Genomic DNA, 72,089 nt, shown 5'->3' with positions numbered 1-72,089 from the left:
TCCCACAGGTCTCTGAGTGTCTTTTATTTTTTTTTAATTTGTTTTCTCTGTGCATTGGTTTCAGTGATTTCTATTTTCCTATCCTCAAATTGACTGATAATATATTTTAAAATATCTTCTGTTAAGCCCAGCCAGGGCTTTTTTTTTTCATTTTGGATATATTGTAGTTTTCAGGTCCAGAGTTTTCACTTAGTTCATTTTTTTACAGTTACCATTCCTCTACTGAGATTTCCCTTCTATTCATTCATTACATTTAGATTTTTCTCTACATCCTCATTTATATTAGCAAACTAAGATATTAAAGCAGCTAATTCTGACATTTCATCTCTGTGTGTGTTTCAAATAAATTTTTTTCTTGTTTGTTTGGTTTTGAATCACATTTTCCTGTTTCTTCAGATATCTAGTAAATATTTATTGTACATTGTACATTGTAGATATTGTATTGTTGAGAATCTGATTCTTTTGTGTTCTTTTAAAGGATTGAGTTTTTTTCTAGCAAGCAGTTAACCTGCTGATACATCACCTTGTTTATTCTAGTCTTGTTTTTCAGCTTTTTTTACTGTGGTTCTAGAGTAACCTTTATTTTAAGACTATGGAAGCCTTCTATAAAGGCTTTTCTGGATTGTGTCTCGTTTCTGGAGTCTCAGTGAAATGACAAAGGTGTTCAGATGAAATCTGGTTTGTTATATCTGGTGTGTTCTGCTCAGTATTTTTTCTAGGCAAAATCTTGCAGAATTTTACCCAGAGCGTGTGCAGCTCAGTCTTTGGCAAAAGACATAAAAGCACCCCTATGCAAAGCCCTCGAGCTTTCCTTCTGTCCCCTACATGACCAATCCCAAACACCTCATCAAGGTAAAACTCTCATCTCTGAGTCTTCAGCCTCATGAGGCCAGCATGCTTTACTTGGATTCCATCTCTATGTCCTGTCCCATGATCAAGAAAGTTCCTCCAGGCAGAAAACAGAGACAATTGTGAGGTTCATCTCTTATGTTTCTCACAATCCTGTGCTGTCTGTTTTTCATATTCTAAGCTCTGTTCCTCTACCTGCTTTGTCTGGTTGACAAGTTGACAGTGGGAGAGCTATCCAATATCAGTTCTATTACGGACAGAAGTGGAAATTATATATATAATCAATTTCCATTATCTTCCTTATAAATTACTGTTTCTTCTGAGAAATACTATACAAATTTGGCAGTTTTTTAAATACTGATTATATTTTCTATATGAATAAGACAGAAAATGAGAGAATGAAAAAAAGATTTAAAAAAACCCTTCACAATGGAATAAGCTTGGTTCTTCTTAACTGCTCTAGCTTTTATTAATAATGATTAAATGTGAAATCAAATAATAATAACAACTATCAGTATTTCATATGCTTATGCTAATCCTGATACACTCACCATTGGCAATGCACTGTTTATTGGTTGTTTTTACATTTTTGAAACTCTGAGCTACAAATGCATTCTGTTTTCAGCTATCAGCCAAGGGCATAAATAGTTGAGCTTTAAAATGACACCAGGTACATCTCTATTTGTCTGAATAAATGTCTGTGTGTGATATGTTTATAACTGTTGCAACACGCCTTTTCTTCACCCTGACAGTTCTGTAGAGATACAGTATATCACTATATAGAATTCAAAGCATGTTCAACACTTTGTGCTAAGGCATTGCTGCCTCAAAATGTTTACAATCTGATCCTCTTTGTACCTATTGAATCTACGATAACCAACATTAAATATTGCACTGAACTATGTGGCTGAACTAAAAGTAAACACGTTTTCAAAACACTTAAGAGGGCTCAAACATAAATAAATGTACTTGTATCATCTAATCAAAATGCAGTGACTATAAGTACAAAAAATGTTTGTGTGACTAAAGTAAAATACAACATAGATACACATAAATACATTATCCAGGGTTGTGAAACATAAACCAACACTGTACAATACAATAGATTGTTTTTTATAAAAAAAAATTTTTAAATATAGAATATAGAAAGGTACTTAAATAATAATAGTTAAAGATAAAAATGCCCATTAGTTTCCTGATTTGGAAGTGTGTTTATGTATATATATAAATTTTCTCTTTGAGAAGATAGATTAAAAAAAATAATTAATGTGGTCCTTGCAAACCTTCTCTAGAGGTTCTTCTTTTAGTAGTGGTGATTTCACCTGTTTCTAAGATATAGCTAGAGGCTGAAGTTTAAACCAGCCTGAGAAAACCTGCCAAAATCATACAAGAAAAGAAATCGCATTTCCTAGGGGGAAGTATTTCATAATTCTCTCTTATCCCTCATGCTTATCATCATTTAATTACAATAGAAACCCTCTTATTACCAAACACTAATTAATTCAAAATAAATAGTGGAGTAAAACAGGAAAGGATGAACAATCATATATGCACGAATTAGACATTTGTTTAGACCATGTAAGTGCACTTTGCAGGTTTTTTTTCTTCAGTTTATAGCTAAGTATTTTTCTTTTGGCAACAGTGTGCTGATTAGAGTTCCATGTAATCTCTACCAACTAAAAACATCCAATGTGAATATACTATAACTTCCAGTTTCTTTTAATTTTAGGTAGAAGAAAAATTTAAATCAGAAAATCCTGAGGCCATATGCCTTCCAAACATTCACTATTTTTCCAAACACTTTCATATAATGTAATAGTAATAATTTTAGCAACTAAACTTTAAGATTTTCTAAATACTAGATCAGAATTTCATAGAAACAAAACCATATTTATTTTGTATTCATATTTTCTTAGTCTATATAATATTCATGAAAGTAAGAAATTACTATAACAAGAACATCTTAGACAAACAAACTTGTGATCACACTCATTTGAATCTTGGTAGGCATATAACCCAAGTAAAGAGAGCAGAATTATACATTCTTGCCAGATACAAGCCTCCTAGCCACAAGTGTTCAGACTCTTATAGATATAAGTTGCTACGTGTTGCTGTAGGAATGAAGGGTGTTGATTAATTTGGAGAGTCACTTATGTGGACATATGTTGAGAGCTTTTGTGATACATATTTAATGTCATTTATCCTGTTAATTATAAGCTTTATAAGGGCAGGGATCTTGTCTGTCTTGTTCACCACAGTATCTCCAGTGTCTAGCATTGTGCCTTTATTAACTAGTAAAAAATCAACATACATTTAATGAAGAAAAGCCATGATCAAGCCATTTATACAACACACACACATACACACAGAATGCAGAGAGCACACAAGAATATACAACTTTGAAAGAAATCAAAAAACTATTTTAAGTACTATCCAACTATCAAATTGATAAAATTTAGGAAATGATAATTATTGAAATAGGAATGATGGAATAAACACACTTGTACATTGTTGGAAGAACTGTAAATTGATACATTGATTCAGAAGGACAGAATTTTATAATATGTGCTCAAAAACCTCAAAAACATTAATATAGCCTAAATTCTTCAGAGATGTATATAAAGATTTATGTATCGAGATATTTTTTACAAATATATTCATAACAGTAAAGAATTGAGAATTGGCTAAATATTTAATAGAAGATTGATTAAATAAACATCTATATGATGAAATATTATGCAAGCATTTAAATCATGTATTCATACACTAAGGACATTGAAATACTCAATAGAAACGGAAAACTGAACTATATATATTTAGAAAATCACATTTGTTTATAAAACATATATACACATACACGAAAACACAACAAAATAGAATTTGTCACTCTATTTTGGGTTGATAAGTTCTTTGGAGATTTTTTGTTTCTTCTTTATTCTTCCTTTTATTTCTCATTTTTTTCCTGTAATAAGCATACTGTTTACAAATCAGGAAAAAAATTGCCTTAAAAGCCTTTTCATTTTAATTCCTGTGTCAATTTTTTGTTCTTTCAAAATATCATCAGAAAGGTAATCTTGAATAGTATATTTAAAGGATTGAAGAGATGCTGTAAGGTTTTGTACACATTAAAAGGCTAGCCTGAGATGACTCTTGCTTAAATTCAAGGGTATCACATTTGATAAAATGTTAGTAATAAAAAGAACCTTAGAGATGCCCTAGTTAAACCTACATCTTGAGCAGTAAGTGGCCATGCACTATTTCCACATTAAGCTTTCCATGAAAATGTGTTTCAAAATTGGCATGTATTTGTACTTGTTTGAGAAACAAGAACTGAAATGTAGAAAATAATACAACTAATGGGCCAATATTCTTTGCTTGAACAAGCATTTACATTTTAAAAAATGTCAGTAAACTGAATATTTATTAGGCATGAAAACCTTACAAATTGACTATTCATGACAGTTTCACAATAGTTTCCAAGCAGAAAGTGAATTTTTTCAAAGAAAGTTAAATTATAGAAAGATAAAATAAAATAAATAAGAACACTTTTCACTGGATTACTAAAGTTTTATTCTGTTTTTTATCTGAGGTAGTTACTGTTAACGCACTTGTTTTCCTGGGTTCACAGCTAACCTATATTTCACAGCCTCCTTTGCATTTACATTGAGAACCTATGACCGGAAAATAAAATGTGGGCTTCCAGACCCACCCATAAATACTCTGTAGCAATTCCCCCATTCTTTCTGTTCTCCTTAAAAACAGTCATTGTAGGTCATATTTAAGGATCATGGGGTTACTAGATACAAAGATATTTAATCTCTAAATCATTTTTTGTGTAAGAACTTCTCAGGAAAGCAGTGCAGTTAAGAACATCTACACTGGACTTTGCATAGTGAGAATAGCACAAAGGTAATGAGATTACTTTTTGCAGAATCTAGCAATAATTACACTGACTAATACAAAAAACAGTACCTTAAAGTGAGATGCTGACATAACAAAAATTGGAATATGTGGCATTAGCTGAGTAGTGCGGCAGCAGGTGGTAAAAAAAATGGATAAAGCAGTTTGGTCAATTGGTGATTGCAATGAAAAGACTTTTAAAAACTGTCACCTGTGGTAGCTTGCAAGGCCGTTCAAAGCCTAATGAGCTTATAGCCCTGGAGGTGCTTGGAAAATAGATGTAAGTATGTCCAAAATCTAAGGGATGCAGCAAAAGGAGTTCTAAGAGGGATGTTTATAGCCATACAGGCCTACCTCAGGAAACGAGAAAAATCTCAAATAAATAATCTGACTTTACACTTAAAGGAAGTAGAAAAAGAAGAACAAAAAAAACCCAAAGTTAGTAGAAGGAAGGAAATAATAAAGATCAGAGTGGAAATAAATGAAATAGAGACTTAAAAACAATAGAAAAGATCAATGAAACTAAGAACTGGTTCTTCGAAAAGAGAAAAAAAATTGATTTTATCCAGAATCATCAAGAAGGGCCCAAATAAATAAAATTGGAAATGAAAGAGGAGAAGTTACAACTGACACCATAGAAATACAAAGGATAATAAGAGATTATTACAAACAATTATATGCCAACAAATTAGACAACCTAGAAGAAATGGATGAATTCCTAGAAATGTGCAGTCTTCCAAGATTAAATTAGGAAGAAACAGAAAATCTGAAGAGACCGATTACTAGTAATGAAATTGAATCTGTAATCAAAAATCTCCCAACAAACAAAAGTCCAGGACCATACAACTTCACAAGTGAATTCTACCAAACATTTAAAGAAGAGTTAAGGGCTAGCCCCGTGGCTTAGCAGTTAAGTGTGCGCGCTCCGCTACTGGCGACCCAGGTTTGGATCCCAGGCGCGCACCGATGCACCGCTTCTCCGGCCATGCTGAGGCCGTGTCCCACATACAGCAACTAGAAGGATATGCAACTATGACATACAACTATCCACTGGGGCTTTGGGGAAAAAAAAGGAGGAGGAGGATTGGCAATAGATATTAGCTCAGAGCCGGTCTTCCTCAGCAAAAAGAGGAGGATTAGCATGGACGTTAGCCCAGGGCTGATCTTGCTCAAAAAAAATAAATAAATAAAAATAAATAAATAAAACTGTTAAAGAAAGTTAATACCTATCCTTCTCAAGTTATTCCAAAACATTGAAGAGTAAGAAACACTTCCAAACTTATTCTTTTACACTGCATTACTCTGATACCAAAACCAGGCAAAGACATTACAAAAAAAGAAAATTACAGGTCAATATCCCTGATGAAAAGAATGCAAAAGTCTTCAACAAAATATTAGCAAACTGAATTCAACAATACATTAAAAGGATCATACACTATGATCAATTGGGATTTATCTCAAGAATGCAAGGATGGTTCAACATCCACAAATTAGTCAATGTGATACACCTCATTAACAAAACAAAGAATAAAAATCATACATGATCATCTCAATAGATGTGGAAAAGCTTTTGACAAAATTCAACATCAATTTATGATAAAAACTCTCAACAAAGTGGGTATAGAAGGAACATGCCTCAACATAATAAAGCCATATATGACAAACTCACAACTAACAACATATTCAACAGTGAAAAGCTGAAAGCATTTCCTCTAAGATCAGAATCAAGACAAGGATGCTCACTCTCACCACTCTTATTTAACACAGTATTTGAAGTCCTAGCCACAGTAATCACACAAGAAAAGGAAATAAAAGTCATCTAAATTGGAAAGGAAGAAGTAAAACTGTCATTGTTTGCACATGATATGATATTATATATAGAAAAACCTAAAGACTCTACCAAATAACTATTAGAACTATTGGAACTAATAAATGAACTCAGTAAAGTTGCAAGATACAAAATTAATATACAGAAATCTGTTGCATTTCTATACACTAATAAGAGTCTATCAGAAAGAGAAATTAAGAAAACAATCTCATTTACAATTGCATCAAAAAGAATAAAATACCTAGGAATAAATTTATCCAAGAGGTGGAAAGACCTGTATTGTGAAAACTATAAGACATTGATGAAAGAAATTGAAGATGACACAAATAAATGGAAAGATATACTGTGCTCATGGATTGGAAAAATTAATATTGTTAAAACGTCCATACTACCTAAAGCAATCTACAGATTCAATGCAATCTCTATCAAAATACCAATGGAATTTTTCATAGAACTACAACAAAGAATCCTAAAATTTGTATGGAACCACAAAAGATCCTGAATAACCAAAGCAATCTTGAGAAAGAAGAACAAAGCTGGAGGTATCATACTTCTTGATTTCAAACTATACTACAAAGCTATAGTAATCAAAACAGTATGGCATTGGCATAAAAATAGACACATAGATCAATGGAACAGAATAGAAAGCCCAGCAATAAACCTGTGCTTATATGGTCAAATAATCTAACAGAAAGGAGGCAAGAATATACAATGGGGAAAAGATAATCTCTTCAATAAATGGTGTTGGTATAACTGGACAGCTACATGCAAAAGAATGAAACTGGACCACTTATACCATATACAAAAATAAACTCAAAAATGGATTAAAGCCCTAAAACTAAGACCTGAAACCATAAATCTCCTAGAAGAAAACAGGCAGTAAACTCTCTGACACAGGTCTTAGCAATGTTTTTTTTTTCAGCTCTGTCTCCTCAGACCAGGGAAACAAAAGTGAAAACAAACAAATGGGACTACATCAAACTAAAAAGCTTTTGCACAATGAAGGAAACCATCAACAAAACAAAAAGGCAACCTACTGAATTGAAGATGTTGCAAATGATATATCCAATAAGGGGTTAATGTCCAAAATATGTAAAGAACCCATACAACTCAATATCAAAAAAACAATCAGATTAAAAAATGGGTAAAGGACCTGAAGAGACATTTTTCCAAAGAAGACATAGAGATGACCAACAGACACATGAAAAGATACTCAACATCACTAATCACAAGGGAAATGCAAATCAAAACCACAATGTGATATCATCTCACACCTGTCAGAATGACCATCATCAAAACTCAACAAATAACAAGTATTGGAGAAGATGTGGAGAAAAGGGAACCCTCATGCCCTCTTGGTGGGAATATAAATTAGGGCAACCACTATGGAAAACAATATGTGGGTTCCTCAAAAAATTAAAAATGGAACTACCATACAATCCAGCAATTTCACTTCTGGGTATTTACCTAAAGAGAACAAAAACAGTAATTTGAAAAGATATATGCACCCCTATGTTCATTGTAGTATTATTTACAATAGCCAAGATATGGAAGCAATCTATGTGTCCATCGATAGATGAATGGATAAAGAAGATGTGCTTTATATATACAATGGAACATTACCCAACCATAAAAAAGAACCAAATCTTGCCATTTTTGACAACATGGATGAATCTAAAGGGTATTATGCTAAGTGAAATAAGTGAGACAGAGAAAGACAAATACTGTATGATTTCACTTACATGTGGAATCTAAAAAACAAAACAAATAAACAAACAAAACAAAACAGAAATGGACTCATAGATACAAAGAACAAACTGGTGGTTGCCAGGGGGGAGGTCGGGGGAGGGGGGCAGTTGAGTGAAATAGGTGAAGGAAATTAAGAGGTACAAACTTTCACTTATAAAATAAATAAGTATGGGGATGTAACATACAGCATAGGGAATATAGTCAATAATATAGTAATAACTTGTATGGTGACAGATGGTTAGTATACTTATGGTGCTCATTTCCTAATGTACATAAATGTCAAATCACTATGTAGTACACCTGAAACTAACATAATATTGTACACCAACTATATCTCAATAAAAAAAAGAAATAGATGTTAGCGGTATGTATTATTGATATTGATGGTTTTAGAAAAGTTTTACAAGAAAGAGATGAGCTCAGACATAATTGGCAGGTTTAAAGTAGAAATGAAAAGTAATAGAGAAGTTCAGTAAAATAAGTAAGAGATGGCATTAAGACTTTGAACAAAAAGCCAGTGAGATTTCTCAACTGCACAGAGTGACTCAGATTTGTGTCAAAGATCAAATGAAGGGCATGCTCTGCCCACGCAAGCTTGACAGTCTCAAGGTTATCTGACTTGAAGTTGAGATAGAGAGAGACATAACAGAAAGGTAGCAAAGAAATAAAACATATTTGAGAACAAAGTCTGGTTGCTTTGGCTATTTGTACCTGAACCTGACTGGAAGCAAATAGTTTGCCAAGTTTTTAAAAGAATTATGTTGCCAAATAAGCACAAGTCCATATTAAAAATTCTTTGACTCTGCAATCTGTAAAACAACATTTGCACACCACATTGGGTTCTCTAAGTTGGATAGACAAGAAAGACATATTCTCCAATACTCACTTTATATATAGTCATGGAAGATAAGAAGGAACAACCTTCACTGAATTTGGTTTTTTTAACAAAGGAGTTCTTCCCAGGGAAGATAATCAGGCCTAATTGAGGCTCTTCCTTTTACCTCCAAGAAGTGGGACTTTACGATATCTGCCTAGCTGGATTCCATAAATGCCATGGACTTCTGTGTGCCTCCTATTCTCCCGTTTTCCAAATACGAGTTGTTGAGATTATCTTCTCTGTCTGTTAGTGTGTGTATATGGAGCATCAGGGGGCAAAAAAACATGATTTGTAAAATTTTCAGATTTCAGAACCATGAAGATGACTCTATATGTGGCCCTGATAAAGACAACTGTGATGATGATCCAAAGATCCCGGAACATTAACCAGATGCTGTGACTAGATGGAACTATGGGTTGTTCATTTGGGGAAGTTGAGAATATGGGAGATAGTGTGAAAAGAATATTTGATGACCAGAAGGGTAGACTTTAAAAAAGATACCGCTATATACTAATCAAACCATTTCCATTTCCTCCTGGATGCAGCGCTAAAGCTATATTTTCTAGTCCCCATTTCAAACAGTGGGGGATCACATGACTAACTTTTGTCCATAAAATCTCCTGCCTGATCTCTACACTTAGTCATTTCTTTAAGGTAAAGATAGAGTCATCAGAAGATGGTAGGATCCTGGCATCACTGCTTGTAGGCAAACCACTCAGGAAGGGATGAGCAACAAACAAACTTTAATTGTATTAAGCCATCAAGACTTCTGGATTTTTGTTGTTGTTGTTATAACAGTTATCATGAATTACTCTGACTATAGAGTAATTTTTGAGCGAAAATAATTCCACCGTATAACCAAAAATTAAAATATCCCTTTTAAAGAAAAAATATATAGTATATTTTAGATATACAAATATATATTTAAATATATAAATATAGCTATTATTTTAACTTATTATGAAGAGGTTGAAATTTGGTAATTTTTTTTTTTTTTTTTGCAAAGACATCAACATTCCTAATTTTTCAAAGTCTAGTATTTAAAAAGAAAGAAAACAAACTCTACTGTTCCTTTTTCAGTAAAGACATCAGGACAGCTATTCCGTTTGACAAACACCGATTTTGACTGGAGCCTATTTTTCCCCACAATTCAAGGAACACAAAATAACATGTGGGCTTTGGAGATGTGATTATAGGTGAGTTTCTAGACATAATTAATTATAACTTCTGAGGAAACTTTCATAGGTATGTATGATGTCTTTAAATTAATAACAGTTTGTTTTGCCCATATTATTTTCCACAAAGACTGCTGTTGCATTCTATTTGACCTTAATTGGTGTAATTGATAACAGTTAGAGCTTGGAGTGCCATTTTAATCATGTAGGTACAGCTTTCCTGACAGAAGAAAATAAAATAGCCTCTGTGTGTGATCTATTATTAGTGGAGAGACACAAAGGTAAAAGAAATGACTGTTTGTTATTTTAACCTGAGACTTCGGGACTTCCAGATCATAACTGGCAATTTACTCATGGTTTTAAAGAGTTTGTGCTTATCTCTAAACAATTAATGAAAGCTAGTTGGTATATAATTTAACACAAATGAAAGAGAAAATTATTTGAATACATTTTAGAGATATACACAAATGATCCAGGAAGAAGCATGTTTGAAAATATTCTAAGCATTAGTGTAATCCCTAGTAAACAAGATTTTTATAACAGACAAGCTGTCAAGCTCTTATTATTTGAATATTTAATTTTAGTTTGAAATAAAGACTAAAAATCATCTTAGTTATAAATGTGATCACTTAAACACTGATTTGAATGGGTATTCAGTGTATATGTGGCAGGAGGGGTTGGAAGCTGAAAAGAAAATAGATGGATGTTGCTAATTTAGACTTGTTTAATTATTATTAGATAATGAGCTCCTTATTCCAAAAAGAGCATTGTGCATTTCACCTTTATTACCATTCTTCGGTATGTTTCTTTTTCCTCTTTTCTTACATAATAGGAAGACAAAATTCATTTCAACTATAGAAACTCGAGGAACTCAGAGTTTTCACTTTCTTTGGTGATTGAAGAATGTTTATTCTATCTTTCCATTGAGGAATTCTGAATTCTGGATTTGGTGGCATTTCTCATTCACTGTTTTTTGTTTCTAAATTGAGGAAAGAGTCTTATTCTCTAAACCAAATTTTTAACAACTGGGGCACTTTCCATTATGATATATTTATAGTTTAGTGCATAAGAGGGTCAGCAATCTATACCCCAAGATTGTCCCACGTTTCTTCTTTAACTCTTCTGCTCTCATTCCTGGCAATGTCTCCCATCATGTAGTGTTAACTCCACCAGGGTAGACAGAGACCATGATAAACACTGCAGGACCTAGGAGAGTGCCTGGCATGTGGCACTTCAGAAATTTAAAAGAAAAACAAACGCTGTGTAGCCTAACTATATCTGAGACTTTTCTGGAGACTCTTTTACTTGGCTAACCATTAACTAGTCAAATTCCTTGGGCCTCTTGTCCCACCCTTCCCCTGGCTTAACTCTAATTCATTTTTTTGTTTTTTTGTGAGGAAGATTGGCCCTGAGCTAACATTTGTGCCAATCTTCCTCTATTTTGTATGTGGGATGCCGCCACAGCATGGCTTGATGAGTGGTGTGTAGGTCCTCACCCGGGATCTGAACCTGTGAACCCAGCCCTCTGAAGTGGAGTGTGCAAACTTAACTGCTATGCCACCAGGCCGGCCCCCCAACAGAAACATTTTAAGCAAAAATTAGAGAATTTGTCATCTTGCCCAATACGGTAAAGAAAAATGATGAGTTAAAACATTTCTGAGCCTGGGTAATCATTAGCATGGTGGTGTAAATAGGCTTGAGGGGAAAGTTATGTCTATATTTTGGAAATGTGTCATCGATGGAAAGGACAATTCAATTAGAAATTAGAAATATGTCTCTAGAGTTCTGTACTGTATTTAACACAAACAAACAAAAATCAGTAAAACAAAACAAAAACAAACCTCTCCCCAGATACCACATTTTCATCTCTCATTTCCTGTCATATGATATTTTTACAAGGTTAATATTATTCAGTGTTATCACTTCCACTCTCCTCTCATCCATTTCAACTTGGACTTTTATTTTCTTATTCATGGGTTTTCTCCTACACTTAGGGTTCTTCTTTTCAGTCTTTTATAGATTTTTCTTCTACCTGTCCACCAAGAGACAGTGTCATTCATGGTACTATCACAGGCCCTCTGCTTTTGTTTCTCAACAGTCTCTGGTTAATCTTGTCCCTTCCTACATCCAGATGTAGATTCTTTCATTCAACAAGTGTGTATTGAGTCTAGGTCCTACCCTAATTACTGGTGATACAAAGTAAACAACCTATTGTAAATATAGGTGGTGAAATGCATAGGAAAGGAGGCAGAAATTATCTTCTATAAGAAAAATCTACACTGAAGGAGCAGCTAAAATAAAAACCCTAAGACAGATAAAAAGCTCGGTATATTCTAAGGTGGAAAGAAACCTGGAGTAGTTTGGTTCTAGTGACAGAAAATGAGAACAGTATGAGATGACATCAGAGATCTAGACAGCTGTTAGACCATGGAGAAGGTTTTCATAGAACTCTAGGTAAGAAGCAATGGTAGTTTGTTTTTTTTTTTGTTTTTTTTTGTGAGGAAGCTCAGCCCTGAGCTAACATCGGTGCTAATCCTCCTCTTTTTGCTGAGGAAGACCGGCTCTGAGCTAACATCCATTGCCAAGCCTCCCCCTTTTTTTTCCCCCCCAAAGCCCCAGTAGATAGTTGTATGTCATAGCTGCACATCCTTCTAGTTGCTGTATGTGGGACGCGGCCTCAGCATGGCCGGAGAAGCGGTGTGTCGGTGCGTGCCCGGGATCCCAACCCGGGCCAGCAGCAGCGGAGCGTGCGCACTTAACCGCGAAGCCATGGGGCCGGCCTGAAACAATGGTAGTTTGACTTTCAAATATGTCCAGCTTTATTCCAGACTTACTTCCTGGCTCATGTTTCCAACTGCTGAGTGATCATCTCATTTGGATAGTATTCAGATGAACTCAAACAGTTGGAAACTGACCTCATCATCTTAACCCCTAAACATGCTGCTTTCCCTCTTCCCTATCTTAGAACATGGAACCCCGAAGCACTTTGCTGCCTAAGCTACAAACCTGTGCGTCTTCCATTGTTTACTCCTCGTTCTTCTCACCTATCTCTCCCAACACTAAGTCAACCATAAGAGCTATCAACAATACTTCCTCAATATTTTTGTTTACTTCTTACTTTCATTGTGACTGCAACAAGACTTGTCACAATCTCTTTCTTCAGTCATCTCAAAATTTCTCAATTGGTCTTGCTCACCATCAACCAGGTCACCACACTGCTAGGAGAATGATCCTTTTAAAAGACAATGTGATCCTATAATAACAACTTTGCTTGAAATCCCCTAGCTACTTGCTGTTTAGGCTTTTATCCTGCTTATCTCTCTATTCCTTGATTTCAAAGATGTAGCCATATACAGTTCCCTGAAAAATAATTATAAATAATTAAAATAATACATATAAATACCACCACTATACGTGGATCTTTTGCTCTAATGTTAGTATTCTTTTAAAACTCAATTTCTAAAATTATAAAGATATTTTTGATAACTTTTATTTTGCACTATTTCAAAAGAGCAACAGTCAAGGATTAAAATATTTTCTTGTAAAGAAGCCATATGAAGACAAATTGAAATTGTGGATTTCCATTTTCTCTGGAAAAGAAAATATTTCCCAAGTGAAGAAAAGAAAGGTTAAATCTACAGCGAAAAATTTGACAGGAGATATAACCCCAATAAAATGAACAGAAAAGATATCCACAGGGAGGCAAATTAATACTCTATTTCCACCACTGACAAGGTGACCTGGGCTTTTGAATACTTCACAAAAGCTCTGAGTTATCAACATATAAGAATGATGACATTTGCTTGTGAATATTTAACAATTGTGGTGGTTATATTCTGGACAGTTTATTCTTGTAAAAAAGAGGAAGCAGAGATGTATGCAGCTCAATCTTGGAAGCACAGTAATACTATAATTTTCCATTTGATAGGAAATATATGTATATATATACATACATATGTATATAAACTTTTATCAAAAGAAACTTTTTCAAATGAATTTTATTTAACATTTTATTCCATCTACATGCTGATATTTTATTTAAACTACATTTGAAACTATGCGTGTTACTTAAGGGGAAAATTCTGGAATCAAGTTGCTTGCAGAAGGGTTAAGAACCCAAATCTGAGTGTAGACTCTTTCCAAATCCCCGGCTGACAGATAATGCTACATATACATAGGAGATTGAAGAGATTTTCATATGAAATGACTCAGAAACCAGGAGAAGGGCCTGTTCTTAAAAGACAGAATTGACCCGGAGATTTGCAAGTTTGCTGTACCGTTGACTGTGTTCTCCAACTCAGGAGACTGACAAAAATCTAATTCAACTTTGAGAAAAGAAGAATAAAGAGATGGGGTTGCTCACCCTATCTGTTTAGACATAAAGCCATATAAATACAAACATTATGTAACTAACTCAGAAAAATGAAACAATAGAGAGAGAGGTCATGTAAATTAAGAACGTGATATATGATAAATGTAGCGCAAAATTCAGTGGCGAATAATGAATTTTAAAGTAAACGATATTGGAAAACAATAGTTTACTATGTGGAGAAAAATACAAAGGTAAAGATAGATAAATAATGTAAATGATAGATATGTACGTGCGTAAATATATACATACAACTATTAGAAGAGAATGTAGGACAGTATATTTATGGTTATGTTTTAGAGGAAAGCTTTGTAAAGCCTAAAATAGTAAAAAACAAACATTAAAGAGAAAAACAGATGAGCTTAACTGTATCAAAACAATGATTTCTATTGAGGGACAAAATTATGTGGAGACACATTTGTAGCACAAAAACGGGCAAGAACTTAATATCTAGTACATTAGACTATCTCCAGTAAGTGAAGCAGAAAAAGAGAAAGAAATGAATAAAAATGGGCAAAGGCTATAAAAAAGAAATTCAAAGAAGTAACTTAGAGAACAAACTCACTGGTAATTAGAAAAATTAACAAGTTCAATAGAATCAACTATTGCGAGGCTGTGAAGAAATGGGAATTTTCACGTATTGCTAGCAGGTGTGTAGCCTGGTGAGATTTGGTTTCAAAGTGCGAAGTCTGAAATCACTATGTTGTAGCTGACTTTCAGTGAGAGACTGAAAATCCCAGAAGTGGAAAGCCAAATGGTCAATAACCATAAAATATTCCACTTAATTAGTCATGAAGAACAAAAATACAATAGAGATGTTTTTCATGTATCAACTAATTAAATATTATAAAATAGGATAATATTCGATATTTGCAAGTGTTTGATGAGATGGGAGCTTGTATATAGCATTAGAAATCTTGTAAATTTGCTGAAACTTTTCTGAAAATCAATTTAACATTGTGCACCAGGAGCAATAAATGTTAATAAGTGTGATGGTTAATTTTATGTGTCAGTTTCACTGGCCAGGGGTTACCCAGATTAAACATTTTGGGGTGTGTCTGTGAGGGTGTTTTCGGATCAGATTATTGTTTGAATTAATGGATGGTATAAAGCAGATCACTCTCCCCAGCATGGGTGGGTATGAGCCAGTCTTTTGAGGACCTGAGTGGAATAAAAGACTGAGAAAGAGGGATTTTGCCCCATTTTTCCTGCCTCATGATCGAGCTGGGACATCTCGTTTACTCTTTCCTGCCCTCAGAATGGGAGTTACACCATCTCCTCCACAGGTTTTCAGGTCTGTGGATTCAGGCTGAATTACACCACCGCATGCCTGGGTCTCCACCTTGCAGATGGCAGATTGTGGGACTTCTCAGCCCCATAATCGTGTGAACTAGTTCTTCATAATGAATCTGCATATATATATATATTTACATATTTTTTTCTGGTTCTCCAGAGGAATATAAAACGTATATATTTTCTAGTTCAGAATCAGGATATCCTACTGATTCTGTGTCTCTGCAGAACCCTGAGGATACAATACCCTAGGCCCTAGGAATTCTACTTCTAAGATTCTATCATGAGGGCACAACCAAAACATGCACAAATGCATAAATATATTTTTAATAGTATTTGTTGTGGTGAAAACTGGAACAAATCTAATCTCTCAACATCACAGCAAAGGTTTTAGAACGCATAGATGCCCTATCAGAGGCAGCCATGAAAAATCATGTTTTGGGGAAGTTTTAATGAAATAAGAAAATTTTTATATTAAGTGGAGAAAAAAAAACTGTAATGAGAAATTCTATTGTATTGAAAAGAAATAAAGTAAAATACTAATAGTGGTTATCTACATGCTGTGGTAATTACCCACTAGACTGTAAGCCAGAAGTGAGGCTACTGTACTTTATTTACCTCTAAATGCTCAACACTTAATCCAATGCTTGGCACATACTAGCCACTCAATAAACAGTTGTTAAAAGAATAAACTTGAATTTGAATTAATTTATTTGTTTTTCTTACACTTTTATGTAATTTGGAAATTCTCACCAATGAGTGTATATTGTTTTTATAATCATAACATATAAATATTATTTTAAAAATATATCTGTTGCAACCTCCTGTAAGGTTTAGGAATAAATATGTTCTTTTCTCTCCTCTGCTGGGGCGTGGGTGAAGAATCAGAAGACTTATAGAGTACGCTGAGTTTTGTCAGCAAAATTCTACCTGAAAATGTCTCTTCCAAATGTTGGTAAATGATAATGTCAATCAAAATTCAGAAATAGAGAGAGCTATATTTATGCTTCAAGTTGAGTCACAAGGGATAAATAATTTTTAATAAATTATTAACTCTACTTTTTCTTTTGGTTTTATCAATAAATTTTATTCCTCCTTCTATATTAAATTTAATTTTTAGATTGCAAAATACTTTCACATTCATGAGGTTGATATTCCTAGTTCAGATAATGAAATCACATAATATTTAATGTAAAAGTTTTCCAATTTATACCTAAACTGTTTTTTATTAAACATATTATCCAATGATATAAAAGGTATTTGCTTTGAGACAATGTCAAATTATATTTTCCATATTGAGCTGTAATTACATAGAAGAGTATATTTTACTTCTTCTGTGTGCAAACAGATGAAATTGTTCAAATGTTTAGCATTATGCTTTTATTCCCATTTACCTGAGTGATAATTACTATGTCAGAAGATTAAGTGGAGGGAGAGACTGGAAATATGCAAAGAATCTGTAACAAAAATCAATATTTAATAAACTTTGCATTTTAGGAAAAAAATAAGTAAAGGATGAAATATGCCCTTTGCAGTAGATTTAACTCAAACTTTTCAATTTCAGTCCTGAATTTCAATTTGCTGAGCAAACTTTCTCTATTTGGACATGTTTTCTTCTCCTCTGGCTTGGCTCCATTTCCACTGATGCCTAAAGGATTTGTGCGAGTTGGCTCACATTTACAAAGCACCCAGTGTGAAATGGGATTTTACTCCCTGTGCATTTAATTCTTTCTATTCTTTTCCTTTGTTGTTAGTTAGGAATTGACAGGAGCTTCACACTGAGATGCAAGTCATCAAGAATACTCGTCATGGAAGAAAAACATACTTTATTCTATTAAAAAGTAAATTATAGCAGATACTAGTTATCTGTTCCGACCATCAAGGCATGGTCCTGAGATTTTAAAAATATACATATTTCAGAAACTCCACCATCTTTTCAATTAAAATAATGAAATTGAATTATTGAGTGGCTATTCAAACCAGTTAACCAGAAATGGATCAAAACCTGTCTACATATATTGAGTGTGTATTTAGAAATGGGGTGATAAACACAGAGAAGAGTGGTTCTTCTATGACAAGGATAGTTTTGAAGTGATTGTTTAATTCAAGAAGGAATAGCACTACTAAGCGACTTTAAATTCCATATATAGTCAGTTTGTCAACATTCTGTCATTGAAAAACATTAGCTTTCATTCTACAGTTTTATTTAGTATAACTTGCCGTGTAGCAACAGCCTTCTCTCTCTCTCTGAATTTCTGTGAAAACTTAGTTTCACTTGCATTTCATGGACCTAGTATAAAATAAAGTTCCACTGCATGGCACTATCAAATCTAGCCAAGTGGGAGATTCTACTATCTACAGCCATAACATTGAGATCTCAGTAAAACCCTGAAACAAATGATATTTGAAGTCCCTCTAGGCAAAAACTGGGAATTTCAGTCAGAGGTATATATATGCAGGATACAAAAGAACTCACTTCCATCTGTGTAAAATACAGAACAGAGTGATTATTTGCTTTCATGTGAGAAAGACACTAATTTAGTAGAGAAAAATTTTGTACTACTTTTAAACATATTATGATTTTAATGATGTAAAATTGAATGTATTCTTCCAAAGAAGAGAAAAACTTGACATTTAAAAATATTACTATTCTTTGTTAATTTCTTTCATAATTTCAATTACTTTAATGCCAATATTAACTAGCACGATCACTAACCACAAGTGAAAGTCACCTCTCTTTTTTGCCAAAATCCACCCAAAACTCACCTGAACCATGCATCTCTTCATGAATAATCCAAAATAATATTGATTGAAGTCATTTCAACCTGTTTTAAGCACCTACAAAATTCTAGGCAGTCACTAGCCACTGAGATATAAGTTACGTTAGGGGCCAGCCAGGTGGTGTAGCAGTTAATTTTATGTGCTCCACTCCGCCATGCAGGTTTGGATCCCGGGTGCGGACCTATGCACCACTTGTCAAACCATGCTGTGATGGAGTCCCATATAAAGTAAAGGAAGATGGGCACGGATGTTAGCCCAGGGCCAATCTTCTTCAGCAAAAAAGAGGAGGATTGGCAACAGATGTTAGCTCAGGGCTAGTCTTCTCAAAAAAAAAAAAGTTATGTTAGATATGATCCTAAAATAGAGATTTTACAGTCTAAGGAGGGAGATCTGAAAACAATCAAATCAATTGCTGTGAATGAAATATTTGCTGTATGCTATCCAGAGGCAGAGGACAGACACCAAATCTAATCTGGTGAAGGAAAGAGGGAGCATTGAGAGACATTAACCCTTTTTAATTCTACTCCTCAGCCTTTCACATTTTCTCAAGTGGGAGTGCAGTGAGGACCTATCCTCATTGACTCATCCACACCCCAGGGCTCACTAATGTGAGAAGTCTGAAGTCCAGACCATCTCAGAGCGTTCCTGAAGGAAACAGATAATGGTAAGCTGGCCTTTGTATCTCAGGGAGTCTTGTCAGTACTTTTAAAGATAAGAATCATTTATCGTGAGGTTATTTATTTTCTAGGAGCACTGTTTTCACGCTTTGAAAAGTTTGCTAACCTTCACTCTGAAGTAGGATAAATGATTTCCTTTTTTACATTATCAACTTTCTTGGAAAACCTTGTTTTATTTTTTAGAATGTGGAAAGTAAATTCCAGTCCAGCATACCGTGATTATTATGAATTATAGATTAGTAGCACTTTAGGATACATTGTACTTAATGTATTAAGTATATTTCTGCTTACAGAAATTTTTCTTTTATATTTATGTGCTCACTCACCAAATGTATGACACAGTATTTGCATGGGTTTCTTTTATTTTTTTTGAAAGACATAATATTCTCTCATTTCATCTGCTCTCTCTATATTGATAGATGATGCACTTTACTGCAGGTTGGCTATACGATCCTGTTGTAAAGTGTTTCCACTTTACCAAATAAAAAACAAAGAAACATATTCTGAAATATCACACCATACTTATTTTCTTCTCCAAATAATTTTTTCTCATTTTAATATTGCTCAAATCAAGATTCATCTTAAATTGCTGTGTGCATTGATGCAATTTTCCACACAAAATGTAAAATCAAAGTTTATAGTATGCCTCATGATTGATGGAATCTTCGAATTGATAAAATACAGTATTCATAAGAATATTTACCTATTTACCAATAGGTGAAAAGTTGACATCAACTCCCATCACCTCCTAGAGAGGAAATGATTTATGCTGTTATTACCATAATATTTCATTAATCTATTTTATTCACTTATGAAACTTTAGAATGAATCCATATCTGAATAAAATCTGTTTCAGGTCTCAATCCCAATGCAGCATTAATATTCAATCATTTAAATTATTCTTTCCCAAATCAATGTTTTGTTCCAATGTATAAGCACACGTGGATTCAAACTTTCTGGTAATAGAAATTAGTTTATATATGCATATTTTCTAAAATCTTGCAAATAAATCTAAGCTTTGACACATCTGATTAAATAAACAGTTGAAAATGAAAAAAATAGATGTAAATAAACCTTAGGAGAATTTGATTGTCTCTGCTATACAAAGATCTATATTTTGTAAGAAATTGTCCATGAGACAGAGGCAACAGCTGCAATCTCTTTCATTTGTTTGTTTAGCTTTTTATTTATTTTTCTAACCTGATCTATATTCTGCCTTAAGAGGGTTAGGAAATCTGAGACTCCAAGCCAACCAGTGATTTCAAAAGTTGACACACTTTTACTACGTCTGTTTGAACTGAGGGATGGTGCTGTGGGGAATGAAAACTAAGGGACCAAGAGTCTAAGAAGCAGTAACAAGTTTTACTCTGAGGAAAGGAAATGAGGGCTTAACTTTTCCTCACACTTTGTGAAGATGCAAAGTTTTGCCACCAGCTCATAGAGCAGAACTTCAGACATGTGTTTTCTTAGTTTTCTGATATTAATTTCACTTCCATTTTTTCTCACGTCTTTTTCCAGTACTCTCATTGTAACTCCTAACATTTTAATCTCCTTCTTTTGTGGAACTAATTTCAGTTATATTGCTCTAGTGAAAAATGAAATCAGCAGAATTTACAATTTGATGTAGTATTATATACTTATTCCTTTAAGGCTAATGTTCTAAGTTGTTATTATTTATTAAATCCGTCTGTATTCTTCTCTTTCAGTCTCCAAACCATACTGGCTTCTCTGAATTTTCTAATTGAAATACAAGACTTAGACTTTATTAGAATTACTTAACACACACTTACAAACCTTTAAATCTTTAAAGGAGACCATTAGATACATTACATTGTGCCCATAGGAATAGATGAAATCTGAATCTTATGATAGAATTACATTTGAAGATATTATTAATACCTCTTTCTGCCTTGACTCAGTTCCTTATACAGCTGAGATTTAAAACAAACTTTTGTAGATAAACCCTGGAGAATGGCTAAAGTAAGCTATTTTTAAAAGACAAGTAAAATTACTAAACTCCAGAGTTCTAAAAGAAATGAATCAAATTCTGGTCTCTAACCTCATCTAGCTATGTAACCTTAGACTACTCTAACCCTCAGTTTCTGCATATTGTAATGAAAGGTATTAAATTTTTATCTTCAGTGTACAGAACATAAAAAAATACTGTCTTGAAATTATAATGTTGTCCAAGATTCATAGATAATTAGTTTTACTTTTAATTTTTAATTAATTAACTAATTAATTTCTTGTACTTTTGCCAGAGTACATTCATTTTCAAAGGATTAAATACCTAAGAATCTTGTAGTTTTCACTTTGTTATATTGCTTGAAACCAATCTGTTTTTCTCTCTTGATGTCTATATCTCTGTCATGTTTCTTCTATCTACTAGAATAGATGGTGGGCATTGCAAATGAAATTTGAGTTGATCATAGGTAAATGTCTCAAAGTGACAAAAGGTAATGAACTATAGAAGTGATCCCTGAAAGTATAGTCTTTCACAATGTTATAAACTATTAAGACATCAGTAAAAAAAAATTAGAATTTCAGAAAAAAAAATTGTACATAGAAGAGATTTTTGAGAACTGGAAAGGGTCTGTGATTTATTAAATGATATTTGGGTCAAAAAAATGACAAAAGGTGAGGAAATTCTATTTCCTCACAGAATTTAAGTACTTCTAGCAACTTTCATGCTTTCTTGATGTGAAACTTCCATTAGTCTGAAACAAGAGAGAAAGTGAGTGGCTTTGGTACAACTATAACTAATAAGCATAATCTTTGAGTGTATTAAATTGTTTTTTAAAAATAGAAGTTGTTTCCAGCTGTCCCAAATGTTTTTTGGTGGCAGATAGCCTTTCTTGGTGCAGAGTTGTACAAGCTGACTCTTTAAGCTGATCTTTTTCAGTAAGTAATATTTTGCTAATTTTGTGAAACAAATTCATATGGGTTTTGGTGTTTTTATGTAAAAGCTTGAAGGAAACAGTTATTTACATACTATACTTTCTCTATAATTGTTTCTAAAACTATTAGACTAAGAAGATCAAAAACCTTCTAGCAAAATCCAAAATGTATACTTACTCCATTAATTAAATCATTTCTACATCATTAAACAAGCTAAGACCTTTAAGAAGGAAGTGACTAAAATTTTAATCTCACACCTATTCAATGGGAAATAAATCAAATATCATATGGTCTATGTTATGGGTTGAATTGTGACCCCTGAACAGATATGTTGAAGTCCCAACCACTAGCACTTGTGAAAGTGACCTTATTTGGAAAAGGGTCTTTGCAGATGTAATCAGTTAAAATGAGGCCATTAGGATGCGCCATAACACAGTATGACTGTCGTCCTTATAAAAAGAGAAAAGACACAGACACAGGAGAGGAAAACACTACCTGGCAACAAAGACAGAGACTGAAGTGCTAAAGCTGCAAGCCGAGAGATGCTGAGGATTGTCAGCCAACCACCACGTAGAAGAGACGCTAGAAAGACTTTTCCCCTGTAGGTTTCGGAGGAGCATGGTCCTGCCATCACCTTGATTTTGGATTTGTAGCCTTCAGAACTTGGAGACAAAACATTTCTCTTGTTTAAAGTTACATAGTTTCTAGTAGTTTGGTAGGGCAGCCCTAGGAAACTGATATATACCATCAGGTCTATATTAAAAATAAATTTACTTTTAATTATGGTTTAAATTAGGTTTGGTTCAAAATAGTATATAATGATGTCCAACACTTAAGTCAATGTTAGCTAAAGAAATGCGGTTATGTTTTGATTGTTTATATTTAAAGGAATAAGGATTATCCACATTGTGCTTAACAAAATTCTTCAATATTCTATACAGTGATTTTAAATTAAATACCTCTTAAAAATAATATGTACTTACTTTTGTATAAAGTTGTTATTTTCAGCCTTTATGCACTTTTAAAAGGACTTGCTTTACTTTCAGAGTCTTCTTGCCCTGTAATGCATTAGGCTTCTATTTATTTTTTTAAATATATTTTTTATTTATTATTATTATTATTATTTTTGTGCTTGTGTGTGAGGAAGATCAGCACTGAGCTAACATCCGTGCCAATCCTCCTTGTTTTGCTGAGGAAGACAGGCTCTGCGCCAACATCTATTGCCAATCCTCCTCCTTTTTCCCCCGCAAAGCTCCAGTAGACAGCTGCATGTCACAGTTGCACATCCTTCTAGTTGCTGTATGTGGGACGCGGCCTCAGCATGGCCGGAGAAGCGGTGCGTCGGTGCGCGCCTGGGATCCGAACCCTGGGCCGCCAGTAGCAGAGCGCACGCATTCAACCGCTAAGCCACTGGGCCGGCCCGCATTAGACTTTTAATGTGAACCTCTCCTTTACCAGGGAATGAGGCAGGAAAGTCTAATTCGTAAATTAGAACTTAGCAAGAGAATAAAACTAGGAGTTACAACTATTTTGAGAAAAAGATCTGACAGTGTCTTATAAACCTAAAGATACCCCTATCATATGACCCTGCAATTGTACTCTTAGGTATTCACCCAAGAGAAATAAAAACACATGTCTACACGGACTTGTCAAGAAAGCTCATAGCAGATTTAAGCAAAATCGGTAAAACCTGAAAACTTCCCAAGTTGCCATCAACAGAATGGATAAAAAAGTGAGGCATATTTAGGTACATTTGGGTATATTCAAGTATATTAATAAATTGTGATGGAAAACTGTTGAGCAATAAAAATGAGAAAACTGTCAATAGACACAATAACATGTCTAAAACTCAAAAAACATGCTAAATGAAGGAATGCTACGTAAAAGAGTACATGCAGTATGGTTTCGCTTGTATGGATTTCTAAAACAGGTGAAATTAATCAGGATAGTGGTTGCCTCTGGGGTTGGGTGGAGAAGAGACTGACCATAGAAAAGCGTGAAGGTTTTTCTTGTGTGATGATAATGTTTTGTACCTTGATAGGTGATTGGATTGCACAGGTGCATACAGTTGTCAAGATTCATGAAGTGATACTCTGAAGATGTGTACATTTGATTATTTGGACATTTTATTCTAAAATAAATTGTAAACAAATATTGACCTTTAGGTGATTATACACATTTAAGGTCTTTAGGGGGAAGTGTACTGATATCTACAAATATTTTTTGAAAATATACAATAATAAGGATTGAACTATAAAAAGATGGAAGGATAAATGATAAAGCAAGAATAGTAAAATGTTAATAGTGAATATATAGTAATGTGGCTATAGGGGTACTATCAAATTCTTTTCACTTTTTAGCATGTTTGAAAGTTTTTATAATAAAATCTTGGAAAATCTTGATGAGAAAAACTCAAACATATAAGTGCATAAATAATCTCCAGAGTATGTTTTTCTAATGGTCATAATGAAGAAAATGTTACTTCTGTGTTCAGAATTTTTCAATCGTATTGATTCCTAAACCACTCATCGTATTTATTTAACATACAAGATAATCATTGAACTCAAAACAGAAAACCATCACCTACAATAAAATATTATCACTAATAGAGTCTACTAGGATGTCTGTATTTATCACAAGAACTATATATTACATAGTATTGAATACAGTGTTTTATATTTATAGTTGTCTGTTACTGATGATAAGATATTAATACAATGTTGTAGTAAATTTAGTTATTAGCTAGAGGCATTGGGGTCTATTGCATAAGACAGATTATATATTTCTACATTGCTACGTTGCTTATAATATTACTATAACCTTATTTAATATTCTAGTTATTACATAGTAGAATTTTAGTAAATGTTTGTGGAAGGAAAGGATGGATAAATGCGTTCCATTCAGAAAGATAATAAGAACCATTGCCATCTAGCCATCAGCTAGAACTAATGAAAAAGATCCCCCCAGATGCAAACAGGGCTGGGGAATGGTGTCTACGGTTGGGCAGCTGCTTCTCAGCAATGATTTTACATCAAATAAAGGGAGAACACAGTTCTCGTCCCTCTACGGGAAAATCTTGCCCACATTTATTTTGTTTTGAGATATTTTGAAGGCAATATTTTCAGCTACTTGTTTAAGTATTATGTTTTTTTAAACTTGTGACACCTAAAAAGGCATTTGAACAATAAATTATATGTGTGTGTACACACACACACATACACACACACACACACACGCATAATGCATATACAAGACTCTTGAACAAATGCCTATTTTGTGCCAGGCACATATTAGAGAGAAAAATATAAATAAAATACCAGCCCTACTCTTTGTGTGTTCCGAGTTTTCGTATCTAATTTCTCTCTAAATATAATTGCTGAAAACTTTGAATTTATATAAATCTCTGAAAGCTTATGAGACTAATAGCAAGTTCACTTTCACTTAAAAGAGATCTGGGGAAGAGGGGAAAAAAGGAATTTTTTTTGGCAAAATGAAAAATCGCACAAGGACTTAGATAAGTATTTGTTTGCTGTTTAAGAAAAGCTTGACTGCTGGCTGGGTCATGTAACAACCTAACAATGATGGTGGTGATTTCAGTAAATAGAACATTACAAAAAAATAGAAGAAGAAGAACGGCAAAATACAAAATATCTGTGTAGTAACACAGAGAAATGCATTTTTTTTCTGCCTTGAGAAAATACAGAAGTCCTCAGTATAATGACATTTTCTTTCTTTTGTACTAATGCTTAGTATGAACCTACTACTGTTGATACACTGTGCTAAGTGTTTTTATAGTCATTATCTTATTTGATGTTCATAATAACTTTGTGATGTTGGATTGTTATTCTACTTTTATAATTTTTTTTAAAGAGGTCTTCGAGGGGAAAAGACTTACGTAAAGTCATAGTGGAATTTTAAATTGATTATCTGTAACTAGAACACTGTATTCTTTTGAAGAAACTGTTTAGTGTTAGTATGTGATTTAACAATAAAAATCTAAAATCCTATTCTTTATTAATACTCATTGTGTTTCCATATTATTAGATCTGCTTCTGTCAAAAAGTTTTCATTTAGTCAGCTGCTAGCATAGTACTCAGATGAGTCACACTTTATTCCAATCCTCTAATCCTTAAAGTGCCTGCTGATCCAAAATAGAGTCAAATAAGTATTTTGACTTTATTTACAAAGCCCTAAATGGTGTGGATCCACTAATGTGTGTGGAATTGAACAGCAACCTGGATCCAATCAAGCATAGTCAGCTAGCTTACTAACAGTCAGTAACTCAATCTCCAGATACAAGTTAGTAAAGGAAGAGACAGAGTTTTCTAAATCAGTGGATACAGTGTCTGAAACTTCCTGTGAAACAATAAAACTTAGGGACGAAAATATTAAGAAATGGCTGTGTTATCTTTTTCCTTGATGATTTTATTGTTCTTCAGTAAATTGCCCAGATTCCAATAGACTCCAGAAGAGTCCAAAATTTTAAGAATAATTTTGTCTTTCTCATGCTTTCTCTTACACAGCTTACACCAAGAATATGGATATAAAAAGGAGGAAGTATAAGATCCTCAAGGAAGAGGAATTGGTGGGAAATAGGAAGAAGAAGGAGAAAAGGAAGACAGGATAAAGTAACAGAAAGAGGAAGGAGAAGGCTTAATTAGAAAAATAAATATAAAAGGAAAAGAGCAGAAAGAAGAAAAACGACAGTATGAAGTAGAGAAACCTAGGAGTTAAGGGTAACCTGAGGCGACCCAAGTGCAAAATCAGGGTGTCAAAGCTCAATTTCCTTTTCTGAAGCCGGAGAGGTAACATAAAAGAGTAAATTGAGTGGCTGTAAGAAAACCATGCTCCCCTTTTTATGACTTTTCTCTCCCCACATCTGATAGAGAAATAAAAATAAATATTTCTTAAAAAAAAAACAGTGAAAATGCAGTGATTAGGAGCAACGTCCTCCTCAGCTCTGGAGAAAACAGGGAATGATGGGGCAAACCAGGCTTCACGCTGGCGCTGGAAGAGGGTGAGAAGTAGGCACCACTCAGCTCTGACCAATATTGACAAACCGATTTTTAAGGAGAAGCTGAAATCCAAATTTTATGAGAAATCGAAATATTGACAACTCACTCAAAAAATGTTTAAATCTATGCTTAAATCTAACGTTTAAACAAGAAATGTTTAAATCTCATCACCCCTCACTGACTCCACTCCTACAGGTTGGGGGGTTGGGCCCAGGGGCTGCCTGATCGTGTGCTTACTATTAAAAAGACAAGGGGTGTGGGGGATATAGTGTTCCTCACTTTGCCTCTCTCTATCTTCAAGGCCTGGTGGACCCTCTGATTACTATGTTCTCTAGATCGCTTTCCTGTCTGAGAGATGAGTGCACAGTTCTCTATGCATGGTCTATGAGGGGTGGCTCTATGGGCTCACCCATTTTCTGCTTCCATCAATTATTTGGTTTTTAACGAGAGTTAGTATTTTGCTTTGGTCTAAATTAATTTTTAATGGGAGCCTCACAGTGTCCAATTCTGGCTTATTTGTTGTCACCTATCATCTCGGACCAAGCAAATGCACTGAAGGAACCACAGCAACTATAGCATAGTTCCAGGAATATGTCCTGCAAGCAGAGCCGGCTTCAGGGCTATGGGATCATTAGAGTCGCAAAGGGATCCACACTCAGGAGTCTTGGTGCTAATGAGAGCTCTGTGGCTGCTGTCTTGAAATTATTAACAGTGTTAAGTTTGGATATGTGTTTTGTAAGTGAAGTTTGATGGACAATGGATCACGAGCCAGGGGCTTAGAGTCCCTGCACACATGCCATCCTGTGTCCTTCTGCCTCCCACCATCTCCCCACTCTCCGAATGGGCTCTTGGTTGGCAGCTCCCTGCTCCTGTCCTGTTACCACGGTCACGCTCCACCTCAAGGGGGCCTGGGTACAGGCATGGTGAGCGTTAGGGTTAGGCACAGGAACCCTGGGGCCACACCATGGGGCTGCCTCCAGGTACCTGTGAGTCGCTATGCTCATCCTAAAAGTGCCCCTGTGCTTGAGGGGCATGACATTAAATAGGAAATAAAAAATATCATGGGGGGCTGGCCCCGTGGCTTAGTGATTAAGTGCGTGTGCTCCACTACTGGTGGCCCGGGTTCGGATCCCGGGTGTGCACCGACGCACCGCTTGTCCGGCCATGCTGAGGCTGCGTCCCACATACAGCAACTAGAAGGATGTGCAGCTATGCCATACAACTATCTACCGGGGCTTTGGAGAAGAAAAAAAAAAATGGAGGAGGATTGGCAATAGATGTTAGCTCAGAGCTGATCTTCCACACACACACACACACAAAAAGAAGCTTCTTAAAAAAAAAAAAATATCATCATCACAATTCAAGAGAGACCACAGAAGAAAAGACTTTTTCCTGCCTTTTGAACAAGTCCTACTTTTTCATTTTTCACCAGACCCTGAAAATATATACCCAGTCCTGCTTACCAGGGTACTTTATTGCTGCTTCCCTATTCTTCCCCTTGCACCCCACAAATCTCTCCTTCTCTCCCTAAAATGTGCAATATCAAACTAAAAAGTCCAGCAAAATCTGAGAGTTTAAAAAGTTTAGTTAAGAGAAAAGGGGGCAATTCCTTTTAGAAGTAGGCATTACACTATGCTCCAAATCGGGAGAGTGTGAAAAGCAGGGGCCTGTGTAATAGCTATCACTTTGTTTTACACACACCTGCTTGCTCACTTTAGTTTCCTCACACGTAGGGTGTCTATAAAGCAGAGCTGCAATGTATTCATCCAAATCTCAGGCAGATTCCAATTCTGCCACTTGCTAAGTGGGTGACCTTAGTCAAGTTAGTTAACCTTTCTTAGCCGGTTTCACTTCTCTATGAAATGATTATAATAACGGCCGTTCAGTGCTGCTCAGGTTGAGTGGTGTAACAGGAAACAAGTACACAGTATAATGCTTAGTATATAGTATAGGCACACTCATAAAAGACACACATCTACATTTTAAATAATATTTTATATTTTTAATATTTCAATGCATACAAAGTAAACTCGTTTTGTGTCAAATACAAAGAACTCATAATTTTAGTTGAAATAATCAGAAGTCGTTACATAGTGTTTCTAAGGCTGCATCCACGGAATCCGGATGGGCCCATCCACTGTTATTATGTGGGAGAGCTGAAATGGCCAACAGTGCCTTTCAGCGTTTAAGCCTAAAGTTAATTTAAGGGTTTGGAACCCCTGAGCCCCAAGCAGAGTGTTTAGACTCTTTCACATGCTAAGTTTTTTTCCTTAGATATTGAGAATTTCCTTGATTGTTTTGATGTGTGAAGGTGTGGTTCTATATTAACCCATTCTACATGCTTGAATAGAATTAGAGTAGTAGCTAATGTCTGTGATAATCCACAATTAGCAAAAGCAGGAATCTGGATATCTTTTTCATTTCTATTATGCAGAAAACAATATTTGTCAAATTACCACAGTTTAAAATATAATGAAATTAAATTCCAAATAAGCTATAATTTCGTATTGGGGGTTCCTTTAAATAGTCTCTGAGAACTTATAGAGGGTATTAAGAAATGCAGCATCTAATTTGTCTGGGCTTATAATGAAAACGCACAACTTAGGTCAGCGTTGTGGAAAATCAATTTGTGCAGAGACAAATTTTACTCCTATTAAAATTGCATGATCCTCTTTTCAAGATCTTTAAATCAGCGTCTCTAGCCTTAAGTAACATGTATCCTGTTTCCTAACAGATATCGTGTAAGCCCTTTGATAATAAGTGCAGTATATACACTCACTAAAAGTATAGACAAGTAACGATTAACAGAATGCAGCAAAGACCTCCAAGGCAGTTAACTAAAAGTGGAAAAAATCACATTCTTACAAAAAAGAAAAGCTAAGAGAAAAATTTTACTTACTCTCTCATGAACTTGTGAAAAACTACGCAATCAAAAGAGACCAGAGTTTATTTGGAAAGACGGGCAAAATGGTTTTATAAATATAATTTATTCAATATTTGCATGTGGCTAGACTAAATTACATCTTAGAAAAGAAAGTAATATGATAAAGATAATTAGGTTCTAATTACCAAGATTATTAGAAATAATCATTTAGTTGGTGATAAATACTAGCAATAAATGGTGAAAGCTTGTAAATTTCTAAAAACGTTTTCCAAGTGATCTATAGTATCTATGGAAGGAGAGCTAGTACCGTGAAATGGGACGCACAAATGTGAAACAAGCTTAAATTGTTGTTGAAATTGTAGGGACCAATGCAGTAGTCGGACTTAATTCCTGTTGAAGTAACTAAATGAATCACTTCTGCTTCAATGAATTAAACCAAACCATATTTGCTCTAATTTAGGTCTATGTTCTTTTATTCTGTATCCAATGGAAATGGACAAATATTCCCTTTATTTATTATTTCAGGAGAGCAATACTCTCTCCCCCAGCTTTCTCACATCTCTTTTTTTATCTTTTGGCTCAACTCTCCGCCTTCTTGTAGAGGTCATTGAAAGCTTAGCACAATGGAATGAAGTTTGTGGCATGTTTTAACAGCATAGAACGGAGTAGATAAAAATAGGAAGATAGAGGAGAGAGAGAGAATGAATAGGGTAAGAAGCACCATTGATAATTACAGCTGGAATCAGTGAAAAATATTGAACCTAAGACCATTTGATCTCTATTATGTGAAAACCATTGTGTTTGAATTCACAAAATCTAAAATCTGTCTGATTCAGAAAATAAGGAAACATATAGTTATTGTACTTTCTTTTCAAGGACTGTGGTTTATAAAGAATATTAACAAATACATTAAGAAGTTGCTCTCTTTACTCTCTCTTCTCCCACCAACAACATGTGCTATCCACTAATGATGTGATATCCTTGGGAATTATAAAGTAAATATTCAACAGAGATATGGTGAGATTTAAGACTGTGGAAAAGTTTGGGAAAGATATAGCTCATCTTCTAGATTCCATTATAGTCAAGAAGAGGCAGCTTAAACATCATCAGATTTTGATATTTAAGAAGGCAATTTTTAAATGCTCCAATAAAAATATAAGCATGATATCATTGAATAGCACTTTAAAAGAACTGATAAGTAAAGAGGGCTGGAAAACTCTCAAGAAAAAATTTCTGAGTGGACTTCAAAAAACAAAATACAAATTATGACAACTTACCAGACTCCATTTAGAATAGCAAGAAAAAAACTATAAAGTATCCATGAATTAATTAACAAAAAAGATGTAAGACTTGTGTGTAGACAATTATAAAATATTACTGAAAGAAATTATAAGAGATCTGAACAAAAGTTTTAAAAATTCCATTTTCATGTGATTAGGAAGACACAATATCATAAAGATCACTATTCATCTGAAGCTGCTCTATAGATTCAATGCAATTCCAATCAAATACAAACATACTCTCAATGAACATGAAAATCTGATTTAAAAAATGAGAGGCCCGGTGGCGCAAGCGGTTAAGTGCGCGCGCTCCGCTGCGGCGGCCCGGGGTTCACTGGTTCGGATCCCGGGCGCGCACCGACGCACTGCTTGGTAAGCCATGCTGTGGCGGCGTCCCATATAAAGTGGAGGAAGATGGGCACCGATGTTAGCCCAGGGCCGTCTTCCTCAGCAAAAAAGGAGGAGGATTGGCGGATGTTAGCTCAGGGCTGATCTCCTCACAAAAAAAAAAAAAAAAAAAAAAAAAAAATGAGAGAGGGCCGGCCCCGTGGCTTAGCGGTTAAGTGCGAGCGCTCCGCTACTGGCGGCCTGGGTTCGGTTCCCAGGTGTGCACCGACGCACCACTTCTTTGGCCATGCTGAGGCCGCGTCCCACATACAGCAACTAGAAGGATGTGCAACTATGACGTACAGCTATATACCGGGGCTTTGGAAAAAAAAAAAGAAGAGTATTGGCAATAGATGTTAGCTCAGAGCCAGTCTTCTTCAGCAAAAAGAAGAGGATTAGCACAGATGTTAGCTCAGAGCTGATCTTCCTCACACAAAAAAAAAAAAGAGAGAGAGAGAGAGAAATGCAAATTAAAACCACAATAAGATACCATTACTATATTAGTCAGCTTGGGCTGCCATAACAAAATACCATAGACTAAGTGGCTTAATCAATAGAAATTTATTTTCTCCCATTTCCAGAGGCTAGAAGTTCAAGATCAAGGTGCCAGCATGGTTGGCTTCTGGCAAGAACTCTTTCTGGCTTGTAGATGGCTGCCTTTTCTCTATGTTCTCACATAGCAAAGAGAGAGAGAGAGCAAGCTCTCTGGTGTCTCTTCTCATAAGGGCACTAATGCCATGTTGAGGGCCCCACCCCCATGACCTCATCTAAATCTAATTATCTCTCAAAGGCCCCATCTCCAAATAGTACCACATTGGGGTTTAGGGCTTTGACATACAAATTTTGAGAGGACACAAGGCAGTCTCTCACTATTACAAAGCTATTAAAATTTCTAAATTTATGATGTACACCTGAAACGAATATAATATTGTATGTTGACTATACTTCAATTAAGAAGTTCTAAATTTAAGAAGAAAGACCATCTTGTAGGACTGAAACTTTAAACCCATTGTTTCAGTCATCCAAGAAGAAGAAGTTCTAGAGATCTGCTGTACAACATCATCCTCATAGTTAACAATACTGTACGTTGTTCTTAAAAATTTGTTAAGAGGATAGGCCACATGTTATGGGTTTTTTACCACAAAAAAAAAAAAAAAAGCAGGAAAAGAAAGACCATACTAGGGTTCTGGTGAGGATCTGGAGAAATGGGAACATTCATATAGTTTGTACAACTACTTTGGAAGTTTCTTAAAATTTTAAACATATATCTGTCTTTTAATCCAGCCATTCTATTCCTAGGAATTTACTTAAGAGAAGTGAAAGTACATACCCACACAAAGACTTGTACATGAATGTTCATAACTCCTTTATTTGAAATAGCCAATAACTGGAAGTAATGCAAATGTCTAACAGGTGAATAGATAAACAAATTGCATTATGTCCATACAGTTAAATACTATTCAGCAATAAAAAAGGATAACCTATTGATACATACAACAACATGGATGAATATCATAATTATGCTGCATGAAAGAAGTCAGACAAAAAAGAGTTCATACTGCATGAGTCAATTTATATAAAATCACAGAACATGCAAATTGATCTCTAAAAACAGAAAGCAAACCAGTGTTTGCCTGTGGATAGGAGGAGGGTGTAGAGAGGGGCAAGAAGGGAAGAGAGGGATTACAAAGGAGCATGGAGTAATGGATATATTCATCATCTTGATGGTGGTTATGGTATATAACATGTATGGTGCATACATGTGTCAACAATTATCAGATTGTACAATTTAAACACATGCAGTTTATTGTAAGTCCATCTTACCTCAATAAATCTTTTTTAAAAAATTCATAAAATTTCTTACTTCCAGCCCTGATTCCAGCTACTAAACTATCCCTCCTCTGTAAACAGCTATAAAATAGTGCATAATATTTAAAACAATAGATTTCAGATGTTAGACAAAGGGAGTTCAGGACTGTGATCCCTGAGGAATAAGAAACAAAAGAGCTGACTCCTATGCCTGTTGGGACTTTCTGCCAGGAAGCCCAACCAAGGATGTAGCTTAAGGAAAGAGGGTCAAAAGCAGAGTAGAGCAGCCTTCCTAAGCCAAGAAAACTGAAATCAGAATTCAGGGAGGCTGAAGTAGATGATCATATTAAAAAGATCTACGCAATTAAAGAGCTCTAGAAATCTGCACTTGGGTCTGGCTAGATACTGAGTGGCAGATGCTCAGGGTGAGACTCCCTAAGGAGAGTAAAGAACAGCTACCCAGAAAGAATGACCATGGGGGGCAATAAGGTGAACAACTCTCTCAGGGGATGCAGGACTAGGAGATGTTTGGGACTCAACCAACCAGATTGGAAAGATTTCCTGAATATGAGAACATTCAGTGAAGGTACCAGAAAGACTAAACCTTAAGAAAAGAGTTACACTGGCCTTAAAGTAGAGGCTAATGTATAACTACACTAGCACAGTTTAAAAACAAGCCTTGAAAGAATTAAGCAATTTGAAAATAAACTGCCTATCAGAACAAAAATCAACATCCTTTAAAAAGAAGACAACAAAATGTGGAGATTCACAATGTGCATCATGCAAGCATGGAATTACTAGGAGAATCACGAAAATATGACCCAGAAGAAACATCAGTTATTAAAAACAGACTCCAAAATGACAGGAATAATAGATTTAACATTCCTTAAATTATATATATACTGGATGGATTTAACATCAGATTAGATACTGCGTGGAAGAAAATCAGTGCACATGAAAACTTAGAAACAGCAACTATCCCAGCTGAAAAATAGTTGAACTAAACCAATATGCATTAACCTATGGGATAATATCCAGCCACCTAACATTGATATAATTGGAGTTCCAGAAGGGAGGGGGGCAAAAATTGAAGAAATAATGCTTTTCCAGATATTAATTAAAAAATCAATCCACAGATTGAAAAGCTCAGAGCACCCCAAATAATACACAAAAAACATACTTAAACAAATACTTAAAAACACAAAAAATGTAAACAAACCATAAAGATTAGTATGCTAAAGGTTTTAGTGGAAAAAGAGAACAATGTGAATAAATAGATGAAGAAACTCATCAGAGAGATGAAAACAATAGAAAAGAGCCAAGTGGAAGTAGGGTTTAGAGGTGCGAATTCCCGTAGGAGAAATGTTTCTGCCAGGAGACTCAGTCACAGTGGCATTAAAGTATAAGCTACAGTCATGTCTGGCCCTGTCGGGGCAGGAGTAATTGACCTGATCTTCAGGAAGCAGGGCTGCTCTTACACAATGTGGGTGGGGAGGAATATGTTTGGGTCTTGGACACTTCTTGCTATTCTCTTGCTCCATATTGACAATAAACAGACAAGTACAACAGTCCTGGCTGAGAAAAGCGTGATGTCCCAGGACTCAGACCTTTAAGAATGAGGGTCTACATGAAGTGACTAAGTTCTCTGAGGCCAGAAGAGGTGCCAGCTGAGGGTGAGGGAATTTAGAACGGGTAGTAGAGGAAGATTCTAATAAATAAGTTGCAACCTGAGACCAGCTGCAATAGGGGTGATCCTCTCAAGTTTCCCTCAGGAGAAGAGGGTGTTCAAAATCCCAGAGGACCCCAGAGTGCACGGGATGGACTGTGGTAGAGACTGTATTGTGCTGCTCAGCACCCTTGTCAGAACAAAGGATTTAGATTCTCCATCTCTTGGTAGTGCTGCTGGTAGAAAGCCCTTATCCGTAATCTCTTTACTGTGATTGCTTCAGCTGAAGAAGGCCACCTCATCCAAGGCGACATCTCCTTTCTAGAGTGGTACGCATTCAATGAATGATCAGTGCAGGGGTATAAAGACCCAACTCCCCTGCCCCAACTCAGGAAGATGCTGAAGGATCATCTCAGCTGAAGCCTCCACTAATATGCATTTAAGGGGCCAGCCCCACGGCATAGGGGTTAAGTTCGGCACGTTCCGCTTCAACTTTGGGGATTCAGATCCCGGGTACGGACCGACACCACTTGTCAGCCACCCTGTGGCACAACCCATGTATAGAGTAGAGGAAGATTGGCACAGATGTTAATCTTCCTCTAGAAAGAAAATAAATAAATAAAAAATATTGTGTTGATAACAATGCAAACTTTTTTTTGAGCAGCTGGGATATTTAGTCTTAGAAGTTGGAGTATGGGGTATGAGTCAACTTGGGCTGAAAGCACAGAAGTCTTTCTAGTGACTAACACTGGAATAAACCACCTTGCAAAGGTGAATTTTCAAGATCACTGAGGGATGTTGCATGCATGTAAGAGACTCTCCAATCTGATATTTAATGTGCCTTCAGCAGAAAGATTTTCAAAGAAGTGCTACTGGATGCCAAAGCCAAATAATTTCTTTTAAATATAATATTTAACTGCATTTTGGCACAAAGAAATCTCACAATTCTCTTTTTTCTTCTCCATGTACATCTTATGTTAAAATAACTTCAGCTTTTAGAAATAAAACAACAAATTTAACTTAACTCAAGGCAAAATAAAGCCTTATATTAAATTTCCATTGAAGGTACTTTTGCTGAAAACCTCTTAGAGAAATGAAAGGGAAAAGAAGCTAGGAGTACATAAACAAGTTATGAAGGAGAAATTGATTCTGTGAGGACAGATTTATTTGGTTTAGCTTTCTCTTGGTAATATAAAATGCGTAATAGATTTTATGAGGATTTTCTTATTGTCCATACTCAGTTCAAATTCATACCTCAGAGAAAAAGATAATGTTGATTCTTCCTGGTTAGCCTGAACTTTCTTTTCCAACACTTTTCACAGAATGGTATATTAGCTCTAAACAGCACTGCCTATGCTTGAGAGAGCAGCCATAGCATAGCTGGGTGAACCATCACTGCCCCGGATGTCTGACAAAATCTAGAATACAAGCTGGCCCTCTGGAAGGGATGGTGCTGGCACCAGCCAGCCCTCTTCATTCTTGGACCACTCTAATTGATGGAACCTGCTTCTTCATATTGAGCCCAATTTCTAGACCATATAAATTAAGCATATGGCCTTTCCTGCAAATATTATGGTATTTTTTGTACTATGAGCTTATTATATGGTTGGATTAAGTGAGAGCTTCCAGATCTAAGACACCAACAAAAAATGATTGACTATATTGTATTGTATTATAGTATAGTATATTACATTATCTTATATATAAAATGGAATGCATCCCCTCTCAGCATCCACGCACATCATCGTAATGGCACATCTTCCTTATAAGCGGCACAAACTTCCACTGATACCAGCCCTGGTATCAGTTCCCCTACGTTAAACCCAGAATATATGGGGTTAAAACCAAAAGCACTCATCCTCTTACCCTGTTTCTCTAAGTTACATTCACATGTAGGTATTAGTTGTTTTTACATATTGTTGAAAGCCCAGGTGGCCTCAAGCTGGGCTCACAGCGATGTTTTGGCTAATTACCAGTTCTTGAGGTTTGTTACAGGGAAATTGATATCAAGAAGCTCAAGCTTCTCAGACCTAACTTCTTGGCCTCCTGGCGCCAGAATCCACCATCCACCAGGGAGACAGAGACAGTTGAAGGACACCCACCTGCAATGCCCTTATCTGCCATCCTCCTCCCTGCCAGCAGCCTCACAAGGCCAAGGCAGGCTGGTGGGAAAGCGCTGACCAGCAAGGCCACAGGCTCCCCCTCCCTACCAGCAGCCGCATTCCTCACAACCTTTAAAACCACTTGCCTCCCATCTTTCGGGCAGACAGGACAAATTTGAGAGCTCTCGTCTCCAGCTGACATCACCCGAAATAAAAACTCTTTTCTTGCCATAAGCCTGGCGTTCTGGTTTGATTTGGCCCCTCTTGTGTGGGTAAAGAACCTGGGTATGTATCCAGTAACACCACTGTTACATCTACTATTCAGAATTATTCCAGATTCCCATTACTAACGGCTTTTAGGCTGCTGTTGTTTATCAGTCTCAAGAGATGAGACTGCTAGCTTTACCTCTGACCTTTACCTCTAAGGTGTTCAACTTAGCCATAAAGTGTTAGTTAGTGATCGAGATATGTTTTTCATGTCTGTGCTTCTTCCTACTCTTCCAATTTTGTCTAGGATTTCACCTTCTATCACCCAGCCCCTATTTTTCAAGATGCAACAAATACCTACTCCTCTTACGAAACTCAGATTAAATGTTTTCTGCCGGGAAGCATATTTTTACCCACTACAGATATAACTTGCTCCTGGTTTGTGATCCCACTGAAGCCTCCCAGATATCTATCAGGAAAAAACTTATTACAACAGGCCCCTATATGACCTTCCATCTCCTCCACACATCAAATCATTCTCCACAATGCCAGACCTATCTTATTACAGTGCAATTCTCATTGTCCAATTTCTCTTCATACCTCCTTCTCATTGCTTTTAGGATAAAATTAAAAGGATTTAGCAGTTACCATAAAATATAAAGCTCTTGATGAATTGATATCAGACTATTTCTTTTGCTTCATTTCCTGTAGTCACTTCCCCACTAGCTTGATATTTAACTGTTAGTAAATTTCTTGATATCACACATACATCCTACACTCTCTCATATTCCCCCAACAACCCACCAAAATTTCCCACTTTGTCCCTTGGAGAGGCAGTGGGTTATTCTTTCATATCATTCAGATCTAAGCTCAAATATCACTCTCCAGAGAGGTGTTTATTAACTCGTATATAAAGAGGCTTCCCCATCACTCATCTCTCTGCTTTATATTCACTTAGCACTTATTGCTGTCAAGAATGGTAATATTTGATTGTTTTTCTGGCTGCTTCTATTATAAAGGAAGTTTAGTGATTGTAGGGATTTTTTCCTGTTCTCTGTTCTATTCCTAACTCCTAAAACAGTGTCTGTTTTTTAAGTGACTGAATGAATGAATGTGTCTGTTAGTTACCTGGGAAACTCATTACTGTGTCAGCACCTTGTACTTCCCCTTCTTCACAACAGTATCTGAAAATTGGAAGGAACTCAGTGGTCATCTCCCCAAATGCTCAATATTTTTAAGATTCAATGAGCAATAAATTTTAAAACAAAATTATCCACTCAAAAAAAATGAAATTTCAGTTCCCATAAAATAGTAAAGACATGACTTCACAATATTTTGAGTGAATTCAGCTTTATGGAAAACCTACTGCATGGTGCTTATTGTTTCTCTTTTGGCCGTGGAATACTGCAAACCTCAGGAAGCAGAGACCAACATCTGCAGCTCTACCCTGCGAACCTCTGAGCCAGCCCACCTTCCTGTCACTACGAGATCTTCATCACGCCTTCCTCTAAATCCACTTCCTCATGTCTCTTTCTCTCCCTCCCAGCTTGGTGAAGGAAAATAATGTGATAATCTTATTTGAGCAAAAATATTGGTATCTGATAATGGCTTAATTCATCTTTTTTAGAGGTTTGTATTTGTTTTAAACAACAACCATTAACCCAAAGAAATGAGTAAATAACTCAAGATTTTAGTTGGAATTCCTGGTAAGGAGAGATGTTATCTTTCTTTCAGCCTCTCAAATTAGTCCTCATAAAAAATACTTTGCATAAAGATGATCTAGATTAACAAATATAAGGAAAAAAATTTACTAAAACACCTTTCCTTTTAATACTATTAGTTTATTAATAGTCAATGTTTTCATGGTAATAAAAATAATAATTATAGGTAAAATTTATTGAGAACTTAACATATACCAAACACTGTGCTTTTCAAACATTATCTCATTTTGCCTGTATAGCAGTACTACAAGAAATCACTTTTTTCCCAAATTCACAGATAGGAAAATAGGCTTAAAAAGTGGTTAAGTAGCATGTTTAATATCTCACTGCTGGGTGGTTGTGGGGCTGGGACTCACTTTTTTATCTGTATGATTCCGAAACCTTAATATTCTACAGCCTTCACAAAAAAAGCAAGTTTTAGAATTGGATTATATCTTATCTTTCATTAAAGCTTATGTATAAATCCAACAGCCACGAAAGGTGGTAAAATCCCATCTTTGTGAACAATGGAAAATTCATGACATCATCAAATGTAACTAATATTTTCATTTAGGTCCGATTGTTACCACAGCATTTTCCTCACTGATCAAAATCTACCGCCTGTATAACAGGCACCATTTAATCCTATTCTTGTTCCTCAACAAATAATATATGCAAAATCAAGTACAGAACTCCCAAAGACTGTAAAAAAAATCTCCTAATTTGATATTCTAGAACTTTGTGTAAATCTTTTAATAGATATAAAAAAAAACCTAGTTAATTTTAAAATTTTAACTCTATAAATTTTGAAATCCATTGAATTGTACTATAACTTTTTTATAACAAAAGGGTCCTAAGGTATCAATCCTTCCATTTTAGTTTTCAACATTCTCTAAAATCTGTGTGTGAACAATTGTTTTAAAAACTTGACATTAAGAGAAAAAGATAAAATGATGTGACAATTTTTATTTTAAAATACAAAGCCATTTCAGCTTCAACAGCAAACATTTTGATCTAAGGTGTATTTCCTACTTACGTGGGTTATTTCAACTTCTTAAAATATGATTTAATTCTGACTATGGGTCATATCAGGAGTCCAAATATGCTTTCTTTGCTACAGGGCTCAGCCATTCAACACTCTGCAATCAAATAACTAACAAATAACTAACATCAAAGTAATTAAATGATTTGCATGCCTAGTTACCTAAGGTGTGCTTTCCAAAGATTACAATATCTTGTATCTAAAGTACCACATTCATATTCTTGCTCTTCAGCTCCTTATTTTGATTTAATTTGAGATATGCTAAGACACAAAACAGATCATTTACTCTTGGATGCAGATATAAGAATTTTTTTATTTTCCAGACAAAATGAAACTTTTTATTTGACTGTTATTGAGTTTTAGGAAGTATCGGCTTGGAAATGTTTTTTTTGATTATACAATTTAATGAGAAAATGGGGAGATATCATTGAAACAATACTAGATGAATGTTTAAATGAAATGCTGGAAATGGCTTTTATAAAGTATATTTATTCAAGTACCACTATGTTCTTTTAAAAAATATTCTTACATTGTACTTTTTAAATTAGACAGCTGCTTACATATTTCTCTATTCCAAACCACTGCTTTAGACATTGAAGTAACATGGTTACTCTTCCTTTTTTACAGTTATAATCTTATCAACAGCTTTTTTCTTCATCTTATTTTGTTAAGAGATGAAAGCAAGATCAGTATTATACTAAATTTGTTTAGAAAAAAGGAATTTAGAGGTTCTTTAAAGTTTTTTTTAATTAAAGCTCTTGCTGTTAGAGCTGTCACTATTGCTCCTTGTTGAAATTTAGTGGAAGTGACCAACACGAAGGCCAGTTCAGTTGCTTTGACTTGAAAAAACAAAATCTACTCCCCAGATACTGCTTCCTGTCATTTTCGGTAGCTCAGGAATGTGTTCATATGTGAGTGATAGAGCATACATTTTTAAGATTGCAAAATTGTAGTAGCATGAGATAAAGTACGTTAGATTTAGATTGTGAATATATCAGTTTCAAATTTACAATAATGCCTGCTTCAGTTTCTATGTACATAGTCAGGTTTATTGCTGGGAAAGAGAGGGGAAGTTAATTCCAGATTTCATTCATTATTCAAGTAATTATTAAAAATATAATAAACGAATCACAGACATCGCTCATTTTTATTGGCTTTGCATCAGAGCTTCAAATGCTATTGTAAAATTCAGCAACTCATGAGGTTCCATGGATACTATAATTTTAGAGGGATTTGAAAGATTTAAAAAGCCTACAGAAATATTCTCATGGAAGTTGTCTTTTATGATGACTATCTATACCATTTAGTCATACACACTTGCTGGCAGAAAAAAAAAAAGAAAAATAATTCCTAGAATTTTTAAGTATCTCAATGAAATCATAAATAAAATGCATGCATAGTTATGCATCGCTTAACAACAGGCATACATTCTGAGAAACGTGTCGTTAGGCAATTTTGTCATTGTGGGTACATCGCAGAGTGTACTTACACAAACCAGGATAGTATAGCCTACTGTACTATACACCTAGGCTGTATGGTCTAGCCTATTGCTCTTAGGCTACAAACCTGTACGGCATGTTTCTGTACCAAATACTGTAGGCAATTGTAACACAATGGTAAGTATTTGTGTATCTAAACCTAGAAAAGGTACAGTAAAAATACAGTATAAAAGATAAAAAAGGGTACGCATGTTTAGGGCACTTACCATGAATGGAGCTTGCAAAACTGGAAGTTGCTCTGAGTGAGTCAGTGAGTGAGTGGTGAGTGAATGTGAAGGCCTAGGGCATTACTGTACACTACTGTACACTTTATAAACACTGTAGACTTAGGCTACACTAAATTTATAAAAAAATATTTTTCTTTCTTCAGTAATAAATTAACCTAGCTTACTGTAATTTTTTTACTTTATAAAGTTTTAATTTTTTTAACTTTTTGACACTTTTAAAACACAAACACATTGTACAGCTACGCAAAAATATTTTCTTTCTTTATATCCTTATTCCACAAGCTTTTTTCAACTTTTAATGTTTTTTATTTATCTTTTTTACTTTTTAAACTTTTTTGTTAAAAACTAAGACACAAACACACACATTAGCCTAGGCCTAGACCGGGTCAGGATCATCAAGTCACTGTCTTCCTTCTCCATGTCTTGCCCCACTGCAAGGTCTTCAGGGGCAATAACACACATGGAGCTGTCATCTCCTATGATAACAATGCCTTCTTCTGGAACACCTCCTGAAGGACCTACCTGAGGCTCTTCTTGTGGAAGTGTCACTCTTTTCAGAGATAACGTTCATGGTGGTTTGCTTGGTTTCTCTTTTTTTTCCATCATAGATTTGCTTGTAAGCAGATGGACACACCATGACCATTTCTCTCTATTAATGAAAACATTTTCGGGTGTGGTCCATGTTTTTAAACTTTTTAAGGAGCTTGTTGAGGTCTACAAAATCTTCCACTAAACCCTTCACTGTGAATTTTCTTGAGGGTTCTTCTTCTTTTTCTTCTCCATAGTTTCCTTTTCTCTTGCCTCTTCTTCAGCTATGCGTTCCTGTTCCAGTTCCAACAGCTCCTCATCAGTCAATTCCTCAGAAACCACCTGTAGGAGCTCCTCAATGTCATCCTCGTGTTAAAGGACATTCACACCCTTAAAAGACATTTAACCCTCAGATTAAAGTTGTTTTCCATCTCAACCACAGCCTTGTTGATGTTTGCAACTTCACCATCCTTGGCAAATCCTTTGAAGTCGTGGACAAACATCTTGAGTGTCTTCTTCCAAATGTCATTCGTATACTTCTTGTTGACATCACCCCAATCCCAAGCAAGGTTCTTGAAGCAATCACAGATGTTGTAATTATTCCTGAATTGGTTCAGTGTCATTTCAGTGTCTTCCTCAGTTGCAGCAATAGCCTGGGCAAAGGTCCTCCTCAGGTAGTAGGCCTTAAAAGCTGCTATTAACTCCTTGATCCATTGGTTGGATCAAAGAGGTGGTGTTTGGGAGGAGCAACACCACTTTGATATTGGGATAAAGATCACGAATAAAAGGAGGATGCCTGGGAGCATTATCGACGATGAGCAAAATCTTGAAAGTTAAGTTATTCTCCAAACACTACTTCTCCATTTTGCTGGCATAGCAATTCAGGATGGCATCTTGGAAGAGGAACTGGGTCACGCATGACTTCTTACTGCTCCTGTAGTACACTGGCAGTGTGTGCTTATGATATGCTTGAATGCTCTGGGTTCTCACTGTGCCAGATCACAAAGGGTTTCAATTTGCTGCCTGCAACATTGCCCACAAGCAAGACTATTACGCTAGCCTTAAAAGCGTTGAAACCAGGCATTGACTTGACCTCCTTGTGGAGAAAATTCCTTTCAGGCATCTGTTTCTAGAATAGGGAGGTCTCATCCATATTGAATATTTGCTCTGACAAGTAATTTTACTCCACAGTCAGCTTATCTAAAGTTTCCAAAAACTCTTCAGCTGCCTTCACATCAGAATTCACAGACTGGCCACTCATTTTCACATTACTTAATGAATAACAATTCTTGAATTGTTTAAACTACTCAGAGTTAGCAATAAATTCAACATCACAGTTGGGTCCAGCCTTTTCTTTCAACATCACAAAGAAACTACTTGCTTTGGTCATGATCATCATGGTGCTAAAAGAGATGTGCTTTTGTCTGGTCTTCAACCCAGGTCATTAGGAGTTTCTCCATGTCTGATATAGGCTCTTCTTGAATTTTTGTTAGTCTCATTGCCTTCAGTGAAGCAGATACTTTAACAGCTTCCATCACTGTTTTTGTTCTTCAAGATCTTAGCTGTGGTGCAATGGCAAGCAATAATCATCATTGATTTTCCATGTTTGGAGTCCTTAATCACTTTTAATTTTGTTTCCAGGTCAATTGTTCAATGTGGCCTCTTACTGGCAACATTAGCAGCGGATTTTGTACACTTACGGGCCATTATGAACAAAACAACATGAGGTTAAATCAAGCACAAGAGAAAATGATGCAATCAAGACATGCGGTAAACACAAGATGTATAAGGCTGCTGCTGGAGTAACATGGCATATTGTTTTACAGTAAACTTTTTATATAAGTAGAAAGAGTACCCTCTATAATAAGGATAAAAAGTATAGCATAGTAAATACATAAACCAGTAACATAGTCATTTATTATCATTATCAAGTACTATGTACGTACATAATTGTATGTGTTATACTTTTATACAACTGGCAGCTCAGTAGGTTTGTTTACCACAAACATGTAAGTAATGTGTTGCACTGTGATGTTAGGATTGCTACAACACCACTAGGTGATAGGAATTTTTCAGCTCCACTGTAATCTATGGGACCACCATTGTGTATGTGGTCCGTCATGAACCAAAACATTATGTGGCGCAGGACTGTAATTTTGAAGTTGTCTATAAAAAATTAAGGTAAATATTTAGAAAAATAATTAAACTAATGGGAACTTTACTCTTCCCCTCCTTTACCTATAAAATCTTCAAAATTTTCATGTGTTTTTTCAGAAAACTCAATTACAGAGAGAGAGAGAAGAGAGAGAGAATGATAGCAAGAGAGAAAGATGGTAGTTTACAGAAAGTTCTCATTAAATAAAATCATTTTACAAAGTGTCTGACAAAGTTCTTAATAAATATCCTCTTCCTCACATCTACTTCCTTCATTCCTCCTATCCTCAGTGTCTCCCATTTCTTTTGTCCATAGAATTAGAGAAAAACAACATACGAAAAAAATACGTAGCACTCAGTCTTTTTTTCATCCAGATTCATCATTCATTTTAATCCCTAGTACTTCATTTAAATCCTTAGTACTCTGTTTTTAACCTCAGATTATTGATTACTTCATTCACCAAATATGTATTTTTTCAGATACAACTCTAAGAGCTTGTAATATCTGTCAAAAAATCAAATCAAATCAATTAAAAATTCCTGCTTTCATGAAATTTATGTTCTAAAGGAGGAGACAAGTGAAAAACAAATATAAGTAAATAAATTAGATATTTTTTTCCTGCCTTTTCCAGCTTACGGACCCTGCCAAGGCAACATCTTGCCTTGGTTGAAAATTACCTTCTTCTTTCAAACCTCCCTTTTATAAGGACACTTGTGATTAAATTTAGGGCCCACTCAAATAATCCAGAATAATCGTCCATCTCAAAATGCTCAACTTAATTTCATCCGCACAGTCCATTTTGTCATATGAAGTAACCAGGTTCCAGGGATATGACCTGGATATCTTTGATGGTCATTATTCAACCTACCACAGCAGTCATGTGGATCAGGAATGCTAAAGCACAATGATGATCAAAATCAAGCGAAGATGAACGTGGAAAAGCATTTATTCCATGATCCTAAGTAATAGATCTGACATCATTTTTATACCAAAGTTCCTAGGCAAAGAATTCAGACCTATTTCTGAAAGAATTTGTATTTATTTTATATATATATATATACACACACACACACACACTCATACATATATATATAGTGTAAATTTAAAGTCTACATATATATTTAAAAAATAATAAAGCCACCACCACGTGCTAAAAATTCATAATTATGTATATATATTTCTAACATCAAATACTTAGAAAGTGTTTTCTGGAAACATATCCTGTAAGAGGAAAAAAGCAGGAAATAACAAGGCTTGTTAACAAGGCTTGGTCCCTTATGTTATCTAGCTTTGCTTTTCCTACTTTTGTAGTAAATGATATAGGTACTAATATAATTTTTTAAAATGGTGTCAAGAATTGTTGGAAGCTAAAGGTATAGCATTTCGACAGGTTCCAACATTGTACTTTAAAAAAAATATATCCATACCTATTTAATTTGCTAAAGTTCAACAAAATATTTAGGATTGCATTTTAACAATACTTCTGTTTTAAAGCACAGACATCATAGACATCCATGCCCACATGCTCTGAGATGACGTATACAAATTCAGATTTTCCTAGTACTATCAGGGACCAAATTCCCTACATTAAAATGGTCACATTGAGTTAGTTCCTGACAAGTTCTTTGAGACATTCTCAAACATGGTTACTGTCTCTTGCCATTTTTGATTTTTCTTTGTCCAAGATTTTCTATACAGAGAGGACAAGCCCCTTAGAGCAATGCCATTTCTCTTCCCATTCCGTATTTCCTTTAGCCTGAAAAGAGCCTGTCATAGGCCACAGTAACTGGTTGTTTCTGATTATAAAGAATCCTGAGATCAGAAAGTTTCTATCTCATTTAATATGATTATGCTTTCGTTATTTGTTGTGTGACATTTTACAGCTTTTAAAAAGTTATACCTGACATGTGAAAATAAAACAGAAAGATGAACATATAATCTTATATAAAAGACAATTCCAGATACAGCCAGGTGTTGCTTAATGATGGGGATAGTCCTGAGAAATGCTTCCATAGGCGATTTTGTCATCATGTGACCCTCATAGAGTGTACTTACACAAACCTAGATGGTATAGCCTACCACACACCTAGGCTATATGGTAGTAACCTTGTGGGATCACTGTCGTATATGCAGTCCGTCGTTGACTGGAAACACTGTTATATGGCACATGACTGTATTTCTTTTTCTGGTGGTATTTATCGAGGAAATAAAAAGGAGAAAAATCATGGTAATTGACAAAGTATATAAGTCAAGTAGGAGAACAAAATGTTAGTACCTCACTATCAACTTTTACATAATAAATTGAGAAACAGTACGGTAGTTCATGATAAGCAAAAGATTAAGAGCAAGAAGTAGCATGGCCCAATAGCAGTATTATTAGAGAGCTTAAACTACCGAATTAACAAAGGAGAAGCTTATTACTCTCCATGTTCCTTCATCTTTATGTTTCTATGGAGGTTTTCAGCTGTAAAAGTTTGTATGTGGAGAGAACAGCCTTGTTATCTGACTGCAATTTCAGTTTGCTTCAATGTGACAAATCTTCCATTTAGATGCAGGTCGTTTTCTCCGTAAATTCCTCAGTTTTTTCTGTCTTCCTGGGTTGCTTTATCCTTATGCCAGCCTTTTTCGGAGTAGCAAACTGCTGCAGGGGTCTACATGTTTTATTATCCTCATCAAGTGAGGGCAAGAATGTGTCTCTTCCTCCAACGATGAAAGTAAGGCCAGGTATTCACTTTGATTAGATAATCCCTGAACAAATTACAAATTTGTTAAATACTGGTTTTAACAATTTCAGTCAAAACCTACTTACTGATTCAGATGGTAAATATGTACTATCTATCAATAGAGAGAAGTAGGAGTTCAGATTTTAGATTCAGACTCTCTCAGACCAAACTCTGACTCTGTCACTTAGTAGCTCTCTGACCTTGGGCAAGTTACTTTACCTATATCTCAATGTTCTTATCTGTAAAATGGGAATAATGATAGTAGCTATCTCAAGGGTTATATTACGCAACGTCACTAAGATAAAATATATTATATAAAAATTGCTTAATAGAGTATCTAGCCATCAAATCCTAATTAATTATGTATGCTTATATGTTAATTTGTAGATATGAGCAGATAAATAATAAACATGCTAATATACATAGTCATGATTTCCTAGATTGTAGATGATTTGACTTTTTAGCAGCTAAAGAAACATTGCTTTTTATAATACATATTTTGTCTTAGTTTCTTCCATTTAAATAATAAAGGACTCAATCCTAAAACAACTACAAGTTAAGGATATGAAAGATTTGAAGAGTTAACTAATTATGGATGTTATTTATGAATATCATAGTTGTGAATACATTTGAAAAAAGAGTACTCTTTTTATTTCAAGTTTTCTGAAGCATATTTTAAAATACCAAATGTTTTTGTAATTCTAAAAACGTTGTTCCTAGATACGATGGCCGAAGAATTATATAAAATAACAATAAGGAAATATATCTTACTGTCATATTGTTTTACTTTTTTGCATCAGTGAATGGTAAAGCATAAGAATAAAATATAAATAGCACATAAGATAATACAACTTGTTTCTCACTCTAAAGTTACATGAATTAAACTATCATAATCTATAATGTTCTACTTGATTTTTGTTAATCTATTAGCGGTTAATTTGTTACAGTTTTAATATATTCCATCTTTATTTTCTAAAATAAGATTGAAGAAGTGGTGATACGAAAAGAACAATGGCTTTTGAAGATTATAAAATTACTAAGGCAGTTTTCAATTTGCAGTAGGCGAAGAAAAAATTAAGTATGTAAAGCAACGATAATACAGTTAACAGAGTTTAAGAAAAGCATAATGCCGCCCTTATAGGTGTTGTGTTTCAAGTCATTACTCAAAGGAATTTCACAGCAACGAGAAACATAACTATGATAGTAAAAAAAAAAACACAACTAAATTCATAATATATCTTCTTTTTCTATATTAGTCATTAAAATTATCTAAAAATAAATATTAATGTGTCATGCTTTCTGACTGAAAAATGTCCCAATAAAATTGTTGATGCCTTCTACAAGCATTTTCCTACTGATTTGATATTTAAAATCAAAGACTACTGAAAGCCGCTAAATCTTACCTATTGGCCTAAATGAGTCAATGTAGCTTCATTCTCAGGAATCATTCAGGGTTATAAAATGTAAAAATCAGTAGAAGATAAAATATTGTATTTGAATGCAGACAATGTTAAATTTCTTAAGCCTTTACTAAACAAAAAAAACTGGGGATAAAAATTAGTCTTCAGTTAGTTGTATTCATTAGTTGATTTATCACTGGAAGCAGAATTTCTTTCCTTTTAATTGAACAGTAATATACATCAAGTATATCGTCACAAACTCATTGATCTTTTCTTAACCAGAAGTTAAATCTCCATTGTTAAAAACAAAATACAGTTTTCTCTTCTAAGGTTGGTTATATACTGCCCCTTACTTTTGCTATCCAGCTCACAAATTTCTTCAGGTTCTCATGGGTGGCAAAAGAGTGATTAGTGTCTCTATGTGATCCATCTGCATATGAATAAAACTCTTATATATTGTATGAGGAACCATAAGTGTGCTTGGTTTCATCAGGCTATAGCTTCTGATACTTATTTTCATATTCTTACATCTCTTCCGTCCTTTTTGTACATTTTAGTTACTTAGTGATTAAAATATATTTTGCATTCATTTTATTTTTTTGTTTGATTTCATTTAATAAAATAATAAATATATTTATTTCCATTTCATTTTTAATTGCTTTTATCTGTACATTTTATTGCTAAACTTGTGATTTAAACCCAGGAGTAATTACAACATTTTTCAAATATGCCACTTCATTAAGTGTGAACTCTAAAGAGGAAATTATATGAACAACACAGTAATTGTACCATTGAGAATATTCTAATTTTGTATTAGGAGGTAAAGTGGTAAGAATATAAATATTTTGGTAACAAAGCCATAAAGAAACAAAAGGTTTTTTTTTGCCTGTGCAAAGCAGATTAGAAAAACAGTCAATTATTTCTCTTCTAGAAACATTTGCTTTCTGCCCCAGATTTATGGCTGGATGTTTACTTGGCTTGTATAGTTCTCAAGAGATGTGGCTTATTAGAGCCACTTTGTTGGAAGTCTTAGAAATCTAATGACAGTTGTTTGTTTTTCCCAAAGAACCACTTTCTAATGATTTTTATTCAGCCCTGCAGTATTAAAATGACATGTTTAGTTCTAGATGAGAGTTTTAAAATTATTTAATCTATTCTGATACTTGTCATAGAATAAATGTCAATTTTTCTGACCTATAGTAAATGTTTAGAAGCAGATCAATTATATTAATATAAATGTTGCCTACTTCACTGATGCTTCACACCAGCATGGATAACAATTTGAAGCTACCCGATCAATGCTATACATGTTTATTTGCAATAGGTAGACATTCAATCACAGACATTTATTCTGTTGATATTTTAGATTTGATTATCTCTAATATAATTTAGTTCATAGTAATTGCCAATACTGAGGACAATACAAGTTTGCTTTTCCCTCCACGTAGCCGGGTATTGACCTTCTTCCATATCTTTCCATATGAAGTTCTCCTTAATCATTACCCACTCCGGAGACATATAAAACAAGTAGTATTTGTTTAGAACTTACTATAGCTTTCTGATGCAGGATACAAAAAAAATCCTTAACGAAATTCACAAATAAACGTACAACGGACTAGTGGCAGAGAGTTCCAGTTATAACTGCGCAATTAAAAAGAATTGTGGTTCAATCCTGACTTCACTACCTTGCCTCTGGGCATGGGCAAATCCAAGCCTCTATAGCTCAGTTTATTTATCTGTAAAGGGAGTAGAGTAAAAGGGTCTAAAGGAGATACTGTATTAAAAGCAATAAAATTAGTGCCTGACATAGGACTCTCTACGTAGTCTTTTTTATTCTATTATCATCTAAAGGATTACACTGTTAATGTCAGAATGGTGTGGTGAGGATCACATGGGCTTTCAAGTTAGGAAGACCATCTTGACTCTGCTAACTGGCTGTGTGATTTTGAGCAAATTATGTTACAGATAGGAGTCTGCTTATTATTTATAAAAATGAGGATCATATTTTCTTTTACATAATAGTGTTGTAGGATTAAATGAGATAAGCTATATCTTTTCATAGCAAGGAGCCAATAAATATTCGTTTTATTGTCTACCCAGCCATTCAGCTGAAGAAAAGAATCATAAAGCTTTAAATCCATTAGACTGTGTAATAAAATGGTAAAATTTATATACATAAAAGATAGATGAAATTACTAAAGAGTAACTTTTAATTTGTAAATACACGTTGGTCATATTTTATATCACCGAATGAAATTATTGCTATGCTTATAGAACCAACTTATCTAATCATTTAAAAAAATCTAGAAAATCATTTGAAAGTTTACATTTTTGGAAGTGTGCAAATATTGTACCAATTTTCCTTCTCCCAACAAAAAAATTTCAACAGAATATGAAAAATGAGAAATGAAAGCAGTTAATTAAAGCCAAAGTATTTTGACTAACAAAAGTCACTCTAAAAATCTTTACCTCACTCCCTGTTCAACAACAACAAAAATAAGGTAGTAAGTGAGTTAAAGAGGAGAATTTAGACAAGCTGTATTTTGACGTCAGGAAGCTTTTTATACAACTATCTCAAATATCCGAACACTGCTTGGGCAGCTCAGGCTCCCTTTCTTAAAATTTTCTTTAAAATAACTGGGACCATATCACTAAAATGATTATAATCAGTTATGTAAATACACTAAGATACAAACACGCAAGTATTAATGCAAAGAGACTGTAAAACATGCTTTTACTATTACTTTACTATCCTTTTACAATAAAATAATATCATTTCACCATCACCTTAAAGTCCTGGGATGCCGTATACTGTAAACTGTGCACTAAATGCCACCATGAATATACAAGGATTAGAACATTTATATCAAGTAAAGGGCAAGTTTCTTTCTCTGCAAGTTCTCCGTTTGCTACCTGCTCTAACTAGCTGGTTGAAATTAAAGATATTTTCATTCTTAGTCACCTATTGATTTAATGCACAGTGCTATGGTAGAGAGAGAGGGGAAGGACTGAGAAAAGATATTTGCCCCAAGATTTTAACAACTGTGAGGGAGGTCCTGCAGGTGGGAGTTGAGGATAATGTTTGGAATTATTCTTTGTTTGAGAAATATTTCCTATATCACCATCCGCTTAATAAGAGCTACCTGTAGTAGGAAGATTTTTCTGGAAGCCTGCATGTATTTGTGCTGCAGACTATTCTAGTATGTGCCTCAACTTTTTTCAAAATTCTTGATCTCCACCTCAGCAACTCATGCAGCTCTTTTGAAACTTAAAGACAAAGGACATCTACTAAAATCCCACAAGACACTCAGGCTCACCACTTCAAAACACATTTGGCATGAGTAGTAAATGCCAAGATTCTGAAAAATGAGGTTGAATTTGGGGCCTTCATCATCAGAGGAGACCTAAAAGGTCTTTCATGGAGATTTTTGCTGAGAAACTTCTAGGTACAATTCTATGGCAGAACAGTGTTCCTGACATTTCTCTGGAATTTAGGAGAAGACGTGCATGTGTGTGCTCATTTACACATAGTTTAAATAGGCAGACATACCCATATATTCTAATACGCTAAATGATTCACTTTTAAATATATCCCCAGATAATAAAGCTAAGTATGCTTGAAGAGGGCCTAAAAAGACAGTTATGTAATAACTTATTGCACACAATGAAGTATATTTGAAAAATTTTATTTATTTGAAACCCTAAGTCGGTTTCTATTTAACTACTCTCTGAAATACTGCCATGCAGGTCACTTGCTTAGCTGTCATATTTTTCCTAAGACAGAGTTCACATCTTTCATGCTGCCCTTAGAAACTGTGTAGGATGGGATAGGGACTAAGCAGATAATATTTATTGAAAATGCTTACATCTGTGCAGAAAAAATGCCATAGATGAAATTACTTGTGTTTCTTTATTTTCAAAATAAAGAAAAATAATCATGCATACTCAGTGTTAATCCAGATTAAATGAGATAATCCACATAAAAGAATTGGAAGAATGACTGGCACATAAGAAATGCTCAATAAAAACAAGACATTGTTATTATTATTGTATTATCCAATATTGCCTAAACATGTTGATGTTTAACAATAAAATGTTTTATTGTTGCTTTTAATACTGGTCATTTCATTGTGTTTATCTGAATGCCATTCTCTGTACTTATCAATAGGACTAAATCAAAGTCTCTATCTACCTATCTTTCTATCTATAAACCAGCTAAAGAATGAATAATGGTAGTTAAGAAGAATAGTTAGAAAACTTTTTAACTAGGCTCTATTGTATGTGCAGTGTGTATGAATTTGGATGTGGTTTTGTATTTGTGTGTATGACTTTGTAAAGCATATTCAAATAAGGTATTAATAATTTGTCCAATTAGTGGATATTATAGCACTAACCAGGATCATTTCTCGAGCATTGGCTTTGCAATAGTTTGTACTTTTTGCTTTACTTATAAAAACACCAGTCACCCTCCCTCTCCTCATTTTCTCCCCCCAGCGCTGCAACCACTTTTACCTTCTGTAGCTACTTTCTTGGTGTTACTTCTTGTTTTATTGTGTTTTTGGTTGTAGGCACCATATATTGACTACTCACCAGGACAGTAAAGAATTTAGCAGTCTTTCCACCCCCTACCCTAACTACACGTGCACAACCTTCCTACAACTCTTTCCTACTAATTTAATTTTATTGTAATATAGGTTAAATAAAAAATCCAAATTTTGACCATGTAAATGCTATTTACATTACAGTTACAGAGTGAATGATGATTCATTTTCATGTTTTATGTAACTCTTTTGATTTTTCCTGACAGTAAATTTGCTCTGACTTCTTTTAGCTGTTATTTTTGTTGTTATTACTTATTTATCTCCAAACTCTCCTCCAGCTGTCCAAATCTCCTCTCAAAATGATCAAACACAGTAGGTGGTCTATCAATTTCCTCTTTTTGGAGAAATCTCTCACAGAGTCTTCTGATATGCTCAGATTTGGCCTGCTCTATGTCTGGCACACAGCTGTTATCCTAGTTTCCCCTACACCGTTATCCTAGGGATGTATGTTGTCTCTCATTATTGAAATCTCTCCTTTCTTAATTCTTGCTTGGGATGCTCCCTTGTTTCGGTGGGAGGCCTCCTTTTGTAGGTTCCCAAGAAATGATGCATGAAAACTGATGCTTTCACACCTTGAATGTCTGAAGAGGGATTTATACCATTTGGCTGATACTTTGGACATAGAATTCTAGATTGGAAATTATTTCTTCTCAGACATTTTCGCATAATCAGATTAGTTATGATTTTTAAAACAGTACAAATTACTATTTGGTGTCATACAACATCTTGATATTTGTACAGCTGGGACCTCCCTAGATCTCATTCATCAACTTATTCTGTTCTTTCCTTCAAGAAATATTTACCATCTAAATTTCTGTAGATATCTTTGCCTTTGAAAACTGTGGCCTGTGAAAGCATCTGAATTTGGTGGAAAACAAGTGCTGTTCAACAATCTCAAAGCATTCTAGTTTCTGGTGTTTTGCATTTGATCTGCTCATGGCCCAGCTCCATCCCCTAAGCTTTGCAGAAACTTTAATGTTCCTGAAATTTCAAAGTGACGAGCCTCGCATTTATTTTCTTCCATTGTACTGAGTACTTAGTGGACACTTGAAATCCGGAAAATTACGTTTTTCAGTTTTTGAAAATGGTATTGAATTATTTTATTGATGATTTTCCCCAACCATTTTCTTTGTCTTTTTTTGAAATTCTACAATTCAGATATTGGGACTCCTAGATAAATATACTAATTTGTTTATTTTTTCTTTCCTATTTTTCATCTCTTTGTCCTTTTGTTTAGCTTCCTAGGAATTGTTTTCATTTCCTTTCCAACACTATGTTGCAGTCCTATGCTGAGCCATATCGGAGCTGAAGCAAAAGGAAAAATCAGTGATACTGATCTTGTCTTTATTTAAAAAATTATTATTTTGTTCCCCTTAATTTTATGCATTAGTTTTTAATTTTTAAAAATATTTTATTAAAATATAATTTACTTGGATCATTGAGTTGATTGGTATACCCTTAAATTTTGCACATGAAGTCGTTGACTCATTTGATTCACCGTAGTCTCAACCCTGCTTAATATTCCTTGATGTGTATCCTTTCTTAAAGCTGAGTATACCTGGTGCTAGTTGAAGCCTCTTGCGTTTCATGAGTTTGATTGTTAATCCAAATCAGGAACACTACCACTTGTATGGTAGAATTGGAATTACAGATATCAAACTTTAAAAAATACAGAAACAAAAATTGGACAAAATTGAGCTAATAAAGAGAATAACATTTCAAGATAAGTAAAAATTCTGACTTAATTTGCTTAGAGATATATGAAGATATTGCCACCAAGAACTGGATGGTATTTTCAAAGCATGGAATATCCAGAGAATTAATAATTTTTCATTTTTAACCAATCTCTACTTTTTTGCCTTCACACTACCCCATCATTTATCACCAGAACCAGAGGTATCTTGTGCTGCAAATAACTAAGACTTTGGGGAATTCTGCAGCGTGAAGTCGATTACGTTATTTCTGATCTTTCTCCACTAACAGCTTAGGGTTTACTTTTCTCATGTGTTTGTTTTTTACCTCTAGTCCAGAGTGTTCCCATTTGCAAAATGCTGCACTGTTCTCAACTCCCAAACTCTCCTAACTTGAAAGTTTGTGTCTTGAAATGAAAACAAAATACCCTTTAGTGTCATTTTAGTGAAGTTAGAGGATGGAGAGACAGCAGAGGTAAGTGTTCAGTCTGCTACCTTTATTTGAAATTTAGCTTTTTAAGTGTTTATTGTGTTTATAAGATACTATGACCTTTGTCAGCATGGAAATAGAATGACATGAGTCAAAATTTCTGCAGTGAGACTTTAGATGTACAAAATATATTCATTTTTTAGCAGAGGGTTTTAAGTATCTTCTGTGTACCAGATGCTATATTCTTTATTGAGCATATAATCTTTCAGGAAAATGGACATATCAACAGGCATAGTCTAGAGTTTGAAATATGTTATATTGGACGAAATCTCAAGGTGCTATGGGTACAACCAGAAGGACGTTTCACCATAGCTCAGTAGTTCAGGGACAGTCTCCTAGAAAAGATAACTTATAAGTTGAGTCATTAAAAAAATTAGAACTAAGTAATAAAATAAAGACAGGGAATGGGGAGAGACTGCTTCAGCTAAATCTAACAGTAATGCATTCGAAATTCTGCAAGGATAAGAGAACGTGGCAATGAGGGAAGCCTCAAGTGGTTTTCTCAGCATATTTAGAGCAAGATATGAAAGGCAAGAAGGAATGAGAATTGTCAAGATACTTCTTCAAAAGGATAAGTCACCTATTTGTAACATTGATGAGTCAACTATGTCTTTACTGAATTAGAACACTACATATGGAAAATAGAAGTGTAAACAAGATTAAATGGATGAATTTACCACTTGACCTGACAATCAGTATGTTGGTTTTTGTATTTATTTAGGAAGAGATTAATATTTATAATATATGAAATCTAGATGGAAGAAACTTAAAATTATGCAACTTGTGAAGGAAACATGACACACAAAAAAGTGCCAAAGAAAACTCTATTTGACTTTCTGTGGAACTAATCCTAAGATACACCACTGTATTAGAAAAAAACACTGGGAGCACGAGTTGATTCTTGACATTCCATTAAGATACTAAGGTTAGAGTCTTGACCAAGCTGTTTAACAAACTGATACGACCTTTCATTCCAGTGAGCATTTCTCAGTGCTCTAAATTTATCACCATGGAATATACAGGCAACAAAAGGAATTAGCAGCAGACAGAATTTTTTTAAATGTCTTGGTTTTCAGAAGGTTAAAAAGCATATTTATTTATACTCAGAAACTAAGTGCTTTGTCTTCTGCTACTTATTGTTAGAAAACAAAATGACTAAGAGCTCATATTTCTAAAGAGCTTAACTGTACTTTAACTGCCGTGTTCCTAATGCACTGCTAAAAATGGCATTTCAACCTAATTGTTTTCTGCCAAGAAATTGTCCCTGGCATTTCTTTGTCTATGTGTTCATGATTAATTAACCCTTCACTAGTCCCATTAAAACAATTAATATAATGGAGATTTTGATATACATTTTTTAAATTATTAAAGGTCATGGGAGTCATACTCTAAGGTACTCAAGGTAAGTACAATCATTGGGAGTGGGCATGTAAGAACAGGCAGTACAGGCTAAACAGTTGTTTTTCCTTCTCCATATATAACCATAGAAGTAAGTCCATTCTCCCAAAAGAATGTTTTAGCATTTATTTTAGCATGAATGTTATTTACAGAGGCTATTCTCTTCTCACCTTTCCATTATGCCAGTAAACATTCACTCATTTACTCTTGAGAATATTTTATTCTTGGGGCAGTGGCACTCAAATTGGGACCACAGTCTTTTTTTTTTCCCCAAGCTAGGAGAAAACACAAAGATATATTTTTTTTATTGTGAATTGTGATCATTTTTATAGCAGAAAAAAAGGTGGATGGAGATTAAGGCCCTTGGTTAAGGATACTATGACATTGATATTTTCCATTTTCCTATCATCATTAAATTTTTGATGTCTTTATTTCTTTAGGTTTTGGATATCTTCACAAGGGCCTTATTAGTGAGTATTAGTAGCTTGTAGATCAAAGAACAATGATATTCTAGACGTTAACAATATTTGTGTTTTGGGACTAGTTTTTAGCTTCTCATAGTATTAACTTTTCCCCTTGTAAAACAGAACATTGACCATTGACTACAAATGTCCCTATTTGCTGCAAATTTCTATACTTGGGTTTTATGTATTTACTCAGGTCTTAAAGTCTCTCATTTAAGTATTATATGCATATCATGATTTAATTTTCATCTTGTATGCTTTCAAATGCCCTGCCACATAAAATGTATGAACAGTAATTTTTATTTAATTACTATGAGTAAGTATTAAAAATTATTGAATCGCATATTGGGAAACATTTTAATAAATACATTAATCTATATTTAATATTTATTATAATATTAATTCAGTTTCAGTTAATGTCATAATTATTTAGTATTTACTTAATAGGATAAAAAATTTTAGGCAAAGTAGATATCAAGACAAAAATTATTACCAGACATCAAGAATAATATTTCACGGTGATAAAAAGAGTCAATCCATCAAGAAAACATAATAAACCTAATTATATATGCACTTAAGAGCAGAGTTTCAAAACACATGAGACAAAAATTGACAGAATTGAAGAAAGAAATCTCAAATCTACACTTATGGATGGAGATTTTAACACTGCTTTGGTAATTGAAAACCAGAAGACAAAAAATCAATGAACAAAATTATCAACTCACTTAAACTAATTGACACTTATAGAGTACTACTTTCCAAACTGTAGGATGCATATTCTTTTCAGGAGTACATAGGGCATTCACCAACTCCCAATAAATTTGTACAGTATACTATTTGACCACAAAGCTATTAATTAGAAAGTGATGGAAAAAAGATAGGTAGAAAATCTCCAAATAATAAGAAATTAAACATAAAACTTGTAAATAATCCATGGCTCAAAGAAGAAATCACAAAATAATTTGGATACCATTTTAAACTGTAAAAGAATGAAAGCAGACCATGACAAAAATTGTGGAACACAGTTTAAGTAGTGCATAGAGAAAAGCCGATAATTTTAAATTACTCTTTTGGTGAAAAAATGAAGTATAAAAATAATGATTGAATTTTCTACCTTTAGAATTTAGAAAACAAAAATCAATTTAAAATTTAAAAAGAGTAGTTGAAAGGAAAATTAATAATAGCAGCAGATATCAATAAATTTGAAAAATGAAGAAAAAATATTAAAAAATTAACAAAGTCTGGGGCCAGCCCAGTGGCATAGTTGTTAAGTTCGTGTGCTCTGCTTCAGCAGCCCGGGGTTCATGGGTTTAGATCTCGGGGTGGACCTACACACTGCTTATCAAGCCATGCTGCGGCAGGTGTCCCACATATAAAGTAGAAGAAGATGGGCACGGATGTTGGCCCAGGGCCAATCTTCCTCAGCAAATAGAGGAAGATTAGCAACAGATGTTAGCTCAGGGCTAATCTTCCTCACCAAAAAAAAAAAAAATTAACAAAGTTAAAATTTTTTTCTTTGACAATATTAATAAAATTTGTATATCCTTAGCCAGATTTAAGGAAAACATAGAGGATAAATTCAAAATACCAATATCAGGAATTAAGGGGACAACACTACAGATCCAACCAACAATAAAGTTTCACAATATTATTTTATAAATTGTTTTATATAAATAGATGCAATAATTTAGAAATAATAGACAAATTTTCAAAGAAAATCTGAATATCCCTTTATCTGTTAAGAAAATTATGTTTACAATTCAAAACTTTTCCACAAAGAAATTTCCAGGCTATTTAAATAACTCTTTAAGTAGGTATTCCAGTAAATTCTATCAATTACATGAAGAAGAAATAATGCACAAACTTAGGAAATAGAGGAAAGAAAGCACTTCCAAACTCATTTTATGTCTTGATGCCAAATATGAGAAGGACTTGAAAGGAAAGAAAATTACAGTCCAATGTTTCTCATAAACATATAAGCAAAAATGTTTAACATAATATTGGCAAATCAAATTTGGTCGTGTAAATGAAGGATGCTACATGGTGACCAATTGGAATGTATTTCATTAATGCAAGATTGGTTTTTGTTGTTAGTGCCCTCAAGTTGATTCTGACTCCTAGTGACACTGTGTACAGCAGAGTAGAACCCTGCCGGTCTTTTTGCACCATTATCTCATCTTCTGGCACTATACCAGAAAATGTTCTGCTGATATTCAAGGGATTTTCATAGATAGCCAGTTCTTGGGAAGTGAGTGGCCAGGTCCTTCTTCCTACTCTGTCTTAGACTGGAATCTCCACTGAAACCTGTCTACCATGGGTGACCCTGCTAGTATTGGGGATACCAGTGGCATAGCTTTCAGCATCACAACAGCAGCTGTCACAGTATGACAACTGACAGATGGGTGGTGTGGTTCCCTGACCTGGAAATGAACCCGGACTGTGGCAGTAAGAGCACCAAATCTTAACCACTAGGGCACCAAGGGTTGGTTTAGTACTCAGAAATTTATCAATGCAATTTGCCATTGTAGTATATAGTGTATATATAGTGTAGAGAAGACAAATAATAAGATGATCTCAAAAGATGCAGAAAAAATGTTTGAAATCCAGCTATAACTGAAATTCATGATAAAAATTCTTAAAAATCTAATGATAGAGTAGAACCTTCTCAATCCCATTAAGAGTACATGTGAAAACTAAAATCATACTTAGGATAGAAAACTGAACATGTCTCTCGTAACCTTGAGAATATGACAAGAGAATGAGTTCTCACCATTTCTATTCAACATTGTAATGGAAATCCTAGCTAGTGAAATTGGACAAGAAAAATGAAAATACAAATGTTGTCATGAAAATCTTAATATCAGATAATACAACTGTGTATACATAAAAACCTATGGAATCTGTTTAAAAAATACTTGGAGTAATAAGTGAATTTAGCAAACTCACAGGATAAAAGGTCAGTATTAAATTTGATTGTATTTCTATACACTAGCAATCGAAAATGAAAATTTTTAAAGGTTACCATTAATAACAGCATCAACTAACATTAAATAGGAACATTTAGCAAAATATGTGTGGAATCTCTAATATGAAAACTATGACTTGCTTCAGAGAAATAAAATAAGACCTGAATAAAAGGAGGGCTATGCTACCTTCATAAATGAGAAGACTCAATATTTTTAAGACATCAATTCTTCTTGATTTGTTAGCTTTAATATAATTTTAATGAAAATATCAGAAGAACATTAGCTGATTCTAAGATGATATGGAAAAGGATCCAGAATAGTCAAAGTAATCTTAAAAACAAATACATTTGGTAGAGTTACACTAACTTATTTCAAAACTTGTTTTTAATTTATAATAATAATAGATTAACATATCAATAGGATAATTCAAGAGTTTAAAAATCTCACACAAATATTTTCAATTAATTTTGGAATAAGGTCTGAGTCAATTCAATGGGGATAGAAAGTATTTATGAAATGTTGCTGGAATCAACTGGTTTTTAATTTTACTTTTAAGATGATTCTTGATTCCTATTTTTTTAATATACAAAAATTAATTTAGCTGGTTCATAGAACTAAAGGTAAAGCTAGAGGAAAAAAGATCCCAGAAGAAAATATAGGAGAATAACTTTACAGTCTTGAAATATGCCAAAATTCTTAAACTGTACATAAAACACAAAACACTAAAAGTTTCTATTTACTTTTCCTACTGTAAATGCTTTCAGAGGATGATATTCTAAATCTAGATCTAGGCAATAGAATCATGGAAAGATCATGGCCTTGAAACAAGAGATACCTGGTTAGATTGGCTAGGTAAATGCTGGGTTAAACACCAACAACTTTATTAGTGTAAGAATTCCTCATACTTTTAATGAGCTAATGTGTTCTTTCTGTCTCTAAAACAGGTATTTGGTATAACAGTCCCCAAATTTCTCCAAAATTATCAAAGAAATTATCGATGATCATAAAGAAAATTATCACAAAATTCCTATTTACATCTTTCGTTGTGTGTGGTGTAAAGAATGTGTTTTGGAAAGCAACAGGTTACAGGTGTCTTGGTTTTTTGGTCATCAAGGTCTGATTAAATATTTGATGTCCCTTTTTCTCTTAATTTACAAGTCATCACTCTTATGAGTTTTTCCTCAAGTGTGCATCTAGGAGATAAGCCCCCCATTACTGACATTTTATTTCAGGCTTCCTGCTTTATCGGTTTATTGAATATTTGTCAAAGTCATTAGCAGTTTCTATACATATTGACACTGACTCCTCCTCTAATCTATTTTGTAAAATAAAGCCAGATTAAGTGATACACATACACTTACACAGATATACGCACGCACATGTTTGTGAAGTGCGTGTATGTGTAGGTATGTATGCATTTATGTAGAATATGCAGAAGGAAAACCCTATAGCATCTAGTACCAGATTTTTCTGTGTGGACTATCATTCAAAGTAACCACATTCTTATTTTCTATGCTTCTAAAAGAAGAGACTGGACATGTTCGGGGGACATAGCTACATGCCAACAGAATCCCAATTCCTTAATCTAGTGTTAAATCTCCCACAATCTTGTCCTACTCTACTTTCAAATATAACTTTCATCCTTAGCAGCTGCCAAGCATAACATAATATATCTTCTATATTTAGTTGATATACCTGTTGAAATAAGCAACTAATTCTTAATAACACCTTCTCCATGCCTTTCTTTACGCCATCTCCTGTGCCAAGAATTCCTTTAGTTTTCTTCAAAGCTTAGCGTCATATGACCCCCAGCAATGTGCTGTTGCTATTTCCCTCAGCTGGAAATGAACTCTAGTTCTGCTAAACAGTATTAACATTTTCAACTTCTACTTTATACTTAAAGCATATTGTATTCTTTAAAGTGTATATTGAATTTCCTTACTATATATTGATTCCATGAGGTGAGAGTTAATAATTTACAACAATAAATCCCCTATAGACTTTTATACACAGTCAACTCTCAATAAATGCTTGTAAAATCAATGGATATTTTAGCAATCATAGATATTTTTGTTATTATTTAAACTACTTAAAAAGATATCCACAGAAAATTTCATAATTGCTCTTGGGCAATACTTGTTACGTATACCATAACTTTAATGTCTAGTAAGTTTTGGTAGGTAGGCCTTAGTTGTGTAGCGAGGAAGCTACTGAAGTGTGAAGCTTGCTGAATTCTCTATCTTTGTACAATGTGTATTTGCAATTATTTTGTTAAATAAACATGATTATATAACTTTCAGTACTATGTATTTAATATATACATTTTATTTCTTTTTTTTTTAATAATTTTTATTTTTATTTATTTGTTTTTTGTGTTAGGAAGATCAGCCCTGAGCTAACATCCATGCCAATCCTCCTCTTTTTGCTGGGGAAGACTGGCCCTGGGCTAACATCTGTGCCCATCTTCCTCCACTTTATGTGGGACGCTGCCACAGCATGGCCTGACAAGCAGTGCATCTGGGATCCAAATCCAGGCCATCAGCAGCGGAGCGCATGCACTTAACCGCTATGCCACAGGGCTGGCCCCAATATGTACATTAGATTTCTTATATTCTTATTTATGGAATTATTTGGTTCTCATTATCTGATTTCATTCATTCAACATGTTTTATATTCCAAGCACTAGGCTGGGCACTCAATATTGTGATTAAGTTTTGTAGAAGAGACACAAAAATAAACAAATAAATAATTTTTTCTCTCTCTCTCTTTCTCTATATATATATGTTTATAAAATATAGATAAAACGCTTAAAAATTACGGTAAATTCTATGTGGTCAAAGAAGTCTGTAAGAGCTGATAACGAGATTGGATGATTAGAAAGGGCTTTTTTGAAGAAGTGATATTTAAGCTATTTAAGCAGAGTCTGAAAGGTGGGGAGATACTCATGTAAAAAACAGGAAAATTCATGATAGAGAACTGTTTAAAAATACCGTTATAATCTGAGCAACAAAATACTTGTTAAATCTTTTAAATGTCTCTAACAAAATAGTTCTTTGTTTGAATTACTCTAAAAATAATACGAATTTAGTCTCTGTTTTTAAGTGGTTTTCCTAACAAAAAAAAAGACAGAAAATACCTCATAGTGAGGTATATAATAGGTTTTTATAAAGACATAGAAAATTCAAAGTTCAAACAATTTTAATTCTCTATAGAAAAAAAAATTAGAATGGAAAGAAGAGGGCAGAAATATGCCTAATTATGTATGCTTTGCATATGGTATAATGGTATTTTTTTTTTCCTAGGTTCATGAACTGGTTTTCTTTTTTCATTTTTTTTTTTTTCAGAGAAATGTTTTCCAGAACATTTTGAAATCCTAAAATCATATTATTAAATATATTCATTTCATGCTCCTGTTTGTTAGGAGGCTTTACAAGGTTTTAAGGTCACAGTTTAATTTAAGGACTGGGAAATGTGAAGAATATCTTATTTAATATGGTGAATTGTGCTTAAATGATCAGATAGGTTCTCACAGTAATGCCCTAATTATGCTTTAATTCATTAATAAGAAACTTCTGGTTTATGTCAAATGCTCCACATTGTCACGAGTGGGACAAAACCAAAAGACACTACCATACAGATGCAGCATAAAGTCATTTTCACCCAGTTAGAAGACTTTTTCTTTTGCTACTCTTGAAATGATCAAGTTTGTTTTGTATTGCAATACAGACTGTAATGAACAATTTTAAATTAAAAAACCAGAAAACATATCAGTTTATATTGCTAGTTTACCCACACTTACGACCACTGTCATGCACCCTAAGAACATTTTAGAAGGATTTCACTGATTGCTTTCATTTAACTACCTCTTTGCCCTTTATTGGCTTAATTTTACACAAAATGGAGCACACTTAAAACCCAAGGGAAGATATGAAATTTTAGTTTTACATACTCAATCATGGAAATAATAAAATGAAGAAGATTTTTTTGCATTTGCTAAATATCCTACATCCAGCAAAATAGATCTGTACTAAAATTTCTCAGCACAATTTTAACAGACAAGAATAAGCATCTCTTTCTTTTATGTTCCTTTCAAATTTGAACCAGTATCTGTCTCATCTTCCAAAGTATACCATTTTCTTTCAAAATATATAGAGTAATAAAGTAGATTTTTCACAATGGAAAACTGTACTGCAAATGGGAAAAATCTTTATTTTCTAAAGCTTTTTCTTTGGTGAGATCTGCTTCAATTCAGCCCTGCATTTTTTTCAGTATAAATTAATGCACTTACACACATATCCCTTTGTTTAAATAAAGAAATCATAGAAATGCATTCATCAAGAGCTAGGCTATTATTGAGAAGCATTTCTATAACTATTTCATTATCAGAATAAATGACTGCGCTAACAGCAGAAGGGTTGATTAATTTTTTGTTATAAACACTTGCATATTAACAGATAGTTAAGTTTTTGTCAATCCCTTTGCTGTTGAACTGTTCCAAGAGATCATCTAACATGTTCAAGTTACCAGTCTTCTAATAAATAAAAATTTAGTAGCAGGAGGCTGTATGAATCAAGCCTGCACCATCCCACAGCATAGGTCTGACGACCCCTGAATGTGACCTGCTCCCAGAGGAAACCAATTTAATGCTCCGTCACACACAGAACAGTATGTATGAATCACAAAACCTCCAGATAAATCAGTGACAGGTACCTCTGAATAGGATTCCTTCTAAGTCACTTATCTGCAGCCAGGCAAGCTTGTTTCGCCCTCACTTTCAAAGATAAAGCCACATGGCATGTTGCCTTGGCAGATTTTCACAAAGCAAACAGCATCCATTGTCCATTATTGGGGAAAAAAAAATCTCCCTATTATTTCAGGTATTGTGACAGCAAATGGGATAAAGTGAAAATATCTGCTAGAGGAAAATTCATCAGTCAGTACCAAGCCTTACATCTTCTCTAACTTTCTTAAGCTCTGTGCCTCATGTTCTTATATTTTTATTTTTGACAGTTCGGATACCCCAGAGCTGTAGTCATGGCAAAGTTCAAGAACAAAACAGCAGGTTATCAAAGACAACTTATCAGAGGCCAAACAGGGAGAAAAGATGCCAACAATTAATAAGTATCTGAAAGACAGATCTATGACAGAAGAAGGAAAAAGAGTGCACCAAGCTTTTACCTTTAATGGACCACTAATTCCATTTGAAACACCCTAGAGAAAAATTGAGACACTAAGTACATGCTCTGAGTACTTAGGGTTATTGGTCATAGAAAAGATGAAAAAATAAATTATGTACAAAATAACCTGGAAAATGTTTATTTGTAAGGGATCTTATTTACATATCTTATAAACCATAAATAAATTGGAATATCAAAACTACATAAAACTATATGCTTTAAACAGAATATCAATGAATAGCACAAATGTACTATCTTCTTCAAAATTATCTATTAATTATTAGAATTCTTTTAAACTGAACAATAAAACAAATACATCAGTTCTCACTTTCTCCGTTTCTTATAGTCCATAATTCCACTTAATCAAGACTTTCATTATGTATCTTGATAAAGGCCATGTCATATCACAGGTCAGTTATATGGCATACTAGAATTCAATAGCACAAATCAACAGGACTCATGTTTTAGGTTCTATTGATAGTCCTTCTCATGCAAAGTCAGAGTTGTGCTTTCTTGGGTGAGTCTACGTTAAAACGAAATGACAAAAATCTTAGTTTCCCATACCACCGCCAATTAGAATGAACGCAAATGAACCCCCAGGTAATCAAGGAGAAAAAAATTTCGTTAAAGAGTACTGATTTGTAAATTTGGTCCTTTCAGATGTAGATAACATTTACCCCTCTTCCTCCCCCTATATCTTTGTAAAATTTTGCCCAATGAACTCATTACTATAGAAACTCAACCATGGCTCTGGTCAGTTAATGAAATTCAGGTCTGGGATTAATCTCCATAAATATGTACAATGGTTGGGCATCTGGAATTGAGAAAGACAAGGGTGATGCAGGAAAGGAAAAAAAGAATAAACCATATAAACAATGTATGATATGATAGATTTAGCTAAATTAACTGCTGTCCTATATATAAAGTGATTCATAGTATTCTAAATGTGTAAAAAATGAAAGCAAAAATTCTTTGGAAATATTACCAGTACCATGTCCAATGACAGTTTGGGGAATATAAATATAGCTACTAAATTTACCTTCTTTGAAATTACACAGGTTTAATTAGATTGGATATATGTCCTTTACAGCTACAATAATTTATGAAACATTAAGCATCATTAAAAATATGCAAGAACTTCAGTTAGCAGGCAATAAAATTATTATTTCTGCTCTATCTAGCTACTACGTTTATGCTGAGTTATTTATTTACAATGCATTTTAACATCATCAGTAATTTCTTAGAAGCTTCAGTAAAATGGAGAATTAAAATGTTCAATTAAAACATTAAACTCTACTTGTGAAGCACCATACTATAATAATGGTAGTTTATTTTTCATGAATTAGAAAAACATAAAAATGTAATCAAAACAATTGGTTTGAATATTTAAAAAACCAAATGTCATGTGTGTATTGTTCAACACTTAAATTCTATACATACAAAGTCAGGTACTGGTTCTTAATCACTCCACGTCAAGAGTTTTTTACTGCATATTGGAGTATTCAAACTTTCTGGTTCATTATCCTTTAATTCAACAAATAGGTATTGACTGAGAGGGACTTACAATTGCTCTCAGCTTGATTAAACTTTAGACAGGTTTCTTCCTGACTCTAAGCCCCTGGTATCCCTCTTCTTAGAGCATATACTTTAAACTTGCATTATAAAATTTTTTTGCCTCTTTGAGATACAAATCTCCTCCCAACCTCTTGCCAGTTTTACAACCTGGGAATGCCTTTCTCCAGGATTTGGGAGCTATCCCTTTGAGGTGTAATTGTCAAGAAAGACAGTACCTCTATCTCCCAGCCTTTGGTGATGGTTGGAGCCTGACTTCAATAAGCACTGTTAATAAACACAGAAGACCTAATCACATTGACCAACCTCCCCACAATATCCTCCAGTACTTTTCCAATAGCCCATCTCAGCTCTTAAAAATCTCCCACTTTCTATTTCAGCAGAATTAAGTTCAATATTTCTCCCTTTTTGCAATAATCTTGAATAGTCTTCCTTTCCTATTTAACTCCATCCGGTGCAACTTTTCTTTCCCATCCTCAAGTGTCTATTGTGTGCCAGCACACTAGTAATTCAGTGGTGAGGAATATAGACACTGTACTTGCCTTCATAGCCCCTGCAATCTAGTGAGAGACTGAGACAAGTAAATTGACATTTAAAATAGAAGGTGATCAATACTAGACTGCGGGAACAGAATGGGGCACTCAATAAAAGTGAAGCAGATGATGAAAAGGATAATAGAATAAGTGTCATAGACTCCATCACTTCATAGATGATGAAGTATCATCCAGGTAAGTTGGAACAGGAAATATGCTCCAGGAAGAGACTCCAGCATGTGTGAAAATCCAGAAGCAAAATAAGCATTTCAGTGCAAAGAAAAGAAAGATCAGAATGGCTGAATTGTATAAAGTGATGTGGGGGAGTGGCAGGAAATGAGGCTGAGATGTAACAGGAAGGAGATAGGAAAAGGCACTTTTTCAATCATATGGTGGTTCATTTTTGTTTTGATCAACACATTTGTAGGGGAGGTGATATAACTTTCAATGTCAAGGGCTCTGGTATCAGACAATTAGTCTTTGAAATCTGACTCTATCTCACAAGTTGTATTGTATGATATTAGGTAAGTAATTTAACCTCTCTTAACCTCAGTTTCTCCGTTTCATAAATGGGGATAATAAAAATACTCACCTCATGAGGTTTTGTGAGGATTAAAAGGGAAACTCCACATAAAATATTCAGCACAAGTCTTGGTACATATAAAATTATGTATGATGATGATGATGAAGACAATGGTAGAAAGCAATCTATGACAATATTGATGATGAAGTGCATCCTCTATACAAGGCCATAAGGGTCATGGTTAAGTGTCTGAAGAAAAGAGAAATTGCTGAAATGCTTTAAAAATGGAGAAATATTATCGAGTTTACATTTTTGAAATAGCATTCTGGTTACAGTGAGAAGAATGTTTTGAAAGTTGGGAAGTGAATGCTATAATCCAAGTCTGAGAACAGATGTAGCTAAAACTTTATTTGAGTAAATATTTGTAGGTACATTAATTAAAAATCAATGTGTGAAGAAGCGATGGGTTTATAATAGAATGGCCTAATAATAGGGTACACACATCTCTGTTTATTAACTGTTGTCTGGTTGTAATTATTAATAGCACAGCTTTTTTTCAGAAAAATATCCTTGTTTGGATGAGAAACTATACACTAGATGTCTTTGTGAGCATGAATTAGTATGTTTTCTAAAGAGAATTTTGTTTAATCAAGCAAATCAATTGAATGGATGTCGTCTCCAATACAACAGTAATCATAAGAGAAAGGGCTAATATTTGTTTTAGCATATTTATTTGTCAGACAATGATTTATGCTAATAACATGTATTGACTTATTTAGTTCTAACAACAAGCCAATGGGCATTACTGTTATTTCCATTTTTCACATGAGAAAATTGGAGCACATAGACATTAAGTAATTTACCTAATTCACATAGAACGTGGAGGAACACAGATTCAAACCAGATAGTCTGAATCCACTGCTGGTGCAACTCTGACGTGAAAAGGGCTATAATGAAGTAGTTTTTAGGGAGGCTGAAGCTCAGAAAAGGCTACTATAATCTAAGAGGATATTAAAGAAACAAACAAAGAACTTTGGGGCAATTTCAACAAGGTAGAAGGCACAAAGAGGATAAAATCAGTAGCTTCAAAAAAGAAAGGAAATTTCAGGTAGATTTGAAAGAATGAACAAGATATCCGCCTCCTTGAAAACCAAGCATAGTCTACTTTAAAGAAAAATCTGTAATGGTCCATATTTTCCCCTTATCCTTCCAACTAGATATGGTCACTTTATCTTCTAAATGCTTTTGTATTTACTAAATATATATAAAAATATGTTTATGAATCCCAAATAAATCTATAATCAGCAACATTCTGATCGATTTCTATTATACTTAAATTAAAATCTAAAATTCAACCTCCTTACCGTGGCCTCTCTGATTATATTCTTTCCTATAGTGAACACACCCACCCACACACACACACACACACATTCGTGTATGTAGCACACACCAACGTCCAAGCTACTGCTACCACAATAACTTCTATTTTCCTCCAATGCACCAAGCTTCCACTGTTTCTTTTGCTGGAATAAGCTTCACCCAGATCTTACATGACCAGATCTATCTCATATGTTTCTTTTTCCACTTTCTACCCCTTTAGGAGATATATGAAGATATTTTTTAGGGAAAATATTTATTTTTTGCTAAATGTGTTTCTTTTTTTTTGAGAAAATTCTACCTGCTGTCTCATTCCTGGTCTGGCTACACTCCCCAGCTCCTTTAAAAACATCTGGTAGTAAAGAGTCTCTCTCCTTGCTAGCAACTGTCACAGCTACAGTTTTACGTGTGTTTGTATGATTATTGACAAAATCCTTAACAGTTTTAAGTCTCACAAGGGCAGAGGCACTGTTGGTTTTTATATTGTGTTATACCCTGGGGGAGATCAGAATACGCCACCCTAACATATTCCACTTTTGAATATGGATTACTTTTCGAGCTGAAGGTAATTGAAAATCAATAGATGCAGAAAGATGGCTTCTCAGAGCTTCCCCTATGTGACTAAAAGCAGAAACTTCAGAGAAATGAGGACTGCTAATCATTTCTTCTCTGGGACATTTTTATGGCCATGAAAAAGATACAGAGTTAGCACCAAAATGAATCTTCACACACACAAAAACAAAAACCTTACTAAAATAGCTCTTCTCTCCCATTAGTTTCCTCATATATTTACTCTCCCACAATTTACTCCCCCACCTAGAAGACCAAATCCTCCTTTCCTTGTCTAGTCCGCAATTTATTGCCCTTCGTTAAAAATATTGTATAAGCTTCCAAGTCTAACCACTTCTTGGGGTTTCACTTCTTTTCTGGGGAGCCTCCACAAATGTAAATTAAAATAAAGAACCATATGCCTTTTTTCCTATTAATCTGTCTTTTGTCAGTTTAATTTGCAGGTCCCAGTACTAAACCTAAGAGGGTAGAGGAAAAGTTTTTTTCCTCTGCTACTATCCCCAGCACCTAAAGCAATGCCAGACTCAATAAATATTTGGTGAATAAATCACATGTGACTTGGCAGGAAACCATGTACTTGGAGTGACTGATTCACAGAAAACAGCCAATGAAAACTATCAATTGAAATTACCAAAGAAAAGTTGTTGCAAACATAGTGTTCTGTGTTTTATGTTGTCCTCATCATCATGACTGTTTCTAGAAGTTACATGAGGTCCAAATGTAATAACTCAAAATAATAATAATAAAAAATAAAAGTTGGGGGCCGGCCCAGTGGCGTAGTGGTTAAGTTGACACTCTCTGCTTCAGCGGCCTGGGGTTCACAGGTTCAGATCCCAGGTGTGAACCTACACACTGCTCATCAACCATATAAGGCGGCATCCCACGTACAAAATAGAGAAAGATTGGCACAGATGTTAGCTCACAGACAATCTTCCTCTTTTTGATGGAGGAAGATTGACGACAGACGTTAGCTCAGGGCCACTTTTCCTCACCAAAAATTAAAAATAAATAAAAGTAAATAAATAAATAGAATGACTCAAATGAGATTGAGTTAGGAAGTCCAAGGCTGTTTTGGCAGCTTTGTGGTCATCAAAGACCCAGAAGCCTTTCTGATTTTCCACTCTTAGCCAATGGTTTCCACCTTCAATGTGTTTGGAATATTGCTACTTTAGTTCCAGCCTTTACAGGTTTTGGGAAGCAGGAAACAAGAAAAGAAGAGGGAAAGAGACACATAGCAGCTCAGTAGGCCCCCTAAAAAGAGCTATTCTAGGCTCTGACCTGTAACTTGAGCTTACATCTTATTGGAAACATCTTTCAGAACTGAAAGTGAAACATAGTTATCTAGATAATTCTATTGCCACCTTAAACAATATAGTGATCTACTAGTAAGGTAAATGGTAGAAATATAAACAATTTCTTATTTCTCTTGTGAAAAGTATTCATTTTTAATTTTTTGAGCATTTTGCATCATAAAACTGTTTTCTTTTTTACTAAACCTTCCTTTAAACCTACTGTCCCAAAACGCTAAACAAGGGAAGCCCAGTATTGAAACCAGACTCGTGGTTTGAAATATCAAGAACTGTGAAATCTATTAAGACAAGCAGGAAGACAAACCTGATGTAAGACTATCTCTTATACTCTGTCCATTTCAAGTATATCTCTATTAGCACCCTGATGAGACTTCAGCATCTTATCCTTCTCCAGTCC

This window comes from Diceros bicornis, chromosome 25 (assembly GCF_020826845.1).
Source record: "Diceros bicornis minor isolate mBicDic1 chromosome 25, mDicBic1.mat.cur, whole genome shotgun sequence".
In the NCBI taxonomy this organism is placed as follows: Eukaryota; Metazoa; Chordata; class Mammalia; order Perissodactyla; family Rhinocerotidae; genus Diceros; species Diceros bicornis.
Note: the sequence above shows the minus strand (reverse complement) of the source record.